Here is a 72089-nt window from a genome sequence, read left to right on the forward strand (position 1 = left end):
ATCCATCGTGGAAAGCTTCATATAGAAGACCAACTTCTGTAAGTGGTAGTGGACAAAGAAAGAATGGTCTGGTAGAACATATTCCTGAAACTGCTCAAATGTAGACCATAATAAGTCCATTCTGGACTGCAATCTTTCCACTTTATCTTGGAATAGAGGGCACAAAGTAGCCTGTCTCTGAAGACCAGCCAAGTCCTGCTGTGAAAGAGAAGGAATCAATGGAACATTAGGGCTTGGAGGAACAGAGCGGGACTTTGCAAGTTGGTCTTGCAACTGCTGGATTTGGGAGGCTTGGTTTGCCACTGTGTCATTAGCAATCTGTAAAGCTGAAAGTTTGTCATCTGAGATAGCTTGGAACTCCTTCGCTTCTCTGGACATCCTCTCCTTTTCTGCTGAAAGGCTAGTAACCTGGGATTGAGCGTCGAGTAACTGGGTCTTCAAAGAAGAGATCTCATCGCTTTGGGTGGCAAACAGATGGGTTTGCTGTTCCATTTGCTTAAATAAATCTGCTAGCGTATCCTTAGCAGAAGCTAACTCCGATGTTGCCTTATGCAACTCGTCCTTAGACTGCATGAGCTCTTCATAAAAAGACGCGTACAGCTGTTGAACACAGGCTGTCACTGATAATTCAATGGAACTTTGAATATCCTTGCAGAGGAAAGGAATGGCATCTCCCGAGATGAGACTGTTCAGGGAGGGAACTGAGATGTCCAATGAGCCTTCTCGATGTGCTCTGAACAGGTTAGTACAAGTGAGATACCCAGGGAGTTCACTGCCAGAAGTAGCAGGGATAGGTACTGAAGGAAGTACGGAAGGAGCTTTATCCGCTACCCTCTTCAAGCGTTTGCGTTGTATGACCAGGGGAGGTGGAGAATCATCATCCTCTATGTCAATGGGTTCTGATTCATCTGAAGGGGGAGGAGGAGGTACTGGATCTGATGGAGGAGGTGGAGGCACAGTCTTCTGTAAACCTGAATAGGTCAAGAAGGCAGACAAATATGATCCATATGTGACATTGGTAACATTACCCCTGGTGACTTTAACGAAATGCTGATCCATTTTAGTGAGGAGGTAAGTGCTCAAATCAATAGCAACTCCTTTTAACACCATCCTGGAAGCTGTAAAAAGCTCTTTGGACAAGTACTGGGATGGCCTTTTGGCAGGCATAAACCTGTCCTGGAGAAACTGACAGATCGTCTTCCATACGGGATCAGTGATCATAGAAAAGGAAACTCCTGAAGAGTTTATCACCTTCTTAACATCGAGGATTTCCCTGGTCTGCTTTTGCAACAGCTTCAGAATCTCTTCATCAGAGAAAAGCTGACGAGTGGTCACAAAAGGTTCACCTTTGGAGGGAAGAGACAGAGCCTTCCCTAAGCCGCGAGGTGTCAAAGTCATAGAAATTCCCTGGACTAGTCCGGTCTTCTTGCTGTAAGAGGCTAGAAACTCATCACATAACGACGGATCCTCTGGAAGCAAGGGAAAAGAAGTAGCCACAAAAGCAGCAAGGCCCGCCTTCGTGAGAGGCTCAAAAGTAAGTAGGGAAGAGTAATCCCTACTGACGAATGGAACGTACTGGATAGGGGGAGGAGCATGAGAAGGCGCCATTCAGATGGTTACATACACACCACAAACACAGACAATCAAGGAGAATGCTTGGAAAGCAACAGACAAAAAAAACCAAGGATAAGAGAATAACCAAACAAGAAAACGTGACTCGACCAACTAACCCCAAGCAAACCACAACCTAGAAAAAATTCGACATGACCTTGAGACACATGCAACCGAAAGCTTCATGCGATGCATCAGACAAACACCCAGAACCCCGTATCAGGCAATAAAAGAAAAAAACTGCATGCTGGACCCGTAACCGTAACAAAGACAGTAAACCAAAACAATATCACATCTGACACATATCAAGACTACATCGTTGATAGAACTCTAAGGACTGCGCATACCCATCCCACGAAACGGTTCATTAAAAAGGGGAATTAAGTGCAGTGAGGGGGAATTAATTTAATGAAGGGTTCATTTTAATAACTTATTAAGAATGGGTGAATTTTTATTAAGTGATAAACCTTAGCAAGAAAACGGCGGTTCCTTATTATAAATTAAATTACCAATTATTAGGTGAAGCGGTGCATTAATTCGAATCCCGAACTTCGATACCCGACTGGGTCTCTAAATGCAAGTTCATTGATTACAAATTAAGGTGATGTGGAGCGCTTATTTATTTATATATATATTTTTTGTTTATGAGGGTGTTGTTTGTGTGGTTGTTTGTTTGTTTGTGTTTTTTTTTAAATAAATAATAATAGGGGTATCATGTATGATAATATTTTAAAGTGAAAAATAAATGAAAAATGGTTAAGGGGGGTGAGGGGAAATTTTTAGAATTTTTGAGAATTTTGTTAGAATTTTTTACTATTTTTAAATGAATTTTCTACATTTGTTGGCAATTTGGGGGATAAATGAGGAAATATTTAATTTGCAGAAATTGTGGGGGTGGTAATTTCCAGCGGAAATTTTTCCAAAAATTGGCAAAAAGCAAAGGAAATTTTTAGAAATTTTTCTGAATTATTTTGATGGAAAAATTAATGGAAAAATTAATTAAATCATATAAATCATGTTAATCAGATAAGTAAATTAGAAGAAAGTCAGTTAAGTCTGGTTAGTATGGGTAAGTCATGGTAGTCTGCCCAAGTCAAGTCAAGTGAGGGTAGTCAGGTTGGATAAGTCAGATAAGTCCAGTTAGTAGAAACTAACCTAAAGGGGGTTAGGTAACCTAATGTGGCTTAGGGTTAGGGTTAGGGTTAGTGGGATCCTAGTTAGGGTTAGGGTTAGTGGTCCTAGTTAGGGTTAGGGTGAGGGTTAGTGGGATCCTAGTTAGGGTTAGGGTTAGGGTTAGTGGGATCCTAGTTAGGGTTAGGGTTAGGGTTAGGGACAACTAACTAGGGTTAGTTGGTGAAACTAACTAGGGTTAGTGTTTGAACTAGAGTGAAGTTAGTTGTTAACCTAATTGAACTTAGGTTAGTGTTAACTAAACCAAGGTTAGTAACTAACCTGAGTGTGGTTAGAGGAGGAGGAGGTGGAGGAGAAGGAGGCGGCGGCACGGCCGGGGAGCGGTGGTCCATGCGGCTGCAAGCGCTGTCCCAGAGGCGGCGGCGACGATCCACGCGGCGGCGGGCTGGCAGGTCGGCGGCGACGCTCAGACGGTGACGAGGCGACGACGACGATTGGGGGCTCCAGCGGGCGGCGGCGACGCGTCCACAGCAAGCTCCAGAGGCGGCGACCCAGGCGTTCCGCAGGCGGCATTGACGCAGAGGCGGCGGTGACGTGACGCAGCAGTCCACAGAGGCGGCGACGGGGCAAGAGGAGACGGCGGCGAAGGAGCGCAGGTCGCCGGCGTCGGAGCGGGCAGTAGACGGGGGAGGGAGGGAGGAGGAGGAGGAGGGAAATGGAGGAGGCAAGACACGCAGAGGGAAGGGAGATGGGGAGGGAGGTGGTTGGGGGGAAGGGGTTGGGTGGTTGGGGGGAAGGGGTGGGTGGGCAGGGTGGGCGGGCAGGATGGGTGGGCAGGCCCAAGGGGGGTAGAGGGTGGGCCAAGGGGGGTAGGCATGGCCCAAGGGCGCATACCCCCGTCCCGCGCACGTGCGCGGAGCGGGGTAAAAAAATTTGCCGTGACGGGATTGAAATGGCACCGGGATGACGGTACGGGTCATGCGGACACGACCAGGGCGGGTGGGGATGCGTAAAATCGAAAAAGGGCGCGTTCACGCGCAAAACAGGCGCGCGAATATTCGTAAAAATAAAGAAAAATTAATAACTCCCAATCCGGACGTCAAAACGAAATATCGTAAAAACAAAAAGTGGGCAGGACGGCAGGCGGAAGAGAAGAAAAATATACGATGGAGATTCCAGGAGGGGTAAAGGGCGGTCACGTGCAAAAAACACAAAAAACGAACCAATAACGCAATTAAAAATTAATATCAAAAAATCCAGGCATCGGAATGAGGTGCAGAAAAAAGGAAAACTGTGCAGAAAGATGTGCCCGACAATCCTATCTCATCAAAACATGATTCCGACGGAGATAAGACACGTTCACATGGGAAAAACCCAAAAAAAACCCGAAAATGGGATCGAAAATTAATATCGGACGAACCTCTCACCGGAATGACATGCAGTAAGAAGGAAAAATGTCCGCAAGAAGGAGTGACACAGGGTTATCATGTTAAACCGCAGTTCCGGTGGAAATAGGAGGGGTTCACATGCGAAAAACTCCAAAAATACTCCCGAAAACATATTTAAAAATTAATAAGTAAAAATCCGAAAGTCGAAAGAGGGTGGAGAAAAAAGGAAAAAGGTGGGGGAAGGAACAAGGGACACGGCTGTCAGATCAAATTGGAATTCCGATGCAAACAGGGCAGGTTCACATGGAAAAATGTCAAAAATACGCACGAAAAAGGTGTAAAAAACTGGAAAATTAATAATGGACAAACCGTGTATCGGAATGATGCGGAGGAAAAAGGAAAAATGTCACGGGAAAAGTGGTTGGTAGGGCTATGACATCAGATCACGGTTCCGAAGCAAGCAAAGTGCGTTCACATGGAAAACCGGTTAATGTATGCAAAATGCTTCAAAAATTAATAACACAAAAACCGTGCACCAGAATAGGGGTAGGTAAAAAGGAAAAATGGTCAGGGAAAAGGGAGGAACAGGGCTATGAGGCTGGATGTGGACTTTGGGGAACGTAGGGTGCATTCACATAGTAAGACCACAAAAGCAGGGAATGAAAAAAAACCGCAAGGGAACAGCCCCAAGGGTGGGTGGAACATAACCGGATGGGTGGGAAGGGATCCCATTAGGGTAAAAGCAAGTCATGGCCTACATGCATGAACAGGGTAAGGCATATGCAGAGGGGTATACAATGTAGACGCGTAGGGACACGTCCCCACACTTAAGACCTTAACGGATAGGGTTAACCGAGCAACAGGGACCTAGGACCACGCCACAGACCATCCACTAACGTCCCCACACTTAAAACATGACCGTCACGAAGAAACCAAAGTGGGAGGGTTAGAAAAACTTGGCCCGGTTCGTCAAGAATCAAGGTTGAGTGTCGATGGCACGTCCAGGGTTGTTGTCGGCGCTGGAGGGACCAAGATATCTTCTCGGCACACATTCGTCATGGCAGGGACCATGCGGCAGCACCCAGGGAGGTAGCTGGTTAAAGGAATCGCAGAAAATTTATCGATGATGATGAGGGATATTGCACTCAACTCGCAGTCACACAAATGAAATGAAAGAACAGTCACTCGCCCCATGACTAATATCACTCGAGGAATAATGATAGAAACCCATATCTCATGCCCGGTTGAGAAATCGACAAGGGGGGAATGGTGCAGAAAGAGTATGCCAGGGTGCACAATTGATGGTGCATTAGTGCGTCCAACCCGTCTGGCATAGGTGCAAGAAGGAAGGCAAGGGAGCCTTACAGTGCAGTGTACAGAACAGGGTGGCGTGTCTTGTGATGACGGCAAAGACCCATCCCGTGGGTGAACAGGAAAAATCGTGTATCGAAATGATGCGGAGGAAAAAGGAAAAATGTCAGGGGAAAAGTGGTTGGCAGGGCTATGACATCAGATCACGGTTCCGAAGCAAGCAAAGTGCGTTCACATGGAAAACCGGCTAATGTACGCAAAATGCTTCAAAAATTAATAATGCAAAAACCGTGCACCGGAATAGGGGTAGGTAAAAAGGAAAAATGGTCAGGGCAAAGGGAGGAACAGGGCTATGAGGCTGGATGTGGACTTTGGGGAACGTAGGGTGCATTCACATAGTAAGACCACAAAAGCAGGGAATGAAAAAAAACTGCAAGGGAATAGCCCCAAGGGTGGGTGGAACATAACAGGATGGGTGGGAAGGGATCCCATTAGGGTAAAAGCAAGTCATGGCCTACATGCATGAACAGGGTAAGGCATATGCAGAGGGGTATACAATGTAGACGCGCAGGGACACGTCCCCACACTTAAGACCTTAACGGATAGGGTTAACCGAGCAACAGGGACCTAGGACCACGCCACAGACCATCGACTAACGTCCTCACACTTAAAACATGACCGTCACGAAGAAACCAAAGTGGGAGGGTTAGAAAAACTTGGCCCGGTTCGTCAAGAATCAAGGTTGAGTGTCGATGGCACGTCCAGGGTTGTTGTCGGCGCTGGAGGGACCAAGACATCTTCTCGGCACACGTTCGTCATGGCAGGAACCACGCGGCAGCACCCAGGGAGGTAGCTGGTTGAAGGAATCGCAGAAAATTTGTCGATGATGATGAGGGATATTGCACTCAACTCGCAGTCACACAAATGAAATGAAAGAACAGTCACTCGCCCCATGACTAATATCACTCGAGGAATAATGATAGAAACCCATATCTCATGCCCGGTTGAGAAATCGACAAGGGGGGAATGGTGCAGAAAGAGTATGCCAGGGTGCACAATTGATGGTGCATTAGTGCGTCCAACCCGTCTGGCATAGGTGCAAGAAGGAAGGCAAGGGAGCCTTACAGTGCAGTGTACAGAACAGGGTGGCGTGTCTTGTGATGACGGCAAAGACCCATCCCGTGGGTGCACAGGAAAAACCGTATATCGGAATGATACGGAGGAAAAAGGAAAAATGTCAGGGGAAAAGTGCTTGGCAGGGCTATGACATCAAATCACGGTTCCGAAGCAAGCAAAGTGCGTTCACATGGAAAACCGGCTAATGTACGCAAAATGCTTCAAAAATTAATAATGTAAAAACCGTGCACCGGAATAGGGGTAGATAAAAAGGAAAAATGGTCAGGGCAAAGGGAGGAACAGGGCTATGAGGCTAGATGTGGACTTTGGGGAACGTAGGGTGCATTCACATAGTAATACCACAAAAGCAGGGAATGAAAAAAAACTGCAAGGGAACAGCCCCAAGGGTGGGTGGAACATAACCGGATGGGTGGGAAGGGATCCCATTAGGGTAAAAGCAAGTCATGGCCTACATGCATGAACAGGGTAAGGCATATGCAGAGGGGTATACAATGTAGACGCGCAGGGACACGTCCCCACACTTAAGACCTTAACGGACAGGGTTAACCGAGCAACAGGGACCTAGGACCACGCCACAGACCATCGACTAACGTCCCCACACTTAAAACATGACCGTCACGAAGAAACCAAAGTGGGAGGGTTAGAAAAACTTGGCCCGGTTCGTCAAGAATCAAGGTTGAGAGTCGATGGCACGTCCAGGGTTGTTGTCGGCGCTAGAGGGACCAAGACATCTTCTCGGCACACGTTCGTCATGGCAGGGACCACGTGGCAGCACCTAGGGAGGTAGCTGGTTGAAGGAATCGCAGAAAATTTGTCAATGATGATGAGGGATATTGCACTCAACTCGCAGTCACACAAATGAAATGAAAGAACAGTCACTCGCCCCATGACTAATATCACTCGAGGAATAATGATAGAAACCCATATCTCATACCCGGTTGAGAAATCGACAAGGGGGGAATGGTGGAGAAAGAGTATGCCAGGGTGCACAATTGATGGTGCATTAGTGCGTCCAACCCGTCTGGCATAGGTGCAAGAAGGAAGGCAAGGGAGCCTTACAGTGCAGTGTACAGAACAGGGTGGCGTGTCTTGTGATGACGGCAAAGACCCATCCCGTGGGTGCACAGGGAAACGGGAACATACCTGACTCCAAGTGTCGTAACGTCCCTCAATCTCACCTCTTGGTAATTGATTGAAGAAACTCCAGTCACACTCATCCCACCCCCTATGTCTCATGCTCTGTTGATAGATACAGGAGGGCAGCCTTTTCTTGAAACCCATTGATGTAATCCTCACGGTCACTTGTGCAAAGATTGTATGCCTTGTGTGCATTTGATGGTGCAATAGTGCATCCCGCCCTGTGCCGGCATACGGTGCAAGAAGGAAGGCCAGTGAGCCCTATAGTGCAGTGCACAGAAACAAATCGTGCTTTGTGCATTGAGAGGCCCATCCCGTGCGTGGAACACTTCATTCACACTTCTCACCTCTCATTTGATTTGAAGGGAAAAGACTGGTCTCTCGACCCACCCTCTGTCTCACGCTCTGTTGATAGATATAGAGGGCAACCCATACTCACTTCCCCATCCGGTTAGGATGAAAGCTCACATCACTCGATTGGTTGTCGATGAAGATCGCATCATCAGTTGTTGAAGAGGCGTACCCAGGGAGGTAGCCATTAAATTGAACGTTGTGTTGGACATGAACATGTCGTCTGCTAGAGGACAGTTAGACGCTTTACAGAGAGACCCAGGACACAGCGTACCAAGGGAGGCAGCTTCGGAATTGAATCCTAGGGATATCAATTAATGAATCCACTTTCTGGACTGTTGGGTGTTACCACCTTTTCCACAGCCAGCTTCTCGCCCAAGGGTGTTTACTACCTTTTCTTGGAACGAGGCCTGCTATGACAGGGAATTTCTTCCTTTTCTCTCATAACAGAGTTGTTTTTTTTTTCTTTTCTTTTTTTTCTTTTTTTTTCCTATTCCCGAGGGTGTTTCCACCTTTTCTCGAAGAATAGGTCGGCATGACAGGGACCTAAGTCCTTTTCTCCCATGACCGATATGTTTTGTTTTTTTTTTCTTTTTCTTTTTTTCAAATTGAGCAAGGGAATGGTAGAAAGACCATGTATCAAGACCAACCTCGCCACTGTCGCTGGTGGAAAATAGAGGATAAGAGATCAAGGCTGGAAGGGGGATTTGAGGGAACAGAGGGTTGCGTCCACTTCATCAGAAGTGGCTGAAGAACGGCTATCAGAAGTAGCATCATAAGAAGTACAGTGCCGCGCCAACGTGGGAAAGGATCAAGTGTCCGTAATTGTCAAGATCCCCAAGGAGGGAAGTACTTCTTCAGGCGATATCCATTGATGAGAAAGGGATCATTAGAGGCATCAACGGTCTGTACTTGGACAGAGCCATTAGGGTTGACGGCAAGTACCTTATAGGGGCCCATCCACCGCTGTTGGAGCTTGCCACGAAACTTGCCAAATCATGAATCATAGGCTAGGACCAAATCACCTTCTTTGAACTCTTTGTGCTTGATGAAGCTGTCATGGTAAGCCTTGCGTCGAGCTTGCGTGGCTTCCATGCACTGGAGAGCCACCCTACGAATTTCGTCCAAATATTCCAGGTGCAGGAGACGGCGTTGCAGTGAATCATCGTCTCCCAAACGCTCTTTGATGGCCACTCTCAAAGAGGGTAATTCCAGTTCAACAGGAAAAACAGCTTCTGTACCATACACCAGCTGGAAGGGTGTCTGTCCTGTTGCTGCTTTATGGGAGGTTCTGTACGCCCAGAGGGCCTGTATAAGTCGATCGTCCCAATCACGACGATGTGCGGCAATTTTTCTTGTCAGAATCGAGCAGAGGATGCGATTGGTGACTTCGACTTGGCCGTTGGCTCTGGGGTAATAAGGAGTGGACTTGCGATGGCGGATCTTATACAACTCAGTTAACTCTTCCATGACTTTGTTGAGGAAATGAGTGCCCCTGTCACTTACCAGCTCTAAGGGACTGCCAAAACGGGTGATGATATTTTCATACATGAACAGGGCCACGCTGTTACCATCGTCCCGCTTTAGGGCTTTAGCTTCACACCACTTTGTGACATAATCCGTACATACAAGGATGTATCGGTTCTGTTTCCTTCTGGTAGGAGGATCAATTGGACCTACGAAGTCGATGCCCCACTTCTCAAACGGCTTCAAAAGAAGGATAGGTTGCAATGGCATGGCACTTGTCTTTGTGGGTTTTCCCATTCTTTGACAAGCATCACATCTTTTACAGTAATCATAGGCATCCTTATGAATGGTAGGCCACCAGTAACCTGCTAGCAAAGCCTTCCTGGCTGTAGCTTCTCCTGCAAAGTGACCTCCACATGGCTCGTCATGGCAAGCCTTCAGAACAATCCCAATCTCTTCTCCTGCGACACATCTTCTAAGCACTTCATCTTTGCTTTTCTTGTACAGTGCACCACCTAGCAGGGTGTATGGGGCTGATTCTAGTATAAGCTTCTTCTTCTCCCGACTAGAAATACCAGGAGGGTACTGTTGGGTTGCCAGCAGATTGGCAATGTCTGCATACCAGGGAGTGACAGTTTCTACCAAGAATAAGGAAGCATCAGGGAGGTCTGGATCATCCTGCTCCTCGTCTGCAGTTTGTGGGATATGCGACAGATGATCAGCCAAAACATGGGAATGACCAGGCTTAGTAATCACCTCAAAGTCGAACTCCTGGAATAAAAGGAGCCATCTCATCATTCGTCCTTTCACATCCGCTTTGTTCATCAGGAAGGACAGGGCCTCATGATCCACATAAAATTTAAAGTGGGTAGATAGGAGGTAATGGCGGAACTTCTCTAGGGCAAACACCATTGCCAAGCACTCCAGCTCTGTCACTGTATAGTTCCGTTCCCTATCAGTGACTTTTTGGCTTGCGTAATAGATCGGTTGATCCAACTTCGAGGAGCCCTTCTGGCAAAGGACAGCACCTAAGCCTTCAATTGATGCATCAGTGTGTACATGGAACTCTTTCGTCCAATCAGGAGGTTGCAGAATGGGTGCCTCAATCAGACACTGCTTCAAAGTGTGGAAGGCTTTGTCACATTCTTCCGTCCAAGTAAACTCTGCATCTTTCCTCAGAAGCTTGTGCAAGGAGGTTGCCTTTGTTGCAAAATGGGCTATGAACCTTCGGTAGTAACCCACATGGCCTAGGAATCCCCTCAACTGTTTGAGGTTGGTGGGTGCTGTCAGAGCTGCTATTTTTTCAATCTTTGCAGGGTCTGTTGATATCCCTTGTGCAGAGACAATGTGGCCCAACAGAACTCCAGAAGAGACCCCAAAGATGCATTTGTCGGGGTTGAGGGAAATCCCATGCTCCCGGCATCGGTCAAAGCATTGCTCCAGGTGCTCCCAATGTTCACGGATCAAACTATAGACACAAAAGTCATCCAAATATACTTCAATAAAGTCGTGCAGATGATTTTGAAATGCGGCCATCATGACTCGCTAGAAAGTACAGGGGCATTGTAGAGCCCAAATGGCATCACTCGGTAAGCATAGGTCCCCCATTCTGTGGTGAAGGTTGTTTTGGATTGGTCCTCTTCTGCGATTTGGACTTGGTTGTATCCGCTGAATCCATCCAAAAGGGAATAAAGCTCATGTCCTGCCACTGTGTCCAACAGTTGGTCTGTGAAAGGGATAGGAAAGTGATCCTTCTTTGTTTTAGAATTGAGCTTTCGGAAATCCACACATATTCGCAATTTGCCATTCTTCTTGGGTACAACCATGATGGGTGAAACCCATTCACTATTTGCCACCGGATAGATGAACTCGGCTTCCAGAAGCTTCAGCAACTCCGCTTTCACCAATGTGGAATAATTCGGGTTCATTCACCTCTGTCGTTGCCGTACTGGCTTGGCATCAGGCTCCAAGTCAATATGATGCTGACATATTATGGGATCAATCCCCTTTAGGTCTTTGTAAGACCATGCAAACACGTCCAAATTCTCTTTCAACAAGTTGTACAAGGTTGACAACTCCTCTTCTGGGAGGCTGCTACCCACCTTCAAGTGGCGTTCAATGCCATCTGCATCCACAAAGGTTAACTGCCTTTCACCTTCTACTTCGCGGATGAAGGTCCCACGGACTGCTTCTGGATACAGATCTGACTCCTTCAAGGGAGTGGTGTCCTCTTCTGATACCCCACTAGAACCAACTTCTTCTTTTGGTGGAGACTTAGGTTGCTCCTTGAGATGTTGAAATGGGATTAGAGCCGTTTCGGGTTTGGTTTCAAAACTAATTACCTCTTGGCTTGAAGACTCCTCTTCTGAAGATGACACATCCAAGAATGTCACATAACAGGGACCCTCTGATGCCTGTTCGGTTAGTTGGATTGGTGCTTGTTGGCACGGTGCATCACCATCTTTTTTTGGCAAGGATGAGTTAGGACGGCAGGAGCCACTGCTAAAAGACGGCTTGTTCTTCTTAACCCACGTCTTATAAGAATTTTGCATATAAGAAGATCCATTTACCAGACCAAATGGTACCATCACCATTCTGTCCCATAACATGAGCTCGTCTGCTTCTGAAGCTTCTGGAACTTCTTCTCCAAATGTATCCTCTTCAGGTGGGATAGATTCTTCTAGCTCACTTTCATAACCTTCTTCGTCTATATCATATCCATCCTCTTCTGTCTCTGTCTCTGTCTCTGCTTTTGTTTCTGCTTCTGTCTCTGTCTCTGCTTCTGTCTCTGCTTTTGTCTCTGCTTCTGTTTCTGCTTTTGTCTCTGTCTCTGCTTCTGTCTCTGCTTTTGTCTCTGCTTCTGTTTCTGTCTCTGCTTCTGTCTCTGCTTCTGTTTCTGTCTCTGTCTCTACTTCTGTTTCTGTCTCTGTAGGAGCTCTGTAATAGAAGAACAGATTCTCTGTTTCCTCTTCTGCCTCTATCTCTGTCTCTGCTATGGCCATGTAACAGGGAGAGCAGTACATCCATGCTTCTATCTCACTGTCAGAAGTGATTTCAGAAGTCATTCCTGGTTTAGGCAGGAGGTATTCACCCATTGATAATGGCTTTGCATCTTTTGGAAGTCGGCTTACAGTATCCACTGTTAAGGAATGTGCCACTGTTTTCTTGGGAAGGATCTGTTTGACAGCATCTTCGTCTGCTGATGTTCCATCTGTAGCCTCATTAGGGGAGTCAGAAGATAATTCCAAGGAGGTGGATCCATGTCCTTTTTGAGAACCATACAGTTTCAGCACCACTTTGTTGGGTCCTCTACCCAAGGTCAAGTTCCTTTGAACCAATCCGTCCTTGCTCGGGCTTCAAAAAGCCATGGTCTGTCCAGTAACAGGGGATAGGATGTACCATAAGAGTTTGGCTTCACCACCAAATAGGTTAGCCAATAATCTTTTCTAGCCACAGTAGTCTTCACATATGGAAGAATGCCCAAAGGCTTGATTCTACTCTGATCCGCCAGTCTGATGAGCCATTGGGTGGGTTACACACCTTGTAGGCCTAGATCCTTCATCGTCACATCCGTCATAATGTTCACTGATGAACCACCATCAATCAGTGCATTTGCAATGAAGGAGCCTTCTATCCACGCGCCAGTCTCTGGAGTACCCGGATCTAGGAAAGCATTAGCCACATCCACTTCTTTTACAGGTTCTGGAGCCTTGTTGGACTTTGTTACTATTGAGGGAGCAATCCTTAAACCACGTCTTTTTGTCAGTATACTTTTGAATCTTTTCTGGAAACTGGGAGACAACAACAATAATTGTCGGAATGTGAGGTTTGGTCTAAAGGTATCTAGATCTCTGACCAGATCGTATTCCTTAATAGGATCCACTGGCTTCTCCAACCGATTAGGGAATGGGGCAACACCCATTTCATTTTCCCTCTTTCTTCCATCAGAGGAATTACAGGAACTTCTTCTGCCACTTGTGGCACTTCCTCCTCTTCTGTATCCTGGACCTCTGGTCCTGTCTCTGTAACTGTCTCTGTAACTCTCTGTGGCACTGTAGGGCTCTGTACGGCACTGTTAGGCTCTGTTCTGTTCTGTTCTTCTGGTGGAAGATTGAACTTCACTGTTCTGGCAGGAGGGTTATTTTCTTTCTGGGTAGGCGGTTCCTTCTGCTTTGCACGCGTGATGGCAGCAACTTCCAATTCCACCAAATTGGAGGTAGGCTCTTGGGCCTTGGCTGGACTATCAGTAGCACTGTTTTTTACTAGGGCTGGACTTGGGCAATCTTTTGCAGTGTGGCCTTCTCCTTTGCATCGACTGCATAAGGGCTTGTAATCCACTGACCTTCGAGGATTTGGACAATTTGGTGAGATGTGTCCCTTTTCTCCGCATCTGTAACACTCCACTTCTGATCTCTGACCACCGCCAGACTGTCTGCCTCTGTAACTTTGGGAAGGAAATCTTCTGGGTCCGAAATTAGGACCAAACTCTCTAGGCTTGGGTCCAATAACTTGTGTTGTCATTTTGGATTCTAGCAAGTTAAATCTTGCGTCTTCTTCCTTTCTTCTCCTATCATGCATCTCCTTCAGAGAGCAAATGTTCTCTGTATGATTCTTCCACAAACAGTAGGAACAGAAGGCTCCAGGGATGGTTGGTTTCCGTGTACATTCAGTGGCTAAATGGCCTGCTTGATGACACTTACCACACCAAGTATTTGACCGCATCACATCTCTTCCTGCTCCTGCAACGTTGGATATGCTCGCTGTGTTCACTTTCAGCGTCTGTAGTTGCTCTGTAATCACATCCATCAACTCCTTCTTAATGTTTGCAACTGAGTTAGATAAATAATCCTTCAATATTTCTCCTCCGGACGTACTGGCAGGAGGGTTTTGAGGAGTTTCTGTAATCACTGCATAAACTGGTTGGGCTGGTACAGAGGGGTCTCTGTTCTAGTTCTGATTCAGTGCTCATGTTTGAACTGTTTGCTGTTGACCCCAGTTGGTAGGGTTCCACTGTTGCTGCTGATTTGATAATGAAGAAATTGGTTGGGACCATTGTTGTTGTGGTTGAACCATCATTTGAGGCATGGATTGTGGCCACTGTGGATTTGGTGCACTGTACTGCGATACCGAGGGCATCTGTTGGTAGGGGTAGGGAACAGTCCCTGGGACTGCATTTGGTGGGTACATCATTCCTGGCACCAGAGGAGGTAGGACTCCTCTTCCTGTATTCATTGCTAGTCTAGCTTCCACTTCATCGTACAGTCTTGCACCTTCTGTTGCAGCTTGTAGTGTGGCTGGTCTTTGCAGCTCCACAAACTTACGGACTTCTGGTTGTAATCCTCTGAGAAACACCCCCTTCTGAATGCCATCATCTAGATTATGGTTAGTCCATCTCTTCAGGATGGATTCCATTCTTGAGACATAAGCTTCTACTCTTTCTCCAGAGGACTGACTTAGGTTCATAAATTCCTCTCTCATCCGCTATTCAAAACCTTCACGCCTGAATTTAGTGAGGAAGGCCAACTTCAGGTCGTCCCATGTGCCAAAAGTTCATGCTGCTTGTCTCTCACACCACTGAAACGCCGCGCCCTTGAAAGTGGCGGGGAATATTGCTAACCAATGCTCAGGGGTTCTGGCATTGTAATGTAGATAATATGGAAAACGAAGAAGGTCTTATTGTTCAAGACCGCGAGACGTATCTTAATCAGCGTGTCCCATGTCCTTGCTCTCAATGCAAGTTGGCAATTAGATGAAAACGTCGATTTTCTATAGAACACGTACGACGATTTGGCGAGTTTCAATCTGAGATCATTGATCAGGCGATTGCGGATTTTCAGCAAACGGTAATTTGAAGTTAATATTAATCATGCATTGTACTCGCAAGCTAATTGAAAACATACACAATAAGATTGGGTCTTGTTGGCAAATTTTCTATCCAGGGGGTGATGTCTCGACCCAAGGGGGAGTGCATCCTTTGTGGCCAATTAGAAGAGTTCGTGGACGTGCGATGGATGGATTGCAGGAGCCAATCCACCACTCGCAAGGCCCATCTATACCGTCAATGCCAGAGGAGACAGACAACCTTCTCGACCTACCTACAATCTTGGAGCCTGAGATGGAGGTAATGATCGATGCATTGATTCCCATGGATGTTGAGACATCTGACCCGCTTAGAGAGAAAGCATCCATACCATTATATGATGGGTGCCGAGTATCTCGGTTGAAGACATTGCTTGCACTCTTAAGTGTGCAAGCAAAATACGGTTCGAGTAATACGAGCATGACTAAGTTATTCAGGTACCTTGCACATAGGCTTCATTGATTTTTAAAAAAAAACAATATTATTGCAAACATTTGTGCTTTTTCAAGGTGTTTTATGATTTTTTTCAGGTTATTGAAATATCATATATTACCACATGCAAATACCATGTCTGAGTCTCGTGATGATGCACGACATGTTTTACGGAAGCTTGGCATGGACTACAATAACATTCATGCATGTATCAACGACTGCATATTGTTTCGAGATGAACCACATGTTTCACACGTCTGGCATGGCAAACTTGACGTGGCATGTGCAGAATAGGTCCACGGATGGAGTTCAACGAATATCAGCGGATTCACGTGCATGGAGCCACATTGACTCTACCTTCCCAGGCTTTGCGCGAGAGCCAAGGAATCTTCGGTTCGGTCTCGCCATGGATGGTGTGAACCCATTCGGTCTACGCTCGACTTCTTATAGTGTGTGGCCTATAGTGCTTGTCAACTACAACATCCCTCCATGGCTTTCTAAGAAGAAAGGACATCTCATCCTTAGCTTGCTCGTCCCGGGCCGCTACAAAGTAAAAAATATGGACGTGTATCTTCGTCCATTAGTCGATGAGCTTAAGATTTTGTGGGAGGAGGGGGTCTAGTGCAAGATATGAGCAGGCGCGATGGTCGGCGGTCAGCCAACATTCGAGCCATTCTCATGTGGACGATGCATGACTTTTCGGGATTGGGAGAGTGGTCAGGTGAGCAGACCTCCGTTCTCGCTGGTAATATCTATATTTTATTTCATTCAATCAAGTATTCACTAGGTCGTGGCTCGCCTTACAGATCTGGTTACCTCAGGTTATCATGCATGTCCATTGTGTGGGCCACAGTTAGACTCCCGAAGGTCACGAACCATGAAGAAGATGGTATATCAAGGACACGCCGCTTTCTTGCCGGAGGATCATGAACTTAGGGAAGGTTTTCTTGGACGACCTCCAGCACGTATGAACACTGCAAGCTGGTATGAGCTGAAAATGGTAAACCTGGAATCACATCCAAATGGAATGCGACGGTTCTCAGTTTTCTACGAGTTGCCATATTGGACCCACTTACAGGTCAACCACTTGTTGGATCCCATGCATATTTTCAAGAATGTGGGTAGCTTGCTATGGGACCACATCACAGGAAAGAGAGACACTATAGGGTCACGAATGGATTTGAAGGAGATAGGTAAGATGGAGGCGCTTTGGCCGCAGTCGAGTGCTGAAGGGGGAGTGCAGCTTCCTCGCGCTCCCTGGGTTTTGTCTACCAAAGAAGAGCTCATTGTGAAGTAAGTAATCAAGTCTATCCGCACTCCGACGGGTATGCTGCGTTCTCTCAGGTCCGCATTTTCTAAAGATGACCAATTATCGGGGCTAAAATCCCATGATTGGCATAAGATATGTCAGGTTTTTGAACAGAATGGATTGTAATTAGCGTGGGCATTTTGCAATTTGAAAAGTGACCATTATTCATAATGCTTTCTCATTTGTGGCAGTTTGTCCTACCGATCGCGATCACAGGATGCCTTACTCCAAAAATTCGCAGGGCCATTTACAAGTTGTCGACTTTGGTGCAATGGATCTCACAGAGAGAGATTAAGACGTCCTCTATTGAATCCGCAAGGCGGGGAGCAGTTGAGACGGTCTGTCTTTTTGAGAAATACCTGCCCACTAGCATGCTCACTATACAAGTTCACCTTCTTGTGCATCTTGTGGACAAAGTGGAGATTGCTGGACCTGTGCATACGCGATGGATGTTCTTCCTGGAGCGCTTCATGAGAACCCTGAAAGTCTATGTGTGACAACGAGCTCGTCCAGAAGGTAGCATGGTGGAAGGTTGGTTGGTGTCAGAGGTGTTAGTGCATATCTCACAATGGCTACCAACGGTGGAACCAAAAAATGAAATGCTATGGACACTGAAGGACGATGATAGGCTGACTGGAGATGTGGTGGTTGGAAATGGGGTAGAAAAAAGAATGGATGCCTCAATGGAAGAGAAGGTGAATCGCTTTTGTATGTTGCACCATGCCTCCATGGAGACGTGGCTCGCCAAGTACCAGATTGCAAGGCAAGATCGAGAGGAAGCGCGAGCTGAATTCCGACACAGTACACGTCACCGACAAATTCGATATCCCGAAGGCATGGAGGAGATGCCGCGGTTTATGTCAACACGCGAAGGGACAGAGGTCTCAATGGAGGAGTGGGAGTTCTCGAGGGGATGTAGTCCAAAGGTAATGAGGGGTTTAGAATGTGTCGTATCTAAATTTGCTTGCTACATCTAATTTGAGTGTTTCAATGTACAGTACAAAATATGTAGTGCAGCGTGGTCGCGCAGACGACATTTTCGCGTGGAGTGTATTGACAAAATACGCTCCACAATGGACTGTGGTGTCATGGCAAGGTTTGAGCAAGAGAGCCGGCGACGAGCAACGGATCCGAACACGGTTGTGGATGAGATGGAGTATTTTGGGAACTTGCAAAGTATTATTACGGTGGATTACCGTAGCTTCTCCATGATACTATTCGATGTGTAGTGGTTCAAAGTGGTACTTGGAGGAGCTGGAGCAACAGTTCGATGAGGTCCATCTGGATTTCTCAAAAGAGATTCTGAAAAAAAATGGACAGATTTGCGCGACATCTTTGTGTTGCCGGCCCATTGTGAACAGGTGCAAAGAGTCATTTGCTTGCTAATTGTAATACAACATGGTTTATGTCACAATGGTTTGAACTCGCTTTGTAAGTGTTTGTGAACAGGTAATCTTCTATCCAAACCCCTGACAACCTCGATGGTGGTATGTTATATCTTCAACTCCTCGAAGTGCGAGAGTATATGATCAAAGCGATGTTCCAGGCATAGATGAAGAAAATATGCAAATAGAGAGGTCGATATTACAAGGAGTGGAGGCCACCGCAAGCTTGGAGTCCGCATCGGCTAACAATGATGGAAATACAGAAGTCCAAGAATTTTTTGAGAACGAGGCAGACTCGTTCTTTTGTGGTGACATGTCTATCGACCTTCCAGTGTATGCAGAGTTGTGTCAAGAGATTAACATGGGACCATAGAATACTTCATTCTTGGAGAATTGTATTACTCAATTCGTTGTTTAGATCTTCCATAAAGGTACATAATATATGCATTTTAAGAGGGATTTTTCAAAAATGATTTATATTACTGTGCTTTGTATAGTTTAAATTGATTATTCTAACATCATTTTTTATCTGTGTAGGTGACATTTTCAGGATGAGTCGAGGAATGAGCGATAAGGAGTTTCAGGACATGATGGCACACATGTCTCCAGATCAGCTCGCGAGATTCAGAGAGATGGGAGCTGTCTCGTTCTTCGTCAGGGCGCTCTGCTAGATCTGCTTCAGCGCGATCAGATGCTTCAGCTTTGAGCAGACGATCTCGACACTCACTACTTGGGCCAGAGGGAGGGACTGCATCGGGATCAGGGGGTGCTGCTGTGGAGACACAGACGTGGTGTCTCTGTCTCGTCGTTCAACTGGAGCTGCATCACCTCCAGGATTTGTCACACCTGTGGGGACGTCTACTCCAGTTACTCTGGCTTTTGCGCAGTTGTCAGCAGGTGGCACATCTTTTGGTGGCACTCCTTTTCGTGGCACCCCCTTTGGTGGCACCCCTTTGAGTGGCACTCCGAGAGAGGGTACCCCCGTCGGTACACCGGATGTACAGGGGTCTCCTGGATATGCCCAGGAGCATGGACGGAGATGGGAGAGGACTCATCTTAGGCAGACTCCTAGGGGTTATGGATACCTAGTTGATAGTAGGTCAGGAGCCATCATCATGAATGATGAGGGGAGGAGGGTGATGGCTCACATGAGGGAGTTGTGCCAACAAGTTTTTCGGCACAACGTCCTGGATTATTGGAAGAACATATTGGAGGGGAGTAAGGACTACATAGTAGCATCCTTGCACGAGGAGTTTCTGGTGCCAGCCGTAGTAGATAGATTCTCTACGGGCTGGATGATGGATTGCATGCGTGCATACATGTCACATAGACGATCCGACGCACACAAGGCAATCAAGAGTGGGGCTGCAAAGCCCAAGTGGTTAGATGCAGATGACTGGCGCCGACTGAGGGAGGAGGCTACAGATTTGCCAGGACGTTGGAGTCAGCAGCGGGAGGCGGCGAGGGCACGACTCGAGGTCAGAGTGGTGCTTCATCTTGGGAGTGGCGGCCACAGCTCATATTTGGAGGACTTTGTAAGTTTCTCTTTGTTTTGCTTATTTGTTTTTTTGAAATATTCTTTGTACTGACAATCATGTTTCTAACAGTTAGCATTTTGTTTTCTTTGCAGTACTCCATTACAAATCATGATCCGCAAGGCCTTGAGACTCAATATGCAGAGAGGCACGGTCTCAATGCATTGATCGACCGATTGTATATACGCGACGGCGCTGTAAGTCACTCATCTTTCTTGTCCGTAGTTACCATGAGATATTTGAATGCATTGTTGTATGGTGGATTGATATGTTGTTTCTTTTTCTGCAGAATCCGTTCGATGTTCCTTTGCAGCGGAACGAGCTTTCAGGGGACGAGGATTTCTAGCTCGCCCTTGGATCCTTGGAGCTCACACACCTTTAGTTTTTAGTCGCCTGATCTATGTAGACATTTTCTATGTATTAGTGATATCCTTTCATGATTGTACCAATCGCATTTTATGCGATCATGTATTTATTTCATGTATCAGTTTTATGATTTGAGTATACATTCTTTTTGTTTGCAAACGCTTTGTATGCAGTAGTGTAGAAACTATTTTGTATGTCTCTCATACAGCACACAATGCTCTATGTGCCTTGCCACAATTTTTTTTTCCCTGTTACCGTCGCTATATGCGTCGCAAATTTACTGCTCGTGTCGTTATTGGCCTCGCCATGAGCATCGCAACTTTACTGGTTGCATCGCTATATGCGTCGCACATAGCGACGTTTCTATGGCGTCGTCAATAACGATGCTTTTTGCGACGACGGGGGCAAATTTTGTTGTTTGTATTTTCGTTGCTTTAAACATCGGTATAAGGTCTATATCTTGTAGTGATAGAAGCTCACACCCTATTCCCCCAGAGACAATGGCCAAGTCGAAGTTACCAATTGCATCCTCTGCTTGATTTTGACAAGAACGATAGCCGCGCATCATCGTGATTGGGATGATCAACTTATAGAGGCCCTTTGGGCATACAAAAATTTCCATAAAGCGGCTACAGGACAAACTCCTTTCCAGTTAGTGTATGGAATAGAAGCCATCTTTCCTATTCAACTCAAGCTACCCTCTCTATGCGTGGCCATCAAAGAATGCTTGGAAGATGATGAGTCCCTACAATGCCATCTCTTGCACTTGAAGTGTCTCACGATGACATCTACAGGATGGCCCTATAGTGCCTAGAAGCCACACAAGCTCGTAGAAAGGTCTATCATGACAACTTCATCAAGCAGAAGGAGTTCAAGGAAGGCGACTTAGTCCTAGCTTATGATTCCCGATTTGGAAAGTTTCTAGGCAAGCTTCAACAATCCTAGATGGGCCCTTTTAAGATACTTGCAATCAATCCCAATGGCTCAGTCCAAGTCCAGAAACTCGATGCTTTGGATAATCCCTTCTTGATTAATGGCTATTGCCTCAAGAAGTATTACCCTCCCTAGGGATCCTGACAATCACAGTCGATAGCTTCCTCATTCCTTGTACAAAGGTCATTACACCTTTACCTAATGCTCCTAATAACCCTCTTGCTAATCTTGATGATATGGTTTTGTTCTGATAGCCCCTCGCAGCTACCTTCTCCTGATGCAGTGGAGGTGGCGAGGATGGTTCTAGTACATAGTGTTCCTACCATTCTACTCTTCAAAAAACAAAATAAAAAATATATCGATCATGGGAGAAAAAGACTTTGGTCCGTGTGATACCAACCTATTCTTCAAGAAAAGGTAGAAACACCCTCAGGAGTAGGGCAAAAGAAAAGAAAACAAAGAACAAAGAGAAAAAAAAACAAGTAAATATAAAAATAAAACTATTATGGGAGAAAAGAAAGCAATTCCTTGTCATAACAGGCCTCGTTCCAAGAAAAGGTGGTACACACCCTTGGACGGGAAGTTGACTGTGGAAAAGGTGGTAATAGTACCCCGCAATCCAAGATCGTCGAATCTCTAGCCAAACTCTTATAGAAGAAGTTTTCGAGCCACCTCCCTTGGTGTGTTCAATTCTGTAACCTCATCAGTACTTCTAATTCCTACAACAGGCTAAGGTTCTAACATGCAATCCAAGCACTGAACTTGCTGGCTACTTCTCTGGGTATTCCTCTTCATCAACCAATCCATGTTGACAACATTAACCAAATGAAGTTGATCCTCAACAATAAACCTAGAGCATTGTGATCTTTCATCCTAACCGGATGGGGATATGAGTAGGGGTTTCCCTCTATATCTACTAGATGAGTATGCGACAAAGGGTGGGGTGACTGACCAGTCCTTGCCCTTTACATTCAACAGAGAGGTGCGATGTGTGAATGGAGTATTGCACGAACGGGTTGGGTCTCTCAATGCACAAAGCACAAACTTGTTCCTTTGCATAGCACTATAAGGCTCCTTGGCCTTCCTTCTTGCACCGTATGCCGACACATGGCGGGATGCACAGTTGTACCATCAATTACACACAATGCATATGCTCTTTCCATAAGTGAGAGTGAGGATTACATCAATGGGTTTTAGGAACAGATTGTCCTCCTGTATCTATCAATAGAGCGTGAGATAGAGGGGCGGCTGAGTGTGCCTGGTATTTCCTCAATCAATTATCAAGAGGTGAGGATTAAGGGACATTACGACACTTCGAGTCGGGTACATTCCCATTTCCCTATGCACACACAGGATGGGTTTCTACCATCACCATAAGGTACGTCACCTTGTTCTGTACATTGCACTACAAGGCTCCCTGGCCATTTTTCTTGTACCTATGGCAGACAGGGTTGAACGCACTAATGCACCATCAACTATGCACACATGCATACTCCCTTTGAACCATCTCCCTTGCTAATTTCTAAATCAGATGTGCGACTGGGTTTCCATCATTATTAAAATCATGTGATGTCCGTAATGGGGCGAGTGACCGTTCTTTCATTTCATTTGAGTGGCTGTGAGCTGAGTGTAATATCCTTCGCCATCGATGATTTCTTGCACTTTCCTCAATAAAGTTGCCTTCTTAGGTGCTTTTGCGTGATCCATGCCCTATTGGACATGTGTTGTGATGAAGACACCTTGGTACCTCTCCTGCAGCAACGAACAACGACAAAGGACATGACATTGACAATGGACTTCACTTTTCGACATTATGGGCCAAGTTTTTCTAACCCTGCACTTCATGTTTATTAGTGATGGTCTTATTTTAAGTGTGGGAATGTCAGTAGTTGGTCTAATGTGGAATCCTAGGTCCTTGTTGCTCGGTTCACCCTTCTCGTATTAAGGTCTTAAGTGTGGGGACGTGTCCCTATGTATGTACGATGCATACCTTCTTGCATATCCCGATTCTGATCATGCACCTATGCCATGACCTGATTTTACCTTGATGGGGTCCCTTCCCTGCCCAATCGTCCTCTCTCACCCCACTCCTGAGGATGTTCCTTCCCCATTTTTCTTTATCCCTTGTTTTGGCATTTTTCCATGTGAACACACCCTACGATCACCAGTACCCATATCCAACCTTATAGCCATGTTTTTCCATTCGAATAGTACACTTTTTCTTTTTACAACCCCTTGTTTTGATCAATGGTTCAAATGTTATTAATTTTTGAAGAATTTTACGTAAATTTGACGTATTCCCATGTAAACGCACCTTTTGTACGTAAATTTGACGTATTCCCATGTAAACACACACTTTGGAGAAATAATGAAATGAATGCTTTCACAATCTATCCAAATCTTGATGAAGGGTTTACCTTGATGGCTTTGAATCACCTAGAACTATTGATTCAATTCCTTCTTGTGGAGAGTGGCATAGACTATTTCTATTTCCATTTGAGCTTTTAATTTAGTCTCTTCCTCTTCTTCTTCTACCTTGTAGGTAACTATAGTAGTCTCTTATTTTCCTTTTATAGTTGCTCTATTTTTCCAATCAAACTATCCTTGATCGAGAGGTTGGCTTAATTTTGGGTATTGGCATTTAAAGTATCCTAGTTTGTTCAAATAGTAACATCTTTGGGTGTCATTGCTTCAATTGGCTAGAATCAGGTTTATGATTGTAGTAACCTTAGCCATCTTTTTGGCACCAACCTATCATTGGACCTGGGTCCTTTTGATAATAGTTGGGGTTTGGTTACATTTGTAAAGAGGTTTTGCTTGCAATAAGAGATCCTAAAGTTTTGAGAATTGCGTAGCCTCCAATTGGATGTCCAATGGAGCGTTTAGCCCTTAGTAAGTCATGGCTATGTATCCATGGATAAACACATTTTTGAAGCATAAAAAATTGGGACTAGTAAGCTTCCGAAAATATTCTTAGCTGGTGAAGGGTGAATAATTCATTCATCTTTATGCTGCGATAAGATGGTGGGATTTTCCTTTTTCTCATAGCTTCCTTCTTGTGATCCCATGTGGTGGCCAGTTTTTCAAGACTCGGTTGTCTCAACATCATTGTTTTCACCATGGCCATGCTTCTCCTATCAACTTCAACTTGGTTATCATGGCTTGATTTGGGACACTAGTCCTGGTTTTGAGGAAGTATTCTTCCATAGTTTTGATCCGTACCTTCACATTAGTTTCAACATCTTTACCCTTGCTATCAGCCTCAATTAGCATAACTAGTTTAAGAAGAAATTTCTTCTCTTGTATTTCAATAGGGTTAGCAGTAGATGTAACACCTTGAATTACAATGTAATGACACTACAACAAAAAGGCCTCATAGATGCACATTTAGACGCGATTTTTGAATACAGAGAAAAACTTACGGGCGTGTCTATCCGGCCGTCTATTTGCGCGTCTATCATTTCGCCTCTATAATGGAGCCTCGAGAGGAACACCAAGGAAAAGGGAATTCTCTTGTAAGAAAATCTATCTTGTAACATCAACAAGCTTGTTTATCATGTTTCATATGATCACAATGAATAAAAGAACACCAGGCACAACAAATCTTCATGCAGCATCATGTAGATCTCCCACGGATTTTAATAGAATCAACCATATTCTTTAACATCTTCACAAAATCCATCAATGGAACAAAGAAAGCAAAGGAATACACCATCTTAGAATGGAAATACATCACATAGTATTCATCTTCAATATCTTCATAGTCTTTTCTCTCAATCTCTCATATACAATCACTCTGTTTGAGTAGAATTGGCTATCTCTGACTCTCTCTCTATCTCACTCCATCAATAATACATCATATCCTCACTACAATCTCCCAAAATTACTCTCAATAATCACTCTTAGGTCGTGGATACCCCTCCCAAGAGGTACGTCTGATATGAAGGGTCACCAGAGCCACTACAGTGTCTCTTCACAGCTCACTACTGTCACTTCACTCTAGTCTTCTCTTGAGTCTTCAGCAGCTACTTCTTCCACTTCTTTCAGCTCTTTTGCACTTGTATTCACCTCTTTCCAAGGATAGAAAACTTTCCCAAAATCACACATACATTCCACAGAACACTTACAGAAGCATACAGAACAGTCTACAGAACAGTACCAGAACAGCTACAGTACAGAACAGAACAGAAACAGAACAGAAGCAGAAGCTCTATAGAAGACCTACAGAAGGTTATCAAAACTTTATAACTCACTCTCAAATCATTCCAAACTCTCACAAACCATTCAATAAACTTTCACAATATCTCATTCTTCATCAATGAATACTTCATCCCTCCTTACAGAAGACAATCAGAACAAAACAGACCAAAACAGAACAAAACAGAAGGTATACAGAACCATTCAGAACCTATCAGAACATCACAGAACCATCAACAAACATCATGAACTTCCAAAACACAATCAATATCATCCAAAACACTCTCAATCCACTTCCTAATCAACCAATCATCCCATAAAATCAACCATTCAGCTCTCAAAAACAACAAAAATCAGCCAAAAAACAAGTCATTTCAACACTCAACATATCCCCACACTTAATAAGGAAGCGTTCTCGCGACCCAAGAAAAAGGGAATACAAGTTCAGGAAAAAGCTCCACTTTGATCTTCAATATCTTTTCACAAAGAATCCATCCAACACGACCCCAACTTATAACCTGTTTCTGATATAAAAATACAAAGAAAGGAAAACTCTTTATACATTAACACCTCTTATCAAACTAAAAATTACCACAAATTTGTAAAGGATATAAGAGTTTGCTTCTTCTTCATCAGCATCAGCTTCAACTCTCCAACCACGACCCCATCTTTACAAATCTCCAAAACATAGCTCGTACACAAAATCCAATAGGAAACCACCACGTTCATTTGACATAAAGGAACTCACAACACAAACACTAATACACAACACAACCATCTGAATGACTCCTTCAAAAAGAGAGTTGTTCATTAAAAGCTTCCACCATACATTGGAAAGGCATCAATGAAGATGATCCCTCTTAAAAGATTGATGTTGTCGGAATCGATCCATAGATAAGGATTCATCTACAAAGTTTTTAGGAGGATTTTGGAAAAATTGGAGACAGCACATCCTTTCCAACAGGACCAAGTATCTGCTAGGCAAACAGAGGGCATGAAAATACAGTATCTCCAGCTGCTGGGAATTAATGCTAACATTGACATTCATGCACAACTTTGGAATAGGCTTTGAATCAGTATGAGAGTGCCTATGCATATACGCCAGGTACCAAGCAAAGTGAGCAGTTAATCTCACTGAGGGATCTGCAGACTGTGAATATTGCTGGGCAAAATGAACATAGTTTTGATAAGCTTGACTGGAAGCTGTCCATTCTCCTGGAATTACTGGCCAATTAATCTGCGGTCCTGTAAGGCAATCATCCGAACTCCATCCCCTTCTTCTGGAAACCTGATTATCAAAACCGTCACAGTCACTAACCAACTGAGGTGGTTGGGATATGGAAGTGTTAGGAGAGGGTAGTGGAATAGGAGAAAGTGGATGTAGGGAAGGATAGGAAAAATCATAAAAGGAAGAAAATGTTAAAGGAGTGGGAGAAATTTGTAAGGAATCACTAAGGAACGGTGTTAACTGATAAATAGGAAATGTGGAGGGTACATTTATGAGGGGTGAAGGACAGGGTGGAGAAGGGGAAAATACCCTATCCTCAATAAAGGAACAGTAAGTAAAAATAGGAATTTGAGGAAAATTTGAAGGTTGGAAAAGAAGTGGTAAAATTACTGTGGAATTAGTTTGACAAAGGGAAAAATATATAGCATAGCGGTGAGCCAATTGTTGGTAATAGAGGAGGATAGGAACAGAAGGTCCCAAGAGAGATCGTCTCTGATAGGCATCAAAGAAGGTAGCATCAAATGGATTATGTTTGGAAAGATAGGTTAAGAGATCCATCCTCAGTTGGTTAGTACTCTGGGCAAAGGTAGGAGCTGTGTTTTGTCTTTGATTTAGGACCACCGAATCAATCATGGGATGCCACGAACTATCCTGACAATCAGCCACTTTGGAGGAATAACTCTGGAACATATCAGCTATGCGCAGCTCCAAATGATTGACATATAAAACAGCCTGTAAGACCACATCCCCCACATACCATGCCATATCTACCTCATCTAGAATTAACAAATCTCCTCATAGATACATGTATAACATCAACATGGTGTCTGGCGTGACAGAATCTTCAAAGACCATTCTAACTACCTCTGTCAACAACTCAACAGACCAAGCCCCACTCCAGCCATCCTCTGGAAAAGGTAAATCCATCGTGAAAAGCTTCATATAGAAGACCAACTTCTGTAAGTGGTAGTGGACAAAGAAAGAATGGTCTGGTAGGACAAAGTCCTGAAACTGTTCAAAGGTAGACCATAACAAGTCCATTCTGGACTGCAATCTTTCCACTTTATCTTGGAATAGAGGGCACAAAGTAGCCTGTCTCTGTAGGGCAGCCAAGTCCTGCTGTGAAAGAGAAGGAATCAATGGAACAGGAGGGCTTGGAGGAACAGAGCGGGACTTTGCAAGCTGATCTTGCAACTGCTAGATTTGGGAGACTTGGTTGGCCACTGTGTCATTAGCAGTCTGTAAAGCTAAAAGTTTGTCATCTAAAATAGCTTGGAATTCTTTCGCTTCGCTGGACATCCTCTCCTTCTCTGTTGAAAGGCTAGTAACCTGTGACTGAGCCTCGAATAACTGGGTCTTCAATGAAGAAATCTCATCGCTCTGGATGGCAACCAGTTGGGTTTGCTGTTCCATTTTCTTAAATAAATCTGCTAGGGTATCTTTAGCAGAAGCTAACTCAGATGTTGCCTTATGCAACTGGTCTTTGGACTGCATGAACTCCTCATAGAAAGATGCGTACAGCTATTGAACACAGGCTGTCACTGACAACTCAATGGAACTTTGAATATCCTTGCAGAGGAAAGGAATGGCATCTCCTGAAACGAGACTGTTCAGGGAGGGAACTGAGATCTCCAAAGATCCTTCTCTATGTGCTCGGAACAGGTTATTGCAAGTGAGATACCCAGGGAGTTCACTGCCAGAGGTAGCAGGGATAGGTACTGAGGGAAGTACAGCAGGGGCTTTATCCGCTACCCTCTTCAAGCGTTTGCGCTATATGACCAGGGGAGGCGGAGAATCATCATCCTCAATGTCAATAGGGGCTGACTCGTCTGAAGGTGGAGGAGGAGGTACTGGATCTGATGGAGGAGGTGGAGGTACAGTCTTCTGTAAACCTGAATAGGTCAAGAAGGCAGACAAATATGATCCATAGGTAACATTGGTAACATTACCCCTCGTGACTTTAACAAAATGCTGATCCATTTTAGTAAGGAGGTAAGTGCTCCAATCAATAGCAACTCCTTTTAGCACCATCCTGGAAGTTGTGAAAAGCTCTTTGGACAAATAGTGGGATGGCGTTTTGGCAGGCATAAACCTGTCCTGAAGGAACTGACACATCGTCTTCCATACGGGATCAGTGATCATAGAAAAAGAAACTCCTGAAGAGTTTATCACTTTCTTAACATCAAGGACTTCCCTTGTCTGCTTCTGCAACAGCTTCAGAATCTCTTCATTAGAGAAGAGCTGACGAGTGGTCACAAAAGGTTCTCCTTTAAAGGGTAAAGATAGAGCCTTCCCTAAGCCTCGAGATGTCAATGTCATAGACAGGCCTTGGACTACGCCTGTCTTCTTGCTGTAAGAGGCCAGGAACTCATCACATAACGACGGATCCTCTGGAAGTAATGGAAAAGGAGTGGCCACAAAAGTAGCAAGTCCCGCCTTCGTGAGGGGCTCAAAAGTAAGTAGGGACGAGTAATCCCTACTAACTAATGGGACGTACTGGATAGGGGGAGGAGCATGAGAAGGCGCCATTCAGATGGTTACACACACACCACAAACACAGACAATCAAGGAGAATGCCTGCAAAGCAACAGACAAAAACCAAGGATAAGAGAATTACCAATCAAACGTGACACGACCTACTAACCCCAAGCAAACCACATCCTAGAAAAAATTTGACATGACCTTGAGACAAATGCGATCGAAAGCTTCATGCGATGCATCAGACAAACACCCGGAACCCCGTATCAGGCAATAAAAGAAAAAAAACTGCATACCGTACCCGTAACCGTAACAAAGACAGGAAACCAAAACCATACCATATCCGACACATATCAATACGACATCTGTGATAGAACCAAGACTGGACCATGGAAAATAACACTAATGACTGCACATACCCATCCCACGAAACGCTTCATTAAAAAGGGAATTAAGTGCAGTGAGGGGGGAATTAATTTAATGAAGGGTTGATTTTAATCATTTATTAAAAATGGGTGAATTTTTATTAGGTGATAAACCTTAACAAGAAAACGGTGGTTCCTTATTATAAATTAAATTACCAATTATTAGGTGAAGCGGTGCAGTTATTCGATTCCCGGACTTCGATTCCCGACTGGGTCTCTAAATGCAATTCATTGATTATAAATTAAGGTGATGTGGAGCGCTTTTTTGCCAGCGCGTGCTCATGTGACGGCTGGTTCATTTTAATTTAAAAAGTATGTGTGTTTTAGCGCACGTAGCGCGTGGAAACTGTGGGTGAATTAAAGGGTTCATTTTAACAATTAATTTGTGATTAAGGGGGAAAACAAAAATAAAACACATAAAATAAATACCTGGAAGGGGTGTGTATGTAATGCAGAAATGCGCACGGAAGAGTCCACCAAAAGAAGGGAATCCAGTAAAGGAAAAGTAAAGATCACTGATGAAACAACAATGTCAACACCTTAGCAGATGTGTTAATTTGGGTGTTTTTTTTTTGTGGGTTTTTTTATTTTTATTTTTATGTTTATTTTTTTATTTTATTTTATTTTTTTATTGTGGAAAGTTGGAATTATTTAGGGTTGAATAAATGGAAAATGAGCAAGGGAGGTGAGGGGAATTTTTTAGAATTTTTTTAGAAATTTTTAGAATTTGTTACAATTTTTTTAATGAATTTTCTACATTTATTGGCAATTTGGAGGTGAAATGAGGAAATATTTAATTTTCAAAAATTTTAGGATAGGCAATTGCCAGCAGACAAATTCCCAAAAATTGACAAAAGGCAAAAGGAATTTTTAGAATTTTTTCTGAAATTTTTTAATGAAAAAATTAATGTAGTGATTAATTAAGTCACCTAAATCACATTAATCAAATAAGGCAGTTAGGCATAAGTCAATTAAGTCTGGTTAGTGGGATAAGTCATGTTAGTCTACCTAAAGCAAGTCAGGTTAGTCTAGGTTGCTTAGGTTAGTCAACTAGGCTAGGTTAGTCAACTAGGTAGGTGAATCAAGTAAGTTAGGTTAATTAGGTAGGGGTTAGTTAAGTAAGTTGACTATGGTTAGGTTAGTCTAGGTTAACTATAGTTAGGTTAGTCAACTAACTAGGGGAGGGTTAGTAAACTAACTAGGGTTAGTGGAGAGTAGGTTAGGTTAGAGTGACTAGGGGGTTAGGTTAACCTAGGGGGTTAATGGAACCTAACTAGGGTTAGTAGGTGAGTGGGAACTAACCTAAGGTTAGTGGGTTAGGGGGTGGGTTAGGTTAGGGTTAGTAAACTAACCTAACTTAGGTTAGTGACAACTAACTGGGGTGAGTTGAGGGTAGGTTAGGTTAGAGTGACTAGGGGGTTAGGTTAACCTAGGGGGTTAATGGAACCTAACTAGGGTTAGTGTAAGTAAATTAGAGTTAGTTGAACTAACCTAGGGTTAGAGAGGGGTTAGAGAGGAGGAGGTGGTGGCCCTGCTGGCGGCGGCGACTTCCGGCGGCTCCTGGGGCGGCGCGACGGCGTCCAGGCGGTGGCAAGTCCAGGGCGCGGCGGCGCGACTGCAACAGGGGGGCGGGCAAAGGCGGAGAGGAGGGCGGCAGAAGGGCGGGGGGGAGTATGGGGAGGAGCGGAATGGCGGGGGGGCGCAGGAGGGAAGAAGGGGAGGGAGTAGCAGTGGAGAGGGAGAAGGAGGTCGCGGGAGGAGGAGGCGAGGGAGGGTGCTGCCGTGGGAGGAGGGGGCGAGGAAGGAGGAGGCGAAGGAGGAGGCAAGGGAGGGTGCTGCCGTGGGAGGAGGGGGCAAGGAAGGAGGAGGCGAAGGAGGAGGAGGCAAGGGAGGGTGCTGCCATGGGAGGAGGGGGCGAGGAAGGAGGAGGCAAAGGAGGGGTTCGCTGGGGGTAGGTGAAGATGGCGGCGGGTGGGGGGAGGAAACGACGAAGATGGCGGCAGGCGGGGGGAGGAAACGCCGCCGGGGGGGGGGTAGGGAAGGAAACGGCGGAGGAGAGGGAGGGACTGGGGGGGGGTAGGGAAGAAGAAGGCGGGGAGGTAGAAATGGCGGGGGGGTGCTGGGGCAGAGATGGCGGGGAGCAGGAGTGGCGGCGGGGGGAGCAGCACGCAGGAGGAGAGAGAGAAAGAAAGGGAGAGAGAAAGAAAGGGAGAAGGGCGGTTGGGGGGAAGGGGTGGGTAGTTGGGGGGAAGGGGTGGGGGGCCCATGGGGGGGGGCCATGGGGTGGGCAGGTGGGGGGAAGGGGTGGGGGGCCCATGGGGGGGGGCCATGGGGTGGGCAGGTGGGGGGAAGGGGTGGGGGGCAAGGCCGCATACCCCCGTCCCGCGCGCGTGCTTGGGGCGGGGTAAAAAAATTTGCCGTGACGGGATTGAAATGGCGCGGGGAAGACGGTACGGGTTACGCGGACACGACCGGGGCGCGTGGAGACTCGTAAAATCGAAAACGTGCGTTCATGCGCAAAACGGGCGCGAGAAAAAACGTAAAAAGAAAGAAAAATTAATAACTCCCAATCCGGACGTCAAAACGAAATAGCGTAAAAACGAAAAGTGGGCAGGACGACAGGGGGAAAACAAGGAAAATACGGGACGGGGGTTCCGGGAGGGGTAAAGGGCGGTCACGTGCAAAAAACACAAAAAACGAACCAAAAACGCAATTTAAAAATTAATATCAAAAGATCCGTGCATCGGAATGAAGTGCAGAAAAAAGGAAAACTATGCAGAAAGATGTGCCCGACAATCCTATCACATCAAAACATAATTCCGACTGAGATAAGACGCGTTCACATGGGAAAAACCCAAAAAAAAACCCGAAAATGGGATTGGAAATTAATAACGGACAACCCATTCACCGGAATGACATGCAGTAAGAAGGAAAAATGTTTGCAGGAAGGGGTGGCACAGGGTTATCACGTTAAACCGCAGTTCCGGTGGAAGGAGGAGGGGTTCACATGTGAAAAACACCAAAAATACTCCCGAAAACACATGTAAAAATTAATAATAAAAAATCCAGAAGACGAAAGAGGGTGGAAGAAAAAAGAAAAAAGGTGGGGGGAGGCACAGGGGACACGGCTGTCAAATCAAATTGGAATTCCGATGCAAATAGGGCAGGTTCACATGGAAAAATGTCAAAAATACACACGAAAAAGTCTTAAAAAACCGGAAAATTAATATTGGACAAACCATGTATCAGAATGACTCGGAGTAAAAAGGGAAAATGTCAGGGGAAAAGTGGTTGTCAGGGCTATGACGTCAGATCACGGTTCCGAAGCAAGAAAAGCACGTTCACATGGAAAACCGGCTAAATTGCGCAAAATGCTTCAAAAATTAATAACGCAAAAATTTGCACCGGAACAGGGGTAGGTAAAAATGAAAAATGGTCAGTTCAACGGGGGGAACAGGGCTATAAGGTTGGATTGGGATTTTGGTGAACGTAGGGTGCATTCACATAGTAGGACCTCAAAATCAAGGAATAAAGAAAAACTGGAAGGGAACAGCCCCAAGGGTGGGTGGAACATAACCGGAAGGGTGGAAAGGGATCCCATTAGGGTAAAAGCAAGTCATGGCATACATGCATGAGCAAGATAAGGCATATGCAGAGGGGTATGCAACATAGACGCGCAGGGACGCGTCCCCACACTTAAGACCTTAACGGATAGGGTTAACCGAGCAACAGGGACCTAGGACCACGCCATAGACCATCCACTAACATCCCCACACTTAAAACATGACCATCACTAAGAAACAGAAGTTGTAGGGTTAGAAAAACTTGGCCCGTTTCGTCAAGAATCAAGGCTGAGTGTCGATGGCACGTCCAATGTTGTTGTCGGTGCTGGAGGGACCAAGGCATCTTCTCGGCACACGACCGTCATGGCAGGGACCACGCGGCAGCACCCAGGGAGGTAGCTGATGGAAGGAATCGCAGGAAATTCGTCGATGATGAGGGATACTACACTCAACTCACAATCACTCAATTGGAATGAAAGATCAGTCATTCGCCCCATGACTAATATCACTCGAGGAAGAATGATTAAAAACCCATATCTCATACCCGGTTGAGGAATCGTCAAAGGGGAATTGGCGCAGAAAGAGTATGCCAGGGTGCACAGTTGATGGTGCAGTAGTGCGTCCAATTCGTCTGGCATAAGTGCAAGGAGGAAGGCAAGGGATCCTTACAGTGCAGTGTACAGAACAGGGTGATGTGTCTTGTGTTGACGGTAAAAACCCATCCCGTGGGTGCATAGGGAAACGGAAACATACCTGACTCCAAGTGTCGTAACATCCCTCAATCTCACCTCTCGGTAATTGATTGAAGAAACTCCAGTCACACTTAACCCACCCTTTGTCTCACGCTCTGTTGATAGATACAGGAGGGCAGCCTTTTCCTGAAACCCATTGATGTAATCCTCACAGTCACTTGTGCAAAGGGTATATGCCTTGTGCACATTTGATGGTGCAACTGTGCATCCCGCCCTGTGCCGGCATACGGTGCGAGAAGGAAGGCAAGGGATCCTTATGGTGCAGTGCACAGGGACAAATCGTGCTTTGTGCTTTGAGAGGCCCATCCCGTGCGTGCAACTCTTCATTCACACTTCTCACCTCTCATTCGATTTGAAGGAAAAAGACTGGTCTCTCGCCCCACCCCCTGTCTCACTCGTTGTTGATAGATACAGAGGGCAACCATACTCACTTCCCCATCCGGTTAGGATGAAAGCTCAAATCACTCGATTGTTTGTCGATGAAGATCGCGTCATCAGTTGTTGAAGAGGCGTACCCCGGGAGGTAGCCATCAAATCGAACATTGTGTTGAATAGGAATATGTCGTCCGCTAGAGGACAGGTAGTCGCTTTGCAGAAAGACCCAGGACACAGCGTACCAAGGGAGGCAGCTTCGGAATTGGATCCGAGGGATATCAATCAATGAATCCACTTTCTGGACTGCTGGGTGTTACCACCTTTTCCCCAGCCAGCTTCTCGCCCAAGGGTGTTTATCACCTTTTCTTGGAACGAGGCTTGCTATGACATGGAATTGCTTCCTTTTCTCTCATAACAGATTTGTTTATTTGTTTTTTTTTTTCTCTTTCTTCTTTGGTTTTTTTTCTTTTTCTTATTTTCCCCTATTCCCGAGGGTGTTTCCACCTTTTCTCGAAGAAGAGGTCGGCATGACAGGGACCTAAGTCCTTTTCTTCCATAACCGATATATTTTGTTTTGTTTTGTTGTTCTCTTTTTTTTTTTCTCTTCCAGTTGAGCAAGGGAATGGTAGAAAAACCATGTCTCAAGACCAACCTCGCCACTGTCGCTGGTGGAAAATAGAGGATAAGAAATCAAGACTGGAAGGGGGTTTGGAGGGGACAGAGGGTTGCACCCTCTTCATCAGAAGTGATTGAAGAACGGCTATCAAAAGTAGCATAATAAGAAGTACAATGCCGCGCCAACGAGGGAAAGGATCAAGTGTCCATAATTGTCAAGATCCCCAAGGAGGGAAGTACTTCTTCAAGCGATATCCGTTGATCAGAAAGGGATCATCAGAGGCATCCACGGTCTGTACTTGGACAGAGCCATTAGGATTGACTGCAAGTACCTTATAGGGGCCCATCCACCGCTGTTGGAGCTTGCCAGGAAACTTGCCAAAGCGTGAATCATAGGCTAGGACCAAATCACCTTCTTTGAACTCCTTGTGCTTGATGAAATTGTCATGGTAAGCCTTACGTCGAGCTTGCGTGGCTTCCATGCACTGTAGAGCCATCCGACGAATTTCGTCCAAATATTCCAAATGCAGGAGACGGCGTTGCAGTGAATCATCATCCCCCAAATGCTCTTTGATCGCCACTCTCAAAGAGGGTAGTTCCAATTCAACAGGAAAAATAGCTTCTGTTCCATACACCAACTGGAAAGGTGTCTGTCCCGTTGCTGCTTTATGGGAGGTTCTGTACGCCCAGAGGGCCTCTGTAAGTCGATCGTCCCAATCACGACGATGTGCAGCAATTGTTCTTGTCAGAATCGAGCAGAGGATGCGATTGGTGACTTCGACTTGGCCGTTGGCTCTGGGGTAATAAGGAGTGGACTTGCGATGGCGGATCTTATACAACTCTGTCAACTCTTCCATGACTTTGTTAAGGAAATGAGTGCCTCTGTCACTTACCAGCTCTAAGGGACTGCCAAAACGGGTGATGATATTCTCGTACATGAACAGGGCTACGCTGTTACCATCGTCCCGCTTTAGGGCTTTAGCTTCACACCACTTTGTGACATAATCCGTACATACGAGGATGTATCGGTTCTGTTTCCTTTTGGTGGGAGGGTCGATCGGACCTACAAAGTCAATACCCCACTTCTCAAACGGCTTCAAAGGAAGGATAGGTTGCAGTGGCATGGCACTTGTCTTGGTGGGTTTCCCCATTCTTTGACAAGCATCACATCTTTTACAGTAATCATAGGAATCTTTGTGGGTAGGCCACCAATAACCTGCTAGTAGAGCCTTCCTGGCTGTAGCTTCTCCTGCAAAGTGACCTCCACATGGCTCGTCGTGGCAAGCCTTCAGAACAATCCCAATCTCATCTCCTGCAATACATCTTCTGAGTACTTCATCTTTGCCTTTCTTGTACAGTGCACCGCCTAGCAGGGTGTATGGGGCTGATTCTAGCATGAGCTTCTTCTTCTCCCGACTAGAAATACCAGGAGGGTACTGTTGGGTTGCCAGCAGATTGGCAATGTCTGCATACCAGGGAGTTACAGTTTCTACCAAGAATAGGGAAGCATCAGGGAGGTCTGGATCATCCTGCTCCTCGTCTGCAGTTTGTGGGATACGCGATAGATGATCAGCCAGAACATGGGAACGACCAGGCTAAGTAATCACCTCAAAGTCGAACTCCTGGAATAAAAGGAGCCATCTCATCATTCGTCCTTTCACATCTGCTTTGTTCATCAAGAAGGACAGGGCCTCATGATCCACATAAAATTTAAAGTGGGTAGATAGGAGGTAATGGCGAAACTTCTCCAGGGCAAACACCATTGCCAAGCAATCCAGCTCGGTCACTGTATAGTTCCGTTCCCTATCAATGACTTTTCGGCTTGCATAATAGATCGGTTGATCCAACTTTGAGGAGCCCTTTTGGCAGAGGACAGCACCTAAGCCTTCAATTGATGCATCAGTGTGTATGTGGAACTCTTTCGTCCAACCAGGAGGTTGCAGAATGGGTGCCTCTATCAGACACTGCTTCAGAGTATGGAAGGCTTTGTCACATTCTTCCGTCCAAGTAAACTCTGCATCTTTTCTCAGAAGCTTATGCAAGGAAGTTGCCTTTGTTGCAAAATGAGCTATGAACCTTCTGTAGTAACCCACATGGCCTAGGAATCCCCTCAACTGTTTGAGGTTGGTGGGTGCTGCCAGAGCTGCGATCCTTTCAATCTTTGCAGGGTCTGTTGATATCCCTTGTGCTGAGACAATGTGGCCCAACAGGACTCCAGAAGAGACCCCAAAGATGCATTTGTCGGGGTTGAGGGAAATCCCATACTCCCGGCATCGGTCAAAGCATTGTTCCAGGTGTTCCCAATGTTCATGGATCAAACTATAGACACAGAAGTCATCCAAATATACCTCAATAACGTCGTGCAGATGATTTTGAAATGCGGCCATCATGACTCGTTGGAAAGTAGCAGGGGCATTGCAGAGCCCAAATGGCATCACTCGGTAAGCGTAGGTCCCCCATTCTGTGGTGAAGGTTGTTTTGGATTGGTCTTCTTTTGCGATTTGGACTTGGTTGTATCCGCTAAATCCATCCAGAAGAGAATAAAGTTCATGTCCTGCCACTGTGTCCAACAGTTGGTCTTTGAAAGGGATAGGAAAGTGATCCTTCTTTGTCTTGGAATTAAGCTTTCGAAAATCCACACATATTCGCAATTTGCCATTCTTCTTGGGTACAACCACGATGGGTGAAACCCATTCACTATTTGCCACTGGATAGATAAACTCGGCTTCCAGAAGCTTCAGCAGCTCCGCTTTCACCAATGTGGAATAATTCGGGTTCATTCGCCTCTGTCGTTGCCGTACTGGCTTGGCATCAGGCTCCAAGTCAATATGATGTTGACATATTGTGGGATCAATCCCCTTTAGGTCTTTGTAAGACCATGCAAACACGTCCAAATTTTCTTTCAACAAGTTGTACAAGGTTGACAACTCCTCTTCTGGGAGGCTGCTACCCACCTTCAACTGGCGTTCAGTGCCTTCTGAATCCACAAAGGTTAACTGCCTTTCACCTTCTACTTCACGAATGAAGGTCCCGCGGACTGCTTCTGGGTAGAGATCCGACTCCTTCAAGGGAGTGGTGTCCTCGTCTGATGTCCCGCTAGAACTCACTTCTTCTTTTGGTGGAGACTTAGGTTGCTCCTTAAGACGTTGGAATGGGATTAGAGCTGTTTCAGGTTTGGTTTCAAAATTAATTACCTCTTGGCTTGAAGACTCATCTTCTGATGATACATCCAAGAACGTCACATAACAGGGACCCTCTGATGCCTGTTGGGTTGGTGGGACTAGTGCTTGTTGGCAAGGATGGGTTAGGACGGCAGGAGCCACACTTAAAAGACGGCTTGCTTTTCTTAATCCGTTTCTTATAAAGGTTTTGCATATGAGAAGATCCATTTACCAGACCAAATGGTACCATCGCCATTCTGTCCCATAGCATGAGGTCATCGGCTTCTGATGCTTCTGGAACTTCTTCCTCAAATGTATCCTCTTCAGGTGGGATAGACTCTTCCATTTCACTTTCATAATCTTCTTCGTCCATATCATATCCATCCTCTTCTGTCTCTGTTTCTGCTTCTGCTTCTGCTTCTGTAGGAGCTCTGTAACAGAAGAACAGATTCTCTGGGTCCTCTCCTGCCTCTGTCTCTGCTTCTGCTTCTGCTTCTGCTGTGGCCATGTAACAGGGAGAACAGTACATCCATGCTTCTATCTCACTGTCAGAAGTGATTTCAGAAGGCATTCCTGATTCAGGCAGGAAGTATTCACCCATTGATAATGGCTTTGCATCTTTTGGAAGTCGGCTTACAGTATCCATTGTTAAGGAATGTGCCACTGTTTTCTTGGGAAGGATCTGTTTGACAGCATCTTCGTCTGCTGACGTTCCATCTGTAGCTTCATTAGGGGAGTCAGAAGATAATTCCAAGGAGGTGGATCCATGTCCTTTTTGAGAACCATACAGTTTCAGCACCACTTTGTTGGGTCCTCTACCCAAGGTCAAAGTTCCTTTGAACCAATCCGTCCTTGCTCGGGCTTCAAAAAGCCATGGTCTGCCCAGTAACAGGGGATAGGATGTACCATAAGAGTTTGGCTTCACCACCAAATAGGTTAGCCAATAATCTTTTCCAGCCACAGTAGTCTTCACATATGGAAGAATGCCCAAAGGCTTGATTCTACTCTGATCCGCCAGTCTGATGAGCCATTGGGTGGGTTGCACACCTTGTAGGCCTAGATCCTTCATCGTCACATCCGTCATAATGTTCACTGATGAACCACCATCAATCAGTGCATTTGCAATGAAGCAGCCTTCTATCCACGCGCCAGTCTCTGGAGTACCCGGATCTAGGAAAGCATTAGCCACATCCACTTCTTTTACAGGCTCTGGAGCCTTGTTGGACTTTGTTACTATTGAGGGAGCAATCCTTAAACCACGTCTTTTTGTCAGTATACTTTTGAATCTTTTCCGGCAACTGGGAGACAACAACAATAATTGTCGGAATGTGAGGTTTGGTCTAAAGGTATCTAGATCTCTGACCAGATCGTATTCCTTAATAGGATCCACTGGCTTCTCCAACCGATTAGGGAATGGGGCAACACCCATTTTCATTTTCCCTCTTTCTTCCATCAGAGGAATTACAGGAACTTCTTCTGCCACTTGTGGCACTTCCTCCTCTTCTGTATCCTGGACCTCTGGTCCTGTCTCTATAACTGTCTCTGTAACTCTCTGTGGCACTGTAGGGCTCTGTACGGCACTGTTAGGCTCTGTTCTGTTCTGTTCTTCTGGTGGAAGATTGAACTTCACTGTTCTGGCAGGAGGGTTATTTTCTTTCTGGGTAGGCGGTTCCTTCTGCTTTGCACGCGTGATGGCAGCAACTTCCAATTCCACCAAATTGGAGGTAGGCTCTTGGGCCTTGGCTGGACTATCAGTAGCACTGTTTTTTACTGGGGCTGGACTTGGGCAATCTTTTGCAGTGTGGCCTTTCCCTTTGCATCGACTGCATAAGGGCTTGTAATCCACTGACCTTCGAGGATTTGGACAATTTGGTGAGATGTGTCCCTTTTCTCCGCATCTGTAACACTCCACTTCTGATCTCTGACCACCGCCAGACTGTCTGCCTCTGTAACTTTGGGAAGGAAATCTTCTGGGTCCGAAATTAGGACCAAACTCTCTAGGCTTGGGTCCAATATCTTGTGTTGTCATTTTGGATTCCAGCAAGTTAAATCTTGCGTCTTCTTCCTTTCTTCTCCTATCATGCATCTCCTTCAGAGAGCAAATGTCCTCTGTATGATTCTTCCGCAAACAGTAGGAACAAAAGGCTCCAGGGATGGTTGGTTTCCGTGTACATTCAGTGGCTAAATGGCCTGCTTGATGACACTTACCACACCAAGTATTTGACCGCATCACATCTCTTCCTGCTCCTGCAACGTTGGATATGCTCGTTGTGTTCACTTTCAGCGTCTGTAGTTGCTCTGTAATCACATCCATCAACTCCTTCTTAATGTTTGCAACTGAGTTAGATAAATAATCCTTCAAGCTTTCTCCTCCGGACGTACTGGCAGGAGGGTTTTGAGGAGTTTCTGTAATCACTGCATAAACTGGTTGGGCTGGTACAGAGGGGTCTCTGTTCTGGTTCTGATTCAGTGCTCCTGTTTGAACTGTTGGCTGTTGACCCCAGTTGGTAGGGTTCCACTGTTGCTGCTGATTTGATAATGAAGAAATTGGTTGGGACCATTGTTGTTGTGGTTGAACCATCATTTGAGGCATGGATTGTGGCCACTGTGGATTTGGTGCACTGTACTGTGATACCGAGGGCATCTGTTGGTAGGGGTAGGGAACAGTCCCTGGGACTGCATTTGGTGGGTACATCATTCCTGGCACCAGAGGAGGTAGGACTCCTCTTCCTGTATTCATTGCTAGTCTAGCTTCCACTTCATCGTACAGTCTTGCACCTTCTGTTGCAGCTTGTAGTGTGGCTGGTCTTTGCAGCTCCACAAACTTACGGACTTCTGATTGTAATCCTCTGAGAAACACCCCCTTCTGAATGCCATCATCTAGATTATGGTTAGTCCATCTCTTCAGGATGGATTCCATTCTTGAGACATAAGCTTCTACTCTTTCTCCAGAGGACTGACTTAGGTTCATAAATTCCTCTCTCATCCGCTCTTCAAAACCTTCACGCCTGAATTTAGTGAGGAAGGCCAACTTCAGGTCGTCCCATGTGCCAAAAGTTCCTGCTGCTTGTCTCTCATACCACTGAAACGCCGCGCCCTTAAAAGTGGCGGGGAATATCGCTAACCAATGCTCAGGAGTTCTGGCATTGTTAGCCACACACGCTACCATAAACTCTGCTACATGAAGATCGGGGTCTTCATTGTACTCTCCCTTAAAAACTGGCAATGGGACTACATTCGCTGGCTTGTCATCAATATTTCCAGGACGGATCTGGCTTGGAAGTGGACCTCCAGCAGGAGGAGGAAGGGCTTGATGTGCCATTGGGACTTCTGTAAAGAGTTCCGCAAGGGCGTCAAAGGCGACTTCTGCTGCGAGCTCGCTCTCGGCTCTGATTCTTGCTTTCTCTCTTCTCACGTACCTCTGGACTCGTTCTAACGCTTGCCTTTTTATTGCGTCATTCATCAGGGGGTTGACTCCACTATGTTGTTAGTGCTCCACAGAGGGTTAACAGAAGGCTTCAGTCTCTGGAGGACTCTCTTGCCAACATTTCTTCTACTTCTTTCTTTTCAACGTCCCTAAATTCTGCTTTCATGCCACTGCACAGAGGAAGGTATTCGGTTCTGAAGGTGTCAAAATGCATACGTCTGAGCATTGTGGTGGTGCCATCATCATAGTAATGCCAGCTTCTGATGGTTTCAATAGTGTATGTTGTGAAAAACACTCTGTCTACTAACTTCCAGTGGGTTGCTAATTGAACAAACAGAAGATTATCAGTACACCAAGCATCCCATGTATCTTGCTGTTGAGCATCCACGAACAAATTCCAACTCTTTTCCTTCTTATCTTTGTGAACCTCTACAGACCAAGACTCCTGAAGCTTCTTCACAATCTCCCACTTGATGTTGTCTGGAAACTTCTCAACGAATGCCAAATCTTCCATGGATGTTCATTCTCTCTGTTTCTTCTCTTCAGTTTGTTCCCAAACAGTTTGCCACCAAGATGCAAGTTTCTGCTGCTTCAACAGGAAGAGAAAACTGTCCACTACATAGAGCATGCATCATAATGGTGATGTGTTTCCGCCATTGGGGGATGAACTTCTTGTGGAAAGTGGCTTTGATTATGAGGAATTCCAACTCTTCAGTGGAAGAATGAACTTTACAAACATCCATTTAATTCTTCTATTCTTGACAATGCCATTTCCTTCATTTTCAGCCTCTTTTGGTGCTTGTTGATGGCAAGTTTCCCCGGCTGCGCACCAAAAACATGGAGCCCCGAGAAAAACACCAAGGAAAAGGGAATTCTCTTGCAAGAAAATCTATCTTGTAATATCAACAAGCTTGTTTATCATGTTTCATATGATCACAATGAAGAAAAGAACACCAGGCACAACAAATCTTCATGCAGCATCATGTAGATCTCCTACGGATTTTAATAGAATCAACCATATTCTTCAACATCTTCACAAAATCCATCAATGGAACAAAGAAAGCAAAGGAATACACCATCTTAGAATGGAAATACATCACATAGTATTCATCTTCAATATCTTCATAGTCTTTTCTCTCAATCTCTCATATACAATCACTCTGTTTGAGTAGAATTGGCTATCTCTGACTCTCTCTCTATCTCACTCCATCAATAATACATCATATCCTCACTAAAATCTCCCAAAATTACTCTCAATAATCACTCTTAGGTCGTGGATACCCCTCCCAAGAGGTATGTCTGATATGAAGGGTCACCAGAGCCACTACAGTGTCTCTTCACAGCTCACTACTGTCACTTCACTCTAGTCTTCTCTTGAGTCTTCAGCAGCTACTTCTTCCACTTCTTTCAGCTCTTTTGCACTTGTATTCACCTCTTTCCAAGGCTAGAAAACTTTCCCAAAATCACACATACATTCCACAGAACACTTACAGAAGTATACAGAATAGTCTACAGAACAGTACCAGAACAGCTACAGTACAGAACAGAACAGAAACAGAACAGAAGCAGAAGCTCTACAGAAGACCTACAGAAGGTTACAGAAGGTTATCAAAACTTCATAACTCACTCTCAAATCATTCCAAACTCTCACAAACCATTCAATAAACTTTCACAATATCTCATTCTTCATCAATGAATACTTCATCCCTCCTTACAGAAGACAATCAGAACAAAACAGACCAAAACAGAATAAAACATAACAAAACAGAAGGTATACAAAACCATTCAGAACCTATCAGAACATCACAGAACCATCAACAAACATCATGAACTTCCAAAACACAATCAATATCATCCAAAACACTCTCAATCCACTTCCTAATCAACCAATCATCCCATAAAATCAACCATTCAGCTCTCAAAAACAACAAAAATCAGCCAAAAAACAAGTCATTTCAACACTCAACATATAATCACATGTATCAACAAATTTACATGCACAAATAGACGTGCAATAGAGGCACATATACACGCGCATATAGACACGTTGGTAGACGCGCTTTTACAAGCACAGATAGACCCGAACGGAAAATAAAAAATGTCTTTTTTTAAAAAGATATATATATTTTTTAAATTTGAATTATGAAGCGCGTGTATAAGCGCGTGTACTCTGCATTATAGATGCGCGAATAAACGCGAATTATCTGCAATTTAGACGCGCTGATAGACGCGCAAAACAGAACTAGAAAAAAAAAAGCAGAGAGCATGTGGAACCACATGCTCTCTGATTTTTTTTTTCCCCTCCCATACATCAGATTGTGTATTTGGGAAAAAGACAATGTATCTTATGGGCACGAGAATTGAAAATAAAAGTCCATGTATTCATTATATATCAAAGCATTTACAAGGGAAGTTTAAGTGCTTGCGACCTAAAGTGTGGCCGCAAGCAGTAGGCACAAAGAGATATCATACATATATAAGAAAAGAAGGCCTCATAAGGAGGTATGGTGCTCCTCTACGAATCTGAAGAGCGTCACAATATATTAGACTAAAATATATAAAGAATTGAAAGAAATATAAATTTAAAAAAACTAGAAATCAAAATATACTTACAAACTCTGCCTCCCACGACTCTCTGCCGCCCGATCCGTAATACGACGATCCCATGGTTTCCATTTGGATCCGTCGCGCCTCTGTGTGTTGGCGACTCTTCACTTTCTCAGTTGCTTTCTTCTTAGCTTTCTTCCACTCTACGCAGTAGCACATAGGTGGTTGGTTGTAGGCTCCACGCCCCTCCTCGAGCCTCCGCAGTGAGTCCTTGGCCTGTGTCATGAGGTGGGATCTTTTGTTGTGAAGCATATCCCTCACTTTTGTACGTCCCCGATCATCTGAGAATCGCTGACCCTCAGGATTTGGATACCTTCTATGGACTGCCCTCAACACCTCCTGCCACAAGCCGCTTTTCTGATTTTTGAAGGCAATGAAACAATCTTTATACGTCGCATGCATGACGCTCCTCATGTACGCCATTACATCCCTTCCCTCATCATCATGAAAGATGCCACCAGCATCTGTAACTCTATAGTAATGGCGTACAACCTCCTCTACATGATCTACTGGTGAGGGTGATCGCTCGCCACCTCCTAGGCAACCCCCACACAACCCTCGTCCTCCCCCTCGACTCTCCCTCCTCCCTCTCTGTCGACTCCCCTCTGCCTCGCTGGACACACGAGCTTCTGCAGATGCTTGTGCTTCAGCCGATGCACGTGGAGCACATGGAGTACTTGCAAATCGAGTACTTGCATATGGAGTACCTGTATGTGGAGTACCTGCATGTGGAGTCTGGGAAGTAGTGCCAGGCAACGATGCCAGAGGCGTCCTAGACATGACACTGAACACCTCGTCCGCTGTGGGAGAGCGGCCAAGGTGTCTGTTTATCTCTCCCACGAAGTCTTCTCTACTAGGAAAACCTCCAAAAAATGCATTGACCCCCTTGCCAAAGGAGGCCAATGTATCATTCATGCGATCCACATCTGGGTCATTGCTAGATGAACCAGGATACGACATCTGCAAAAAAAACACAGGAAAAAGACAAATTTATTTGCATACAAAAAATCATATATTACCTACATTTTCAAAGAGATTTCTTTAGACATTGAGCATAACACTTAAGTGGTAATGCTTCTCTTAAACTAGAAAACTGATAAACACAAACATGGGATTGGTCACATTCATCATTGCAAAAATATATTGTTTAATATTAGAACTGGGAGACCTGGCGCGTGTATCCCCGCGTCTATCTGCGCATCTAACATACAGCACAGAGGCGCTGCCAGACGGGCATCTCAGTTCAATTTTTGTCCAGCGTATCTATCTGCGCATCTAACATGCAGCACAGACGTGCTGCCAGATGTGCCTCCTAGGTCAATGTGCGTGTATCCCCACGTGTAGACTGCATGTCAACCTTTTGTGCAGCGCATGTATCATCGCATGTACACTGCAGAGCACACACGCCAGCACACGCACTCTAAGATGCGTCCTCACATGTTTTGAGAGGAAATATTTTTTCACGTCTATGTCTGCGTCTACACTGAGATATAGACGCGTTAGCAGATGCGCTCGGTCGGCCGATTTTAGGCCGACGACTGCCATTGACGATCTACATAATGCAATACATAATGGAATCACAAATCCTAAATACACAGACAGAGCAGAGAGAGGAAGAGAGAAACAAAGAGAGAGAGAGAGAGAGAGAGAGAGAGAGAGAGAGAGAGAGAGAGAGAGAGAGAGAGAGACTCACCTTGGGTGTTTGGTGTAGCGGGTGGTGGCGCTTCTCCTTCTCCTTTTTCCTCTCCTTGGTAAGTTACCCTCCCTTGATGCTTGTTTGCTTGCTGCTTATTCTTGTTCTCCTCTTTCTTGTTCTCTCTTTCTTCCTCTCCTTGGCTTTCCTTTTTCCCTTCTTGTGTGTTTGAAATGAAAGAAGAGGTGAGTCATGAGGAGGTGAGGCATGAAGAGACTAGGTGAGGCATGAAGAGACTGCATGTCGGCTAAACTCAAGCTTCAGAACCGCAAAAAACGCAGGAAAGGAAAGGCGCAGTTTGAAAAGAAATAATTTAAGTATGGTTTGAATTTTGATGTGTGCGTCTATTTTCGCGTGTATATGTGCGTCTATTGTTCAGATAGACGCGAGTATAGACGCGAATATAGACGCATAGTTAAATGCGGATATAGACGCGAATTTGGGATTTATCATAATTTTTTGTTTTTAAGATAAGTTTTGATAGTGAGTTCTTATCATAAGTTTTAATGTATTTATGATGATTTTTGTGTATTTAAAATTAAGATCTTATGTAAACATATGAATGACAAATATTTTGATATTGTCATGAATTAGGTTTAATCATGTCGACGTCGTCATCACCTAGTGCGGTGCAAGCTGATGAGTCAATGAGCACATCCTCAAGTGAGGATGAAACATTGTGTCTTCATAATCGAGATGCATGGCTACGACGAAAAATTAAATGCATGTGTGATCATTGTCGAGGGTGTATTTTTCGAGCACTTCGAATTGCAATATCACATCTCAGCTTGTATGGAGAATGGGACCGAGAAAAATCACCGGTATACATAGTTTTTTTTTACCACTAAGATTGCATGTCTATGTTACGGGAATTATATATCAGCGTACATGAAACTCCCTTTTGTGGTTGAGCAGGATGCGGTGGCACATCCTCAGATGCTCCCTCCCGGGCGTCGAGAGGCTGCAAAACATCGACGCGAGGAGGCAGATTCTTCAAGAAGAGTAGAGACTGATGAACATGATAGTAGCCCTCATGAAATGCCCCATCAAGTCATAGAGGATGAGATTTTGGACAACATGGTACACCATCTATTTTAGCAACCGGTTCAGGGAGAAGGTCACTCTATGAAGCCAGATGATCCACTATATGTAGCATCATCTACTCCGTTGTATGAAGGTTGTACGTACTCCGTTCTTCATGCGTCCCTCGAGATACTTAACTTGCAAACAATTTATGGATGGAGTAATGTCAGTTTGGATGCATTATTGAAGTAGGTATCAATTCAGTTTGGCTTATATATGAATCATAATATTAATTGTTAATTCTATTTTGAAATCATACAGAAATATATGTTGGTGGTTTCTTAACTCACTTTTAACATATATGTAGGTTATTATCACAAATGCTTCCAAAAGGAAACAAATTGCCAACTAAGAGAGAGCAAGCAAGACATTACTTGACATCTCTGGGAGGCCTCGATTATGTCAAGATCCATGCATGTGTCAATGATTGTGTCTTATTTCGTGGGATTCATGAGTTCGCACGAGAGTGTCCTATTCAGGTACATGTATATAACTCTATATTTAAAATTCAAGACTTGAATCAATTGCATTTTATTAATTCACTTGTTTTTTCAGGTTTAACCACGTCAGGATATCATGCATATCCTATTTGTGGTCCCTCTCTAGTTTCCTCTAGGCCGGCACGTTTAAAGAAGGTTATCTATGACAATCATCATCGATTTCTTCCTATTGACCATCCCAAATATGTTCTGCCTACTAATGGAATGACTCCACAATCTCTAACCATTCGAGATTGGAAGGAGAGATGGATTAATGCCGACAGCCACCCTCCACTCGGTATAAGTCGGTAAGAAGTGCATTTCTCTCGATTGACTTTAAAGTATTTAGCATGATGAATTGTTTACATAATATATTGTTTGTTTGTTAGGTTCTCTATATTCTTTCGTCTTCCGTACTGGACTGAACTCAAGATCAATCACCTGTTGGACCCCATGCACATATTCCAAAATGTTGTATCTACATTATGGGATCACTTGATAGGGGCTTGTGATTCAGTTAATGTAAGGGAGGATTTACGTAACATTGGTCGCATGAGACGAGCCTGGCCATGCATTCGACCTAGAGGAAAGATTGAGCTACCCCATGCACCTTGGATATTGTCAAAGAACAAGGAAAAAATAGTGAAGGAACAAATATTTAGCTTTCGAACACCCACAAGTTGTATGAGATGTCTCAAGGGAGCCTTCATAAAGAAAAAGAAAAGAGGTGTGGAGCAACTATCCGGTTTGAAGTCCCACGATTGGCACAAAATGATTCAAGTAAGGGTATCTCTAACCATGAATATAGTAATTAGTGGCGTAACTATGTGTAAACTTTGGGGTATGATGACTTTTTCCTCAACTAATCATTTGATCTATGAATATTGTTTACATTCAGTTCGTACTTCCTACTAGCATATCCCATTGTGCCTCCAAAGATGTACATGATATCATTCACAAGATAGGAGAGCTTGTGAGGTGTGTATACATTGTATTTTTTCATTATATATCTTCAAATTTCTACACAAAAATAAACAATTCTCAAATACATCTTGACAGATACGTGAGCTCGAAGGAAATTGATCCAAACACATTGCAAGATGCTCGAGTATTATCTGTTGAGGTGGTTTGTTTGATGGAGGAAATTTTTCCTCGATCCATTTTGACTACTCAATTACATTTACTCGTATATTTGATTGATGAGTTCGCAATTTGTGGGGCAGTTCATGTAAGGTGGATGTTTTTTCTTGAGCGCTTCATGAAAACCTTGAAAGATTTTGTGAGGCAAAAAGCACGGCCTGAGGGAAGCATGGCTGAGGGTTGGTTAGTGCAATCATCCCTTGTTTATATCTCTAAATATCTTGCTGAAGTGGATCCCTCTCAACCACGACTATGGAAATATGATGAAGACTTGAGGATGACCTCTATAGTACCTCAAGGAAAAGGAATGAGTAAAGTGCTAACAAAAGAAGAACTTCATAAGTTAAATAGTTTTTGTGTGCTCAATAGTGATATTATGAGCAAATGGGTGACACTATATAATGAAGCAAGGGCAAGAAGAAAAAGTGAAAGACAAGAATTTCGCACTAGATATGGACGTAATGTCTCATTTCCAGATCATCTAAATGCGCTCCCACGTCATATTGACATAGATTGGTTACATGAGGAAATGGAGAGAATGGAAAAAGAGGAGGAAATCAATATATCTCAAGAAGAGTGGGAATACGCACGAGGTTTCTTATCAAAGGTGAGACATACTATCAATTAATTTGTTTCTATAAGTTTTATTTTATATAAATAATTGACATGTTTGATCTTTTATCTTTTACTACTAGTGCACATTATTCAATGTACTTTGGTGTGAGGGTAAACATCTTCGAACTCAACGTATAGATGAAAAGAGAAATACCCAAGATTGTGGTGTCCTTGCTCACTTCGAGGCTGCCAATGGTACCATGGAAGGTTATTGTGGCTTGATCCAAGATATTCTAAAGCTTGACTTTAGACGATTCTTTATATATGTACTGGATGTGAAGTGGTTTAAAGAAGTGGTAACAAATGGTGAGCATTGCACAATCAAATGTCATCCAAGTGGTTTTGTAATCATTGACTCTACAAAATTTCACCAAAACAAGAATGACACATTAATACTACCTCAACAATGTGAGCAGGTATATATGCAAAGGCTAATTTTTTAATATGTATACATGTGATATATATACACAATATAATAAGTACTTAAGTTTTTTGCTTTTGTTTTTCAAATACAGGTTGTGTATCATCCAATGGTAAATAATAACCGATGATGGTATGTCATCCCTATATCTAATCGTTCAAAACCAATATATGGTAATATTACCGACATGGAGATACCAGATGACAATCCAACAATTAATGATGATGTGTATGATGACACCATAATGGATGATATGCGTGATATAGTACAAGATGAACCTTGGGAGGATATTCAAGGAAACGCAGAAGAAGACAATAATGTGATTGTCGATGATATTGATGAAGTTATTGAGCAATATAGCATCACATCTGATAGTGGGATAGACTTATTTATTTCGTTACCTCTTGGTAACATAGACCTAGAAGTAGATAGTTTAGCAAGGGCTGATCTCATTGAAGATGAGATGGATCATTCACTGTAACATACTTAATTTACTTATTGATTCAATGTGTATTCCTAATTCTATGCTTTTTATCATGCGCACACGTCCATACTCAAGAATCAATAGTCAATTTTAAAGCAAGCATTGAATTTTTCATAATAAAAAGGAAGTATCTTTTATCATCTTCAAGTACATAGAGAAATTACGAGATACATATTGCAATGCTTGCTACTAATTGTAAGATTTCTGTCGCTTGCCACTAATTACTTATATCAGGCTTGTGAACTGGAGAAACTGCCATTCATTAGAGAGCAATGAAAAAGTAATTATTAACTCTATTTTTTTAATTCAATGATTCAATGTGTATTCTTAATTCTATGGTTTTTATCATGTGCACATGTGCATGCTCAAGAATCAATTTCAGGTGGTTAAATAATTATTAACTTTGGTTTTTCAATTACGTGAATTGCTAATTTTAGGTGGTTAAATAATTGTGCGTCTGCTAGCGCGTCTATATTAGCGTCTATTTGCACGGATATATAGATGTAAAATTTGCATCTATTTACACGCAAGTTTACACGCATTTATAGACGCTCTGATAGACATGCTCGACTTTGCGCGTCTATGCCTCGTTTCTGTTGTAGTGTGAATTAATATAATGCATCTCATTAATATTTGATATAAACCCTTCCACATGTCAATGTAAAACTTAGAGATGTTAAATTTTTACACAAGTTGAAAAAAAAGAGACATATTTTATTTAAATTCTCAATAGCAAAAGAGGCATTATATCATGACGGGTACTTTATAAAAGTTTATCCATGAAAATTGACTACATAAATAGTTTTGCAAACTAGAGGCTTAGTGTATAATACCATATTGGAAAATTTGGGAATCTCCCAAGTTCCACTTTCAAATAAGGAGTAAATGTTTGACTAAGTGGCTAAATCTTAACCCCATATTTGAGAGTGGGACTTGGGGGGGATTACTTATATAGTATCTAGATAAAATTTCACCTTCAAGTAAGGGGATAAGATTTGACCATGTGTTCAAATATTAATCACATTAGGAATTCCCAAACTTTATGAAAATTCCCAAATTTCCAAATATGTGGTTGTATATATATAGGGTTTGTATTGAGAAGGAAGGAAGGTCAGGGTATCCTTTTTTACAATAGTTGTGGCCATGAGAGTAGCCTAGAATAGTGATACACTCGACTAGAATATTTTGAATCACTCATAGATATAAAATTTTTACCAAATCTATTTTCCACCTATGTGGAGGGTAGGGTTTAATCTAGATTATTAAAAAACAAAGAACCTAATGACTTTGAGATTTCCCATCCATTGAATTCTCTCTAGGTTTGTTAAGATATAAGCCAACCAATCTGCATCAATGAAGTGATGCATGCCATTGCTCGCCCAATGCCCCTCACGATATAAGAATAAATCTGATCTAAGGTAAGCATGAATCAATCTCTCTAACTAAAACCCCATGAAGTGAACATAGCCTAAGATGCTAGAAAGCACTACCAAGCTTTGTCACTTTGAAAACATTCATCACTACAACTTATACATGCTATAACGACATTTTCTTTATATATAAAAAATGTCCCCGTCGTTGGTATTAGCATCTCTAGAAAACCATTGCTATTTAGCGATGCAGATACCGACGCTAATACCGATGAAAATAGCGACGGTTATACAGAGAATTTCCGACGCTAATACCGAAGATTGCAGAATACTTTTTTTATGCTGATACCGACGGTTACAGAGAATAAATTTTTTTTGTGGCAGAGCTGCAGATGCAGCCCTGCCACAGCTAGAGCCACATAGGGCTAAGAGACAATTCCTGCTGTCAAATTAGAAGTTAGACAATCGATCCCAAATAATTACAAGACTTTGCAAACAAGTACTTTCATGACATTAACTAATAGAAATGTGCACTGCATTGATAAAGAAAATAACAGAACTTAAATTGAGAAGTGCTACTACGACAATGCAAATATGGAGTCATGCTACAAGATAGAAGTCCAAATCATATATACTTTGCTATTACATATGGAGGATAGAGCCCATAATGCCATACATAATACAAGATGGGGAGTAATCCTATGTAGCCTAATCTGCTCTCTACGACTCATCCGGATCAGAAAACTCCTCTCGCTGTAGTGGCATATCGAAGGGAGTCTGCAAACAGCAAATGCATATATAATTGTGAGTACCAAATACAAACTGACATATAATGACAGATTTCTCAAATTAGGAATGATATTTATTACTACTTACCGGTCCTCCGCCAGCATAGAGCTTCTCGATCAGGGCACTCAAACCATGCTTCTCCTCATATGTCACCTCCAGTGCAATCGGGTCACGATTCGTAAAACCTTGCTATGGCACACAAACATTGAAAAAAAACGTACTTGAGATTCATGTTCGAAATACATACATCAACATGGATGTCATTAAATTAGAGTACTCTACCCTATTAATACTTACAAAATCTTCCACGAATGTTGCGTGGCCGCCGCTACTAAGGTGATGCACCGATCCTGCGTCCAAGCGTGCCTTTGCTGCGTCCTTCTGCTGCTTCCACTTGTTTGGAGTGGATGTCGCCTCATCCTAGAGATTACTCCAGTCCTCTGTATCTAGCCACTCCGGCTTCGATTTTCCCTGCTTGACTGCTTCGCGTGCATCAGACTGCCTCTGCGACTGATAGTCACGCATACTCGTCATCATCCACCCTCTCGAAAATCTATCATTGCTAGAGGGCTGAGAGAACTCTCGATACAATGTATCGATTATGTACTCCTTGCTGGCATCTGGGATCTCCTTCCACTTGTCTGTAATGTTGTGCCGAAATACTTGTTGGCACAACTCATGCATCCTAGAGATGACAACTTTTCCATCATCATTCATGTATAAATGGCCAGAGGCCTTATCTATGAGATACGAGTAACCTGCACGATTTTGCAAACGGGTACTTTCAGGACATTAATACAAATGTGTCAAACACAATTTGAATTGATAAGTGCTACTGCGAAAATCTTCATGCAAAAATACATACCTGGAGGAGTGGGTTTCGTGTACTTCTTATCGGCCCTGGGAGTGATCGGTGGGGTGCGTGAAGGAGTGGGAGTGATTGATGGGGTGCGTGAAGGAGTGGGAGCAGTAGACGTCTGCCTGCCACCGCCAGTGAAAGACGGTGTTGACTCCCTGGTGGCAGTGCGAGTGGGAGAGACTGCATCCACGTTCCCACAACAGAAGCTACCTCCTCCTCGACCATGTGACTCTGAAGCAAAGCAAGACCTGCGACTGCGTCTACTGGAGACCGATGCATCGGAAGTCTGCCGATCGTGTTGAGGTGGAATGGGAAAGCTGTGCATCGGCTCTATCTCTGATCCGTGCTAGCTGCTCCGGTGAGAAACGCACTAGCATCGCGTCGACATCGTCATCTGTAAAATCCCGGCTCATCCTGCCATCCGTGCCCGAATCCTAAACCTGTATATACAAGGAAAAATAAGTCAATTTGATAATGAATTGCAAGACATAATAAAACTAAGACTTAATTTGCAAGACTTCATTTTAAAATAATAAAAAAAATTAGATAATACAAAATATGATACTCCAAAAATATACAAACTGTCCTAATCGATTTGCAAAAAGTGGACATGATGTAGTGGGAAGAACGTTTTGATCGAGTCACTTTTGTTTAGGGTTCCACAATCTCATCTTGACATAGCTCGGAAGGTCTATACAAAATTCTCCAAAAAATAAGAACTCTGCTTCATTTTCAAAAAACCCATCCTCTATCTCCTCTATCTCCATAGGTGAGATGTCTTGGTCCTCCAGGCAGTTCATCCTAGTTTCTTGTGTGCCTTCTGTCATTGCCGCTATTAAAGGTGTCTCTTCTACGATTGGTACGGGGGTTCTGGCAAACACTGGGATACTCCTAGATGTCATGGGAATGACATACCACCATTGAGGTTGTTGTGGATTAGGGAAAACAATGACCTCATCCATATTACGATTAGTATAAAAGTCCACTTTGAGATTACTAAAGCGCATCAAGTATTAGGGACGCTTACCTGCTCACAGTGATTTGGCAAACAAATGTATCACTCAAATCGGTCCACTTCTTCGTTGAGTCAATCTCAACAAAGCCACTTGGCCCTCGCCGAATAGTTGCACCTGCTCCTTCGAGAGTAACCTTGAACCATTGCATATCAAATATGGTAATGGAGAAACTTCGATAGTCCACTGCAGGGATACTCTGTAAACATCCGAAATACTCCATCTCTGCAACTACACGGTTTGGATGTGTGGCACGTCGTCGGCTTTCCTGCTCAAACATTGCCATCACTCCACAATCCATTGTCGAGCATAACTTGTCGATGTGCTCAACTCTGAAATGTCGTCCACGTGACCATGCTCCACTATGGACCTTATACTGGGAGAAGAACAAGTATATTAGTTGCAATTTGTAGTCTAGATTGTAATTTCTTGGGATTTCATACCTTGGGATTGCATCCATACCTTTGGATTGCATCCACGTGAGAAGTCCCACTCTTCTTCAATAACTGTTCCTCCATCTTGAGATGCTTTGGTTAGGGCCTCATGTAGCCATCTAGTGGACATGAGTAGAGGCATATCCTCTAAGCCCTTCAGATATCGAATGGGCCGTTGCCGCGTACTCCCGTCGAAAGTCAGATCTTGCAGACTCTCGCTCAGCACGAGCATCCTCATACCATTGCAGCTACTTCTCCATCGTAGCGGTATGCAACATACAAAATCGGTTCACCTTGGACTCCATGGATGCTCCATCTTCTTCTCTATTCCGTTTCCCACTAGGACATCTCCATTCAGACGATCATCCTCCTTAAGTGACTATATCAAGCCTTTGTCCCGGTCCACAGTGGACAACCACTCAGAAATGTACACCAAGGCCTCCGATACTAACCAGCCTTTAGCCATGCTACCCTGTGGATGAGCCCATTGTCGCACAAATCCCTTTAAGGTCTTCATGAACCGTTCAAGGAAAACCATCCATCTAGTATGGATTGGACCTGCAACCTGCAATTCATTTATAATATGCACTAAAAGATGGGTTTGTATCGTGAGCATGCTAGTGGGAAGATACTTCTCCAAAAGACAAGCAGTCTCTACTGCCATGCATTTCGCAGATTCAATCGATGATGTGTGAATCTCTTTTTGGGAGACAAACTGAACCAACTCAGAAAATTTGTAAATGGTTTTCCGTACCTCCGATGTCAGAGACCCCGCGATTGTGATCGGCAATACGAACTGTGAAAACCATGTAATTAACATTGTGTATAAACAAATGGAGATTCTGAAATTTAATATGCAGAATCATGCCATACGCAGCCTCATACCGTACATACCTGACACATCTTATGCCAATCATAGGATTTGAGTCCTGTAAGTTGGTCATCCTTTGTGAATGCTATCTTGAGAGAATGCATTAGGCCAGTCGGCGTGCGAAAGGACTTGATGTTTTCCTTTACTCGTCGCACTTCATTGCCAGACAAAACCCAAGGAGCATGCGGCAATTGCACTCGACTGTCGATGCCACTTACAGGCCAATATGGTTCCATCTTTCCCACTGCTTTCAAATCCATCCTCGCTCCTAGTGTGTCTCGCTGCCCAGTGAGATGGTCCCATAGCAAGTTACCCACATTCTTAAAATTGTGCATGGGATCTAAAAGGTGGTTAATCTTCAATTTTTTCCAATAAGTCAGCTCATAGAAAATTGAGAAGCGTCGCATTCCACTGGGAAGCGAGTATTGGTCCACCATCCTGCGATCAAACCAGCTCAGTGTGTTCATTCTCGCAGGAGGGCGACCAAGAAATCCTTCTCTCATGACATGACCCTCTGGCAAAAAATCCCGATGTCCCTCAAATACCATCTTCTTCATAGATTTTGACATACGAGAATCCAACCTTGGTCCACACAGAGGACATGCATGGTAACCTTATGTGACTAGCCCTGCAGAACACACATGTACAATGAGTCATGTCATAATACCAACATCACTCAAAGAAAACTAGCAAAATAAGAAAACACGCTTTACCAGAAAGAGAGAAAGAGAAAGAGAAAGAGAGAAATGAGAGAGAAAGAGAGGGAGAGGGAGAGAGAGGGAGAGAAAGAGAAAGAGAAAGAGAAAGAGAAAGAGAAAGAGGGAGAGGGAGAGGGAGGGGGAGGAAATGAGAGAGGGAGAGAAAGAGAAAGAGAGGGAGAGGGAGAGGGAGAGGGAGAGGGAGAGAGAGAATGCATTCTCCCTCCCTCTCCCTTTTGCTTTTGGAGAGTGTTAGGATATATTGTGAGAGGGAGAGGAAATAAGAGAGAAAGAGAGGGAGAGGGAGAGAGAGGGGAAGGAAATAAGAGAGGGAGAGAAAGAGAAGGAGATGTATACTCAAATGGATAGCTTTATGGAGATGTATGTCTACTCAAATGGATAGCTTTTGTCTACTCAAGATGTAGTCCACCTGTGTGTGTATGTATTGGAACAATAACATATCCATGATTATGGTAATGGTATGCACTTTACTTTTTTTATGGGTACCATTACATCGACTCCTTAAGAGGCTAAAAATTGGTCATACACTTTATAAAGTCTAATTAGGAGATTTAAGATGCACGATAATGGACTTATCGATAATGGTATGTAATGTGCTTTACCATGGGCCACGTACATTGGTGACTCTTTAAGATGGCTTAAAATTGGTCATATCCTTCATAATGTCCAAGTAGGGGATCTAATTGTGATATGCATAATTCCTTGTTTTCGTATTAACTTTATAGGCATAACAAATTAGTAATCATGCCAACTAGTCAACGGAAGGACTAAAAGAAAATGATCCCCTAACTAATGGTCATTATGGTACTTCATCAAAATGAACCCAAAAGTATTGCCATAGAAGAAGAATCCCTTAAATTGAGCATAGGATATTTTCTTCAAAGGTTATGACTATGAGTATAATTGATTGGAACAAATTTTATAACTATGGTACACACACACACACACCCCCACATAGGCACAAACATTTTTACTATTTGATATTGTCTTTGACATGGTAACCTTGTATTACATTGTTGCATTTGATGTCTTCCAATCATTATAATAAAAGTTGATAAATTTCATAGATGGCATTAATTTTTATACATGGACCTAGGACAAAAAAACCACATTACTAAGATGCTTTTTGTTGATATTGATTTATTATTAGACTAAGAGATCCTCAATGATACTCATAAATTTTGTTGCCTAGGATTACTTATACTCAAAGCCCTCTAGTGTAGTTGTATAACTAATCTCTCAACTACTATGTTCCATGCATTTTTTACATCAATCAGTAAAGCATTTCTTATATCTTGAAGCTTAGATTTCAACACCATGGAAGCATCAATATCAACCTCAATGTTTTTCAAAATTTGCTTCTCAACCTCTTGCAGAGGCTAAAACCTCTCAAGCAAGAGCTTATGGTCAACTTTCAACTTGACATACATCTCCATAAAGCTATCCATTTGAGCCTCGTTTTCCCAAATTGTATTACAAGCCATTAAATTATTTGTTGTAACGTAGACAAGATGGAAAACGAAGAAGGTCCTGTTGTTCAAGATCGCGAAGCGTATCTTAATTAGCGTGTCCCATGTCCTTGCTCTCAATATAAGTTGGCAATTAGACAAAAACGCCGATTGTCTATAGAACACGTACAACGATCATTGATCAGACGATTGCGGATTTTCAGCAAACGGTAATTTGAAGTTAATATCAATCATGCATTGTACTCACAAGCTAATTGAATACCATATACAATAAGATTGGGTCTTGCTGGCAAATTTTCTATCCAGGGAGGTGATGTCTCGTCCCAAGGGGGAGTGCATCCTTTGCGGCCAATTAGAAGAGTTTGTGGGCGTGAGATGGATGGAATGCAGGAGCCAATACACCAGTCGCAAGGCCAATCTATACCGTCGATGCCAGAGGAGACAGGCAACCTTCCAGACCTACCTATAATCTTGGAGCCTGAGATGGAGGCAATGATCGATGCATTGATTCCCATGGATGTCGAGACTTCTGATCCGCTTAGAGAGGAAGCATCCATACCATTATATGATGGGTGCCGAGTATCTCGGTTGAAGAAACTGGTTGCACTCTTACTAGGTGCAAGCAAAATATGGGTGGAGTGATACGAGTGTGACCGAGTTGTTCAGGTATCTTGTACGTAGGCTTCATTGTTTTTTTTTAAACACTATTATTACAAACATTTGTGCTTTTTCAAAGTGTTTTATGATTTTTTTCAGGTTATTGAAATATTATATATTACCACCTGCAAATACCATGCTTGAGTCTCGTGATGATGCACGACATGTTTTACGGAAGCTTGGCATGGACTACAATAACATCCATGCATGTATCAACGATTGTTGTCTATTTCGAGGAGAATACGAGATTATGGAGACATGTCCAAAGTGTGGTGCTCATAGATATCGACAAGACTTGCAAGGGCAAACAATCCCTCAAAAAGTTCTCAGACACTTTTCGCTCATCCCCCGCATAAACCACATGTTTCTACGTCCGGCATGGCGAGCTTGAGAACGTGGCATGCGCAGAATATGTCCACGAATGGAGTTCAATGAATATGAGCGGATTCGCGTGCATGAAGCCACATTGACTCTACCTTCCCAGGCTTTGCGGGAGAGCCAAGGAATCTTCGGCTCGGTCTCGCAATGGATGGCATGAACCCATTCAGTCTGCACTCAACTTCTTACAGTGTGTGGCCTATAGTCCTTGTCAACTACAACATCCCTCCATGGCTTTCTACGAAGAAAGGACATCTCATCCTTAGCTTGCTCGTCCCAAGCCGCTACAAAGTAAAAAATATGGACGTGTATCTTCGTCCATTAGTCGATGAGCTTAAGATTTTGTGGGAGGAGGGGGTCACGATGCAATATATGAGCAGGCACGATGGTCGGCGGTCAGCCAATATTCGAGCCATTCTCATGTAGGCGATGCATAACTTTCCGGGATTGGGAAAGTACTCAGTGAGCAGGCCTCCATTCTCGCTGGTAATATCTATATTTTATCTCTTTCAATCAAGTATTCACTAGGCCGTGGTGTTGGAACAGGTCTGGTTACCTCAGGTTATCATGCATGTCCATTGTGCGGGCCACAGTTAGACTCTCGAAGGTCACGAACCATGAAGAAGATGGTATATCAAGGACACGTTGCTTTCTTGCCGGAGGATTATGAACTCAGGGAAGGCTTCCTTGGACGACCTCCAACACGTATGAACGCCGCAAGCTGGTACAAGTTGAAAATGGTCCAGAATCACATACAAATGGAATGCAACAGTTCTCAGTTTTCTACGAGTTGCCATATTGGACCCACTTACAAGTCAACCACTTGCTGAAGGTGCCAAATGTCACATGAAGGTGGATCTAAATCTTCCACAAGAAGAACTACTGGTCTTGGGAGACCTACTAAATGTAACGTGCTGTCCAAGCACGTTTTAGCGGTCCAATGAGAAATGATTCTAAGTGTCGTTGCCCAACACTCCCATGGAATGTTTCGAGGTTTGTCACCTAGGGTTTTCCGAGTCCGCCTCACAATGGAAGTCCACGGTGAATCCACTAGGATAGACCTGAAATCTAGGTTCCTAGGGCCAAGGTCTCCTAACAGCATTCTAGCATTGAGTTTTGGACATCCTAATTTATGCAGAGATACCCAATCCAAAGTAGATCCATACCGCACTTGGTTCAAAGAGAATGGGAAACGAGAGGGATGCATCGTTCAACCTCTCTGCTCGTAAGGCATAGTCCAATTCTGGTCCCCTAGAACAGCATGAATTGGGTTCTAACTTACCTAAAGTCAAACGGCGATAAATCCTTGTGATAAGCCTCCCAATTCTCTAGGACCACCCTGCCATAGGGAACCCGTTGGGGGATTGTGTCCACCCGCTTCCCTTGATAGCTTTAGTTTTCTAATTAGATCCTACCACATTTATGTGTGACATTTAGAAATCCGCTTCATTAATTAAGCCTTTTATGTAACAAGGTTCGTTCGTGTAATTTACAGCACAGACATGAAAACAAAACAAGCAATCCTTTTGACAAACAAGTTCCTTAAGTTATCTTCAAGTTAATCTTTGTCTCCTGCCCATATAAGATAATTATGTATCCCTTCTGTCCAACAAAAGTACCTGGTCCAAATCACATGGAACCAAAATTTCCATCCTGTATCTAGAATAGGATCTTCCAATGCCCTAGACGTTGGGTTCACGGGGATCTCCAACTCCATTTTGGACAGGCAAGGGGTGTCGAGAGCTCCACTTGACCCACAAGCGGTCTAGGATTGAGATGCCATTTTTGTGGTTGGCCTTTTCACCACTTGACCTTCAGCCCGTGAATCGAGCAGTGCTCTCTCGGGGTAATCCGCGGTGCGACCTTGGAGATGATCTACCCTTGCAAAATATCCTTCCTCAATTGATCCAATTAAGAATCAAGCATAATCAAGGCAATCAGCCTAATATTATCTTCTTTATTTCCCATGGCCACTTGTCATTATTGACCTTTGCCATGCTTTTACCATCAAATGCAATCAGTTTGAATATTTATCCAAATAAAAAATGCAACAATCAATTGATTGAAAAAAAACATTTAGGGTATTGTCCAATCAATCAAAAAAACTAATTGTATCTTTACCAAAAAATACAATAATAGACACGATAATAATTCCATTGCATATTCGCTCTCCCCCTTGGGATCAAAGAGCGATTCTATGCAAAATTTTCTTAATACTTGTATGCACAATTCCTAATGTTATTCTTTTTACAATTATGCTTTTCATAATCCCTGACCGATTCCTCTATCAATGAATAAGCCATACATAACTAAGTGCAATTAACTTTCCTTAATACATGCACTTTGCAAACTCCATCTTTCAAATATGTAAGAAGAGGCCTATCCCTTCCCATGACCTACTCTCGTACATCATAGTATGGAGCCTAATGTATCTCATTTCGAGAATCAAAGCAAGCATCTATCAATATAGAAATACATTACTTACGACCAGAACCGCAGTTGGATTGACAGTGATGCCTTTGCCCAAAGTTTTGTGGCTGGTTATAGGATTGCCATCTGCACATGACATTCTTTGCTTGGAGGCCATCGTCCGCAAGTAGACTCAAGAGATTAAGAAGTCGGAATAGATTTGAGATGGGAGAGCGTAAGAGAAGATGGTTAAGTCAAGGATCGAGATAGAGGGAATTGTGTAGCCTCTCGGGATTATCTTCTCTCTCTCTCTCTCTCTCTCAAGCTCTCTCTCACAATCTCTTGGAGGGATATCCTTCTCTCTACCTCTCTCTCGTAGGCTCTCAGGGTCTCCTTATGCTTCCTTGTGCCTCCCCATGCCTCATATTTATAATGAATTAGAGAGGAGGGGATGTGACTAAGAACAAGAGTTCTCGATGAAGGGACTCTTGGAAAACTTAGTCATCTGATGCTTAACTCATAAATCTGATGGTTCCATTGGCTCCAAAAGGAGTCCAAAAGGAGGGTAAAACCCCAAGACACTTGATTAAAAAGCTTTCAGATCACTCATTCTTTCTTTCCCTATTCGAACTAGTGTCTACTGCCTGTAGATTGCGATTAAAGCGCGTGTAATTTCACCAATCACTTTCTTTATTTTTTATTTTTATAAAATCTTCAAAAATTAACTAAAAACATACATATAATATATAAAAGACATTCACATAGATACATATACACAAATACACATATAGACACAATAGAGGCACAATAGTTCGAATGGCGAAACTCCCAAAGGTGGAAATTGTATTAGATTAACACAAAAACTAAGATACATCAATATGCTTGTTAGGATACAAGCTCTTTGCCTTAAATTGCATGTTGAACTTAAGTATCTCCACCAATCTATTCTCATAAAAGAAACGGGGGGCATTTTGGAGGAATGACAGACAACACATCCTCTCCAACAAATTTTGAAATCTTGTAGGAAATACTTGTGCAAAATATTAATACACATCCATCTAAGCAAGACACATTCTCATTAGGATTGATAACCAATGATGGAATTGACTTATGGGTACTAATGTGCAATTTGTGGTGTGCATAAAAGCCAAGTACCATCAGAATTATGTGCCCAATCACATAAAGACATCCCAATTGTGCTTGAGCAAACTGAAGATATGGATTTGAATAAGCCATAGGGGTATCGTAAGATCCAAAAATGATAGCCCAATTCAAAATTGTCATATTGAGCAATCTTGTAAAGCCGTGTACCATAAGAAGTAGGTAGCCAATCACATAAAGACATCCCTAGATTTTGATTGTGCTTGAGCAAACTGAAGATAGGAATTTGAATAACACTACAAGGATTTGAGCTAGTAGCGACGCCGATTAGCGACGGCGGATAGCGGCGTTGCTATTGGCGTCGCTATTTGCGTCGCATTTGCGATGCAAATAGCGACGCTCCACAGGGAAAAAAAGTGGTCGAAACCGAGCGCGGTTTTCATTTCGCGTTTGCGGCTTGTGAGTTTTGAGAGCGAGAGCGAGGGAGAGAGCGACCATCGTGAGAGAAGGAGAGGAAGAAGACTTGCCGCCGCCGCCGCCGCCGTTGTTCGCGAAGGACAGGAGGAGCCTTCATCGCAAAGAGGAGCCGCCCCACGCTCGCCATATCTCATCGGTGAGTCTCCCTCTCTCTTTCTTTTGCTTGTTTAAGGTTTAAATCACTCTCTTTTGCTTGTTTAGGAGAGGAAATGAGAGAGAAAGAGAGGGAGAGGGAGAGAGAGGGAGAGAAAGAGAAAGAGAGGGAGAGGGAGAGGGAGAGGGAGAGGGAGAGGGAGGGGGAGGAAATGAGAGAGGGAGAGAAAGAGAAAGAGAGGGAGAGGGAGGGAGAGGGAGAGGGAGAGTGCATTCTCTCTCTCCCTCTCCCTTTTGCTTGTTTAATGTTTAAATCACTTTCTTTTTTGCTTGTTTAGGAGAGGAAATGAGAGAGTAAGAGAGAAAGAGAGGGAGAAAGAAAGAAAGAAAGAAAGTTATATTAACGTCTTCTAAAGACCAAAACTGGCCTATGAGACAAACTATGATACAACTGATGAGGTCCAGCTATCCAAAATAAAAGTGCTGAATGAAAAGCTAAAAACTAGAAACTGAAAATACGGTGCTGTGAGTGTGATAAGTGCCGTGTATGTGTATGTGCGTATGTAGCTCTGGTACTCCAGATAATGGCTACAAAGGGGGAACAAATGTCGGCTGTGATAAAGTGGTGCGATGTGTATATGTAACAGATGCAGGGAGATATACTATCCTGGGATGTAGCAGTCGTCGAAGTCACTAATAGCAGGTGATCCCTCTTGGATGCAGGATGTGGTACATCGGTGGTGGAGAAAGAGCAAACTGGAGATCTGAGATCCAATGTGTCGAGTGTCGTCAGATCTCAGTCTGTTGTCGATGTAGATCAAGAATCCTCTGGATCTCTTGTCAGTGTGGCTGTGGGGTTTGAAACCCACGGATCCTTGTGCGGCGTCGGGTACGCTGGTCCTCAGCCTGCTGTAGTGTGAGCTCGGAGGTCTGGCTAGGGGCTGGTACAGTAGCTCTCACTCTGTCTGTCTGAAAGAACTGAGTAATAGTCGTCTGGGTGGGCCCCTCTCTGACTGGGACCCATTGTGTGCTCTGCTCTCTGATGTGCCATGCCTCTCCTAGAAAACAACCAAATGATCTCTGATCCATATCAGTCATACATCCCTGAAGTGAGCTGCTCAATGTGTATTTAGATCTCAACTCTGAGTATGATGGGCATCTGAGAACAAAATGCTCCTCACTCTCCACCTCTGATATGCAAAGGGGGCATATCCTCTCCTCTCGTGGGATGCCACTGGCTCTGCCACTCTCAATCATAAGCTGATGTGATGATACCCTGAGCTGTCCAATAAGAACTCTCAATCGATGTGGCATATAGATCTGCATATATCTCGTAATCTCTATGAATCCCTGCTTTGATATGCTCAAGAACTGTGTATAATAATGTGCCATCTTCGATGGCAGTGGCTGTGCAGGGCTGACCCATGTCCTCTGTATATAAATATGCCATATCTCCTATCTGATGACTCTGTTCCTCTCAGAGAGAGAGAGGGTGTAAGTGGGAGCCTGAGTATCATATAGAAGAGGTGGGAGTCTATCAATGTCCAGCCCATGTCTGTCAAACCAAGCTCTAGTCTGTGCATACCATGATGCGGTATCCCCCGCTCGAGCCATCTCCTGAGATGCCATATATGCTCTGTATGCAATGTGATCTCTGTCCATATCCCGAAATCTGTGTAGGAAGCAGACTGTCTGAAATAATGCCTTGACTAGCACGGGCGGTGTGGCAAGCTCTGCTCGCACAATGTCATGTGGGACTGAGGCCTTGCTGCGAATCAATCTAGATATCATGATCACCTGAGGTCTCTCCATCAATGTCCATACATAATCGGTAAGGCCTGGCCCCCATATAGCTGCTCCATACATCAGTACTGGAGTGACTAGAGTATCAAAGAGCCACCCCTTGGTGCGGGGCTCCTGGAAATGTGCCTGATGACACTGTCGCTCCATAAGAGCCAATGCTGAGTATCCTCTAGTGAGGCGGTCACGAGCTGCCTCTGTCATCGAGAAAGTCCCTGAAGCTGCTGTAAAGGTGACTCCCAAATATACATATGATCCAGTGACCTCAATACTCCCTCCTGCTGCCATGAAAATACTCTGTCTGCGTATCTGAGCTGATGTATGGAATATAAGAACCTTGGTTTTACCAAGGTTCACTGTCATGCCTCTCTGTATGCAAAAATCATCCTATGCTAATAAATGCTGCTGTAATCCCTAACCTGAGTTTGAGACCAACACAATGTCATCTGCATATAGTAAGATATGAACTATAGCTCCACTGAGATCTATATCTCCACCGGCTCGCTGTTGAATAAACTCTGCTATCTCATCAATGTATAGCCCAAATAGAGTCGGTGAGAGTGGGCATCCTTGTTTCACACCAATGGTGCTCACAAGGGGATCTGATATACCTCCCGGACATCTGACTCTGCCAGTAACCCGCTCTCGAGAGGGAGAGGGAGAGGGAGGGGAAGGAAATGAGAGAGAGAGAGAGAAAGAGAAAGAGAGGGAGAGGGAGAGGGAGAGGGAGGGAGAGTGCATTCTCTCTCTCACTCTCCCTCTTGCTTGTTTAATGTTTGAATCACTTTCTTTTTGCTGGAGCTGCATCACCTCCAGGATTTGTCACACCTGTGGGGACGTCTACTCCAGTTACTCCGGCTTTCGCACAGCCGTCAGCATGTGGCACCCCTTTTGGTGGCACCCCCTTTGGTGGCACCCCTTTGAGTGCCACTCCGAGAGAGGTTACCCCCGTCGGTACACTGGATGTAGAGGAGTCCCCTGGATATGCCCAGGAGCGTGGACGGAGATGGGAGAGGACCCATCTTAGGCAGACTCCTAGGGGTTATGCATACTTGGTTGATAGTAGGTCAGGAGCCATCATCATGAATGATCAGGGGAGGAGGGTGATGGATCGCATGAGAGAGTTGTGCCAACAAGTTTTTTGGCACAACGTCCTGGATCATTGGAAGAATATACCAGAGGGGAGCAAGGACTACATAGTAGCGTCCTTGCACGAGGAGTTTCCAGTGCCAGCCGCAGTAGATAGATTCTCTACGGGTTGGATGATGGATTGCATGCATGCATACATGTCACATAGACGATCCGACGCACGCAAGGCAATCAAGAGTGGGGCTGCAAAGCCCGAGCGGTTAGATGCAGGCGACTGGCGCCGACTGAGGGAGGAGGCTACAGATTCGCTAGGACATTGGAGTCAGCAGTGGGAGGCGGCGAGGACATGACTCGAGGCCGGAGTGGTCCATCATCTTGGGAGTGGCGGCCACAGGACATATTTGGAGGACTTTGTAAGTTTCTCTTTTGTTTTGCTTGTTTGTTTTTTTGAAATATTCTTTGTACTGATAATCATGTTTCTAACAGTTATCATTTTGTTTTCTTTGCAGCACTCCATTACAAATCGCGATCCGCAAGGCCTTGAGACTCGATATGCAGAGAGGCACGGTCTCAATGCATTGATCGACCGATTGTATAGATGCGGCGGCCCTGTAAGTCACTCATCTTTCTTGTCCGTAGTTACCATGAGATATTTGAATGTATTATTGTATGGTGGATTGATATGTTGTTTCTTTTTCTGCAGAATCCATTCCATGCTCCTTTGCGGCGGGACGAGCTTTCGGGGGACGAGGATTTATAGCTCGCCCTTGGATCCTTGGAGCTCACACACCTTTAGTTTTTAGTCGCCTGATCTATGTAGACATTTTCTATGTATTAGTGATATCCTTTCATGATTGTACCAATCGTATTTTATGCGATCATGTATTTATTTCATGTATCAGTTTTATGATTTCAGTATACATTCTTTTTGTTTGCAAGCGCTTTGTATGCAGTAGTGCAGAAACTATTTTGTATGGCTCTCATACAGTACACAGTGCTATATGTGGCAGGGCAGCTTGCCCTGCCACAAGCCACAAATTTTTTTTTTCCTTGTTACTGTCGCTATTTGCGTCGCAAATTTATTGCTCGAGTCGCTATTGGCCTCGCTATGTGCGTCGCAAATTTACTGGTTACGTCGCAAATGCGATGCCTATAGTGACGTTTCTATGGCGTCGTCAATATCGACGCTTTTTGCGACGACGGGGGCAAATTTTGTTGTTTGTATTTTCGTCGCTTTAAACGTCGGTATAAGGTCTATATCTTATAGTGTAAGCCATAGGGGTATCCTAGAATCCAAATATGATAGCCCAATTAAAAATTGGTCATATTAAGAAATTTTGTAAGGTCCATTTCATTGATGGAGGATAGCATTATCAAATCTAGGTGTGCCAAGAACCATTTGTGGAGAAACATTGATATATTCTTTGGGTTGAGAAAAGGGAATAAGGGAGTAACAATGAAGAGATAGAAAAGATAGATCATAGAAATTGGATAATTGAAGGGAAAGGGAAGAGAAAGAAAGAGGTAAAAAATGATTGGAGGGATTCTACGAAAATGTTAGAAGGAATAATTGGTTCAACTGGAGGGGGACCTGTAAGAGTAGGAGAAAAGGAGGGATATGCAATAAAGGAATAGGTAATAAAGATAGGAATTTGAGGGGCAGTAAAGGGAGAAGAAGATAAAAGTGGAATAGAGTTAAGACAAAAAGTAAGTAGGGTGATTTAATGAGGAAGGCGATGAGTCATTTGTTGATAATAAGTAGCACCCATGGAAGAGTCTAGTGCATAGAGAGAACTACAACAATGGTAGGATTGGAAAAAGATATCAATGATTGGAGGAATAGTTTGCAAAGGTTGAATGCCACATTTATAGAAGGTTACCTATCAATGGTGCTAACTTGAACATAATCATATATCTGAGGTGGATGCCAATGACACTCATGAAACCATGATGTATGTTGGGAAAACATCAACATGCCTTTGTAAAAGTCATTTTCACACAGTACACATATGAAATAGCTTGAAGACTCTTATATTCTGCACATAGAGATTCATATCCTCCTCATCTAGAATCTAAAGATCACCTCAAATATACATGAAAGAGAGCAAATTGCTTTATTACTAATGAATTGGCCCACTGCTCTATCAAACACCGATCTCAGCAAGTCACAAGATCAAGGATTCCTCCAACCATCAATAGGGTGCTCTAGATTAACAGTGCCAAGAGAAATGTAAAGAGTATAACATTGTTGTTGACATTTGATCCAAAAGGATGGAGGAGGAGAGACAAGATTTTGAAAAAAGAGAAAATCCTCACATACAAAATTCAATTGTCATTGCAATCACTCCACACGATCAAAAAAAGCATCATAGATCTTAGCTTGTGTTTGAAGATGAGCAAGATCAACCATTGAAGGCAACTTAAAAGTGATTGTTAGGAGTTGGAGGAGGAATAGAAAGCCTAGCCACATGACTCTGTAAGTCCTGGATGGTCTTTTGTTTCAGACTTAATAACATCATGAATCTATTGTAACTCATCCTCATAAGTACCAAGTTTAGTGGCTAGACCAAGCATCTTTGAAAGAGCATGATTCACTCTATAATAAGGAAAACACGAGTGGCTTGAGATTTAGCTAATTTAGCTTCCAAATCCTAAATGGTAGCTTTCTATGACTCCATGATAGAAGTAGCTTGGATATTATAGAGAGAGGTGACAAACTTGATAGAAAGGCTGGTCTATCTCTTGAAACAAATCTATAAATTTACTATCTATTGGGAATATCTTGAACCAATCCATGTTTTGAATTATTTTATTGATTTAACAAGCTTATCTTAATCAAGGTTAACATTCAAAAAAATTTAATGAATTTTATAATAATTATTCAAAGTTAATTTGATTTCTTGATACTTTTTTAATTTTTTCTTAGTCATATTCTCCTTAAAATATTCCAAATATTATTTTAAATTATTTACCATTTTTAATTTTTTTAATTTTCTAAAATAATTCTATAATAAAAATTTAAAAAATAAAAAATACTTGTAGATATGTAGAGGAAGGCCTCAAGCCTTAAAAGAAGGGAGAAGGGGGTAATAGGATTTACCTTGTTGTTACCACAAGCCCATAAACTTCAAGCCTTAAAATACAGGAGAAGGGTGTAATGTTATTTGCCTTGTAGTTACCACAAGCCCATGCATATATCTCTCCCTCCCAAAAAAAAAAAAGTAAAAATTTTGCACTAAATTAATTAAAATTTCATCTTTTAATTAAAAAAGGAAAGAAATCCCTTAGGTAATAAATTGAAAATAATTTTCCTTATCAAAAACTCACTAAAAGAGGAACCCCCCTACCCCCCCAAAAAAAAAAGAGTCAGAGGAGGTGATGAAATTTTACAAGGAGTTAGCAGCAGTTTATGTACCATTACCTTACCTCAAAATCCTTTCTTTTCTTGTCCTGTCCATCCATAATGGCCCCTCATTAGCATATGAATATAGCGGGACCCTTGAGTAGCCATGATATCGTAATGTCAATCATTAATATACAGGAAATGTATATGATTTTATTTTTAAATTAGATATTAAAAATATTATTTTTTTATTTTAAAAGTAGCTTATTATTAACCTTAATAAAAGAAACTCATTTTAAAATAATGAAATAGTAATAATTATTTTTAAAACTTTTTTATCTTTTAAAAGTAAAAATATAAGCAAAATAATATAAAAAATTCTTTAAAAAATATAATAGAATGAAAAATAAAAAAAATCTAGATTTAAAATTAAAAGTAATTATGATTAAAAATGTTAGTTTTAAGAAAGTTTTGATTAAAAAGTTAATAAAAATTCGTATAAATACTTTGATTGATGTAAATTTATAAAAAATCTTATTTAGCATATAAGATAGTTGATTTATCAAATTATTGAATCATAAATTTGATTCGTTCTTGTAAGTTAAAAATTAAACTTGGTAAAAAGTACATTTTCTTTGTGAATGTCATTTTTATTTTTTTATTATTTAGTTGCTTGGCATAAATTAGGATAATACTCACATTATGATAAATCATTATTTATTTTTAAAAATGAGATTAATTTAGTTTCTCATTACATTTTTTGAGTGCATTCACATGCATTGAAATACTTAGAATACTTTTGTGAACAAAAAAAAAAGGAAATAAGATGTGTTCACACTCACATAAAGTGAAACATTGTATGAGATGACCTTTGTTTGATTGAGAAATTATCGAAAATATTTTTTTGTTAATTTTGACTTACTAAAAATTGTTTTGAAGGGAATGATTGGTAGAAAACTAGAAATTGATTGTGGCTTTAAGGTACAAAAAGAATTATACTAATTATGTTATCAACTTCAGTAAGCAGGCGAATGGAAATGAGGCGTGATGCCAACCTTAAGGCCATGTTGATTATTTTTCACCCATAGTATTTGTACACTGCTTAATGTGATTGACCATCGCTTAGGTACATTTGGTCTTCCATATAAGAAGGTTCACCTTTATAGCAAGTGAGAACCAATAAGGCCCTAGTTTGAGTTGTAATCTCAGTCCTGGACCTAAAATAGGATTGGAAACCAATATGAGCCCAGCGTGGTTGAGTGTTGGATGGCCCAGTATGAATAGGGGAAGGGTGGTAGCCTGATTTTGGGTTGATTCACTTTTGAAGCGATTGTATATATGAGAATACAAATAAAAAACAGATTTGTCTTCAAATGAATTGCTTAATATTTAAAACTTAAGAGCATGCACTGATGCGAGCCTATGCCTCATGTATAGGGGGGTTGACACTTAGCTCCCCCTCATTTCTCACTCTCATTGAACCAAGTGTAGTGCTTGCATATCTTGATCTTGGATGATTTGCAAAAAAAGGCTTTAAGCTCAATGTTAGAGATTGTAGTTGTGTCTTTAGAAACTTGTAAGTCGATCCTCATGGGATGCAACTAGTTGCTTTGCATCCAAGGTAGACACACATAGTCATCTAAGTCTGCATGCTCAAAGTTTGGTGGTGACTAGGATTGGTCCCTAGACATCTACCAAACTATCCTCCCTAAGTTGAAATTAGGTTGGGTACATTTCATGCGGAATCAAAACATTAAATTTTAACTATACTCCATCACTATGATGATACTAGATATCCTCCCTAAGTTGAAATTAGGTTGGGTACATTTCATGTGGAATCAAAACATTAAATTTTAACTATACTCCATCACTATGATGATACTAAATATGTCAAATAAAGATTTTTAAGTTTATTCAACATTGTGATCAGTGAACTAAAATTGAACTTATTATTTTAGGGACTTCTTAATCAACTTTTAGGCAAGGAGATATTTCAAGCATTATATACTATCGCTTGTGGATCCAACAATTACAAAGTGGATGCAAAGAAAGTCAAGCACATTGAAAATGATATTCTAATAGCTCAAATTCTTAAATAACTTAATTTGATTGAAGCCTTTTGGTTCTTTGGAACCAAAGACTTAGAGGCCCTCATTCTTATAAATAAGCGATTGATCAACCAGAATCAATATGTGTAGTCACACTCACAAGTGTTTTAAGCCCTAATTGCATTGGAATGTGATCTCATGATTCCTTCATCCCTAACCTAAAAATGTTGAGTTACCTCAATTATCCCCTCTTGGCTATGGATGTGCATAAAAATCCTCTTGTAAAATGTAAGAAGTCGATAGGAGCTTGGCAATTTGGGGAATCCCTTGATAATATAGTCATTTCACTTTTGTGTACCTAGTGAGCTATTCTATCAAGAGGTAGGATGTTGATAACTCTATCATAGATATATCAATTTTGATGGATACTTTGATCATTCAAAATTATAATGGTTTTTATTTGTGGCTCTTTGAACAGAAATATCTTGATAAGTTCAAGTTTCTCCATCCATCGAGTTCTTTTAAGATTTGTTTCAAGATAGACCAGGCTTTCTACATCAATAAAGTAATAAATGTCATGTCAAGTCCATAATCTCTCTCTATGATATCCAAGAGGGTAATAGAGGTTTTCTAGGATCTTCATAAAGTCTTCTCGCCAAGCATAATGTAATGAATGTATAGCGGATTGATACATAATGTGAAACGCTAAGAAATTATGCCAAGGTTCACTTTGAATCTATATGTGACAAGTAGACTAATTTAACATAATTATATATATGCTAGAGACAAAGCAACTTAGTGAAAATAAATAAAATTCAACTATATTATTTTTTACTTATATACAAGGCTTTATTTTACTCAAAAGATGTATGATATACAAAATCAACCATTGAATTGTTGAAGGGAGATAGCCTCATATTTGGATGGCTCACTGAGGATATCTATACTATGTCCATTGGCAAGCGTGAAAGAAGTGGCAGCGAGGAGGTAGCAGTTCTGAGATGAGCGCTCATCTTTGCCTCAAAGAAAGAGACAAAGAGAGAGTGAGAAAGGGAGGGAGAGAGAAGAACAAGT

Source organism: Lygodium microphyllum, chromosome 16 (assembly GCF_053477565.2).
Source record: "Lygodium microphyllum isolate KBCC chromosome 16, Lygodium_microphyllum_v1.1.10, whole genome shotgun sequence".
Lineage (NCBI taxonomy): Eukaryota > Viridiplantae > Streptophyta > Polypodiopsida > Schizaeales > Lygodiaceae > Lygodium > Lygodium microphyllum.